Here is a 72,089-nt window from a genome sequence, read left to right as displayed (position 1 = left end):
GCAAGATAATGCATATACATATATACATCACAACAACAGTTATAACGGTTAGAAAACTTGCCTGAGCAACTTGGGGTGAAAAAGGCTCGGGACGAGTCTGGTAACCTATAAACAACAAGTAAGTTGGAATTAAACCAAAGTCACTTGTAAATCTATACTCTAACCAACTCAGACTCTAACGCTCGTTTTGTGCTTACTGATTCTCTTAAGTCACTCGAGTACCCTCGGCTCCACCATTTTTTAATAATTTAACCTTTACGAGTTTTAAGGCGATTCCTTCGCGAGTGTCTTACCAACTTCCTAACACACTTACCATAAATTTTCATACATTAATTAACCCTTTTTGGCCTTTAACCTATGTTTCAAAGTAAGGCGAGGGGAAATGTTTCGTTCGCGAAACGCCGTTACTTAAAACGGTCGTTTCTCCTAAACCGTGCATCGGAATCGAACGAACCACATATCAAAACGAAGCTCGTAACACGAGCTATCTAGAAATGGAAATGGTCAGAATCTAGCAGGGGGTTCTCGGGTCCTAATGTTATGCACAAAAACAGTCTAAAGAAAATCGGACGTTACGACGGCTATGTTTACGTGATTTCCCAAATTTAAACCATTCAAAACCAACCACAATTCAACCCCAAATCAATCATACAACCAACATCCATCCAAAACACACTCCAACAGCCCCATCAAATCAATGTTACCAATTCATACTTATTTCTCAATTATGAACTAAGAGTTTTACTTAAGTTCATTGACTAATTAACCAAGATTTCCAACTCCAAAAATATCACAAAATCAACCAATCTCTAAACACACAATAATCATGCCTCTCACCAACTAAAATACTCATAACAAGCTTTAACATGATTACACACCAATTACCCTAACCCTTCATCTAAACATTAGGAAATCTAAACAACAAAACTTAAAGCTAAGATCATGAAGAGTTATACCTTCCTTGAAGCTTTTAATCCATGAAAGATCCTTGAAATGCCCTTGGAAGCCTTAATCTAACCTCCTACAAGCTTTTTCTTTCAAAGAAATCAAGAACACAAAAATTAATTTCAAGAAAGTACTATTCACCATCTTCTTTCTTGATTTATAGAAAAAGATTGGCTTGGAATTAGAAGCTTAAACTTATAGGAAGTATGTAACTTAACTAGGAGAAGCTAGGATAATTACCTTGCTAAATAGTAAGTGGAGGAGCTTGGACTTTCATTTTTTAAGAAAAGAGGCCGAGAGCTTGAAGAAGAAAATGGGGGTTTTGTGTTTTTTGATGAAAATGAAATGTTTTGGCTTGGTTGGTTGCTTTTTGTCTTGTTTTTAATTAATTACTTTTCTAGCCTTGACTTTGTATGGTTTTAAATCAACCACATCTCCTTCCCCTTATGTCATGCTTATGTCACATTGCTATGTCATCATCCCTTCTAATCTCTTTGATTAGCTTCTAATTGTTTGCCTAATGACCGCTGATCTGTTATACGGTTCGCTTAACTTTCATTTTCGTTTATCGTTTAAGGGATCATACCCGGGATCTTATTACTTAGGTTCCCTTAACCTTTCTCAATACATTATATTCCTTTTTATGATCCTCTATTATAATCATTTAATTTAAATCCTTTTTATCCTGTTACCTTATACTCAATTCTCTCCGTATCTAGTGTATTTCCGGGAAAAATCAAAGTGTTCGGAATTGGATTCTGACGATCTTTGCATACACTTATATACCATATAGAGTACTAATAAAACCTCAGAATATCCATATCAGAACCCCTACATAGTGTGGCATGAAAAATTTTCTCAATCAGCAAAAATACTATTCATAAGGGTTTCAAAAAAAAATTCCCAAAAATTGGGGTTATTACAGTCTCCCCTCCTTAAAAGGATTCCGTCCCGGAATCAGATAGAAATGAATAGGGATACTTTCTTAGTATTGCACTTTCTAACTCTCAAGTCAATTTTCCCACATTGTGGTTCTACCATCAAACTCTTACTAGTTTGATAACCCTTCTCCTAAGCACTCGTTCCTTCTTAATCTATACCCTTCCTGGTTGCTCCATATAGGTTACGTCTGGTTGCATGTCTATGCGCTCCTATGCCCCTATTTATCTGGCATCCGAATTACACTTCCTTAACATTGATACGTGAAACACGTTATGACTTGCTACATGTTCTGGGGTAAGGCTTGCTCATATGCTAACTTCCCAATACTTCTTAATATATCCAAGGGTCCAACAATTGGTGGACTTAGCTTTCCTTTCTTTCCGAATCTCATTAATTCTTTTCAAGGGAATACTTTTAACAATACAAGGTTGCCTCCTTCCTATTCTTTGTCCTTTCGTGTCAAATCGACATACTTCTTATGTCCTTCCTGGCTACTACCAGTCGTCCTCTGATTAGATCTATTATATCCCTGGTCCTTTAGACTACTGCGGGTCCGAGCATCTTGCGCTCTACAACTTCATCCTAACATAAGGGAGATCGACATTGTCTTCCCTCAAGGATCTCATAAGGCGATACCTCAATACTGACATATGATCTATTGTCGTAAGAAAACTCAACCCGTGTTAAGTGATCATTCCAATTTCTTTCAAGTCTATTGCACAGACTCTCATTATAGCTTTTAGCATTAGAGCTTTTGCTTCTCACTACCCATCCTTTTCCAGTTCGTAGTCGCTACTACCTTCCGTTCCTAATATTATACTAGTTATACTTTTGCTCGTTAGCGTTCTATAACCTTTTAATAACCACGTCAACCTTAGTATCACGAATGTGTTTCCATTTCGAATACTACCACAACTTTATTACTCCTTTTTCAGCTGTTTCTATTTCCCAAAGTTTGATCAATCATATAGAAGTAAAGGAATTTGTTGAGAGATCACTATGATCATGAACACTTGTTATATCGCATAGTTAGTATAGAAGGTGGCCAGCCTTTAGTACTTGACAAGCAATTAAACAATAGATGGTATCCTACTAGGCTTCTATCACACAGATAGATAGTCATTCGGCAATACCTCCCCTTGTGGAAGGGTTGTTCTTCTCAGCTTACATGAAATGAAAAGAAGAGAAAAGAACGAATTGAAGAGAATTGTATATATGAAAAAAAAAATATACTGCCACAAAATATCTGGCTTGGAACCTACCTCTGAACTATAGAGGTTTGTCATAGGAGAACAAAACATATGTATTTATATCAATATCAAGTATATCGCATCGCATTTTGCATGCTTAAATATTTTTTGCTATTCCGTCCATCATTCTATGGACCCATGCTCTTCCTCGAGCTTATACACAATCACCTTTGAAACTCCCTCGACATCGAAAATCGAATCTGGGTTTTCATTCCAGACATCACCGTTACTAAAATTTTATGCTTGCACTGCAACCTTCCTCGTATAGTAATACGACTCTCTATTGATAAGTAGAATAAATATACAATAGGTAGATACTCTACTTAATTAGTCTATCAATGATAACTTATACACTACCACGACCCGATTAGTGGTACTCAATCTCAACACCCATTCCAATACAACTCTCATGGTTGTAATCAGCTCACTACTCGCAGAATCATTGCTGCCTTACTATGGTCCACCACTGACCTACTGTCGTCATTCACTTTTCCATAAAATCTTAATATCTAACCATACGGAGTCCATACATGTCGTATCAAATCATTCTAAGGAGGTAACATAATCACCATTCCTGATTCATGAAGAACACTCCTGATCCTGACATACATACATGACATGAAGCAGATAAAATTATAGAAGAGTTTCAATCAAAGCAACGATAGCAGGTTAATACCATTCTAAATCATATGCCTTAAATAGAAGACTTACTCAAAGGTTCGTCTAGTCCTTTTTGAAACATGGTCTTGGCTTATCTCAAGATAGGACCTTCTAAGATAGATAGCCCGTTCATGGAGATTACACGAATTATACCTTTACCAACTACTATTACGGTTGGGTATTGCACAGTCATTAGAAGGAATGTCAATCTTCCAAACCATAATACAACCTTCACAGTTTTAACCATCATCACTGTATTCTTTTGGCACACGCGCCTATAATTATCCACTTACCTTTAAAGTGTCGGCCACCTCTTTGGCCTTTCCTGATAGTAAAATTTCCTTACAGTCAATGTCATTTTAACCACCTCCAAATAAATTTTCTACCTTATTTCAATCACAGCTTATGTGAAAATGCTTTTCTTTAATATCTGATGAGTAAATAAAAAAAATATCACCATTTTTCTATAAGTTATTGCCTCAGTCTTTAGAGGCTAATCACTGTCAAGACTGACTCTCAATCATACTTAGAACATCTTTTATCTTAAGTCCTAATTGCCTTGAACAATTTCGACCATTACTGGTTCGATCCATACTTTCTCGTGGTTTAACACGTGCCCCCACTTGGCAACATTATAATTACGTCATATTTCCTTTATCAACATTTCTATTCTTGAGAATTTTGAATATTACCTTTCTCCTTGTAAAACCTCTAAGGTTATCCTTCAATCGTTCCTCTTGTATTCCCTAGATACAGGGCATATCAAGATACCATTTATTAATATCAGAATCATTGTTTATATACTTCTGAAAAATTTCTCCACTGATTCTTAAAGGTTGTTATTACCTTAATCATTTCCAATTCATACTGTCAAAACTCACACTATCCCTATTAAGGGTGAAATTCCAACTTTTTTGCATTCCCCGAGGATTCATTTTAAGTTACCGATGTTCTATCCTTAATTCCACCTTTAAAAGGTACCTGCCTTCTTCCATGGATAAATCAAGTCATATATCCCTGATAAGGGTGTCTTATTCAATCATTCCCACCTCGATAGTCTATACCTAACTTCATAATAGCATCCTTATTCAAATTGAGGTCAATCCATCTGGCCTCCAAAAGATAACAATGGTCATCCGCTTTTCTTTCCTGATTTGGTAATGATAACATGGATGTCTTGGAAGATATTGGTCATGTTCAACATGAACTTCTTCTTAATAATTCCTTATGTACTTTTGTTGTTTATCTCAACAGTCACCTCAATGTTGGGATATCTTTCATACCTGGCGTCTCCCTTTCTGGGTATCATGCCACCGGTCTTACACTTCCCATTCTTGAAGGTCACTTCTTTCATCCAATTTTCTTAATTTCTTACTTCCTTGTCTCCTTAGTCTATCCGCGTCTCATTATTTACCCTTCGAATTATCTCAAGGTTTCATTGAATTCTCCCAACTTACAGGGGATAATTATATATGTATCTCTTATGCCTTCAACCATCTATTTTAACTCATGGTGAATCACCCTCATCCTGACGATTACATACTTTTCTATGTCTATTGCTACGAGTCTTTAGGGTTTCCTCATACCCAACTCCCTTATCATACCTCAAACTCTATTGCCTTTATATTCCTTTTCACTTCAGTTTCTTTTTATTTTCCTTTCTCTTATCATTATTTCATGAACTAACACAACATAAGTATTGATTCCAAACATCCCGTCATTCTGGATTCGTGTCCTCAGAACGAATCTTGATAACTTTTACAACTTAGATTCATAATTCATCATACTCATCCACTTTTGTTCTAGCTCCAAAGCTTTTACACTATCTCCTTATCTTTGGGAATTACTTTCCCGAAAACAATTGACTGAACTTAAATCAGTTTATTCTAACCTCTGGCTCCGTGCCTTTCTTGGTCTTTCACCAGCGGGTGGTCTCTCTCTTAGGAGGGTAAGTGACAAAAACAGTCTTTTGTGGTTCGTCAATCATTTAGAATCTTAAATGATTCCTATATTTCCTTTAGCCAGGCTCTTGCCTCGACTGGGTCAGCTTGTTCCTTAGAACTCTAAGAGCTTAGCGACTTAAAGGTCATGAAAGAATTTCCTACCGCATTGTTTCCTCAAGGTGGTGGTTGGGGATAATAGTCTAAGTTCTTTTTAGACAGGTCCATGAATTGCCGTATAGGAGTACCGTCTCGGGTCTCCTTTCCTTACTCGACTTTCTGTTTCCTTAGTATGAAATGTTTCATCCTTCTCCCATACTTGGGGTTATCTTATACGTTAAAATCCTCATTTTCCACTTCATTATGTTATGGGTTCCTTCTATCTTGATGGCGTCCTCCCTGACTATCACATTCAGGGTTTGCCCTTAATCTTATTCCTTGAACTATGACTTTCATCTAAGATCTCATCTTTAAGCTCTTGAACATTTGGAACCCAAATTCTATAGGAATACCTCATTATTCCCTTATCATTTTTCTCGGTATTAATCTCATATCTATTTGTTGGCTCTCTGCCTTCATTCTTCACTTTTTCTCGCACAATATGTTCTTTTCTGATAATTCGGACTGTATTGCAATCTCAAACAGCTTTTCGGTACCGGCTCCGGTTACCTTCACTACTATTTCCAAAATCTCTTATAAACTCTCCCAAAGACATTATCATCTTGAGTCTCTCCTTTTTACTAAGGGCATCAGCCACCACATTGGCTTTCCCCGAATGATAAAGAATCTCCCAATCATTATTCTTGATTAGCTCTAACTGCCTCCTCTGGCATATGTTGAGCTCTTTCTACGTGAAAATGTACTAGAGCACTTATGGCTTAGGTAATTCTCGCACTTCTCTCCATACAAGTAGTGCCTCCAATCTTTAGGGTAAAACTATTGCCACGAGCCTAAGCTCATGGGCGGGGATATCGAATTTTATATTCCCTTAATTGTCTTGACGCGTACGCGATTACCTTACCGTGCTGCATAAGCATGCACCCTAAGCCCTTGTGCGAAGCGTCACTATACTTCACAAAATCTCCTTTTCCATCCGGCAACGCCAACATTGGGGCCGTCACCAACCTTTGCTTCAGTTCTTGAAAGCTGTTCTCGCATTTCTCTGTCCATTCAAACTTCTCAGTCTTACGAGTAAGCCGCGTTAAAGGGGGCTACTATCTTTACAAACTTGAACGAACCTCCGGTAGTGATCGACCAATCCTACCTCTGGTAGTCGACCTAACCATGGTCATCAATTCATCAGTGGTACTTTATTCATTCTTGTCAGGATCCTCCATGGGATCCTCCTCAGCAACTATCCCTTCTAGGACAACATCCTCAATATCAACATCATCCGGTCCTGCGTTAGGACGCTCTATCGGATCCACAATCCGATCTCCAATTAGTAATAAAACATCATCGCGCTGTTGCTCCTCAACCTCAGGGTTCGGATTCCCGCTACCATATAAGATAACGAACTACGCTTCTATCACGATATTTATAAGGGTTCCCATAAGGGTTTTATCTATCAGTACTACCTTAGGTAGCCCGACTATGAACTTGGCAAGAGTTCTTATCATCTTAGTGAACTTATTATCTTAACGTCACATCATCTCTGAGGTTTATAACGCTTAGCTCTGATACCACTTCTGTAACACCCCCAGATCCGGGGTAGGGGATCCAGGTTGTCACGAGTTCCATTTCCCTTAATAACACCCAATCTTAATACACAATCAACTACTCTGTACTGTGACCCCACAATAAACACACACACCACAAGTTATAGTCTCAGAGATGAATATCCAAAAATAATCACAAGTCGTTTTATTCCACAATTATATGTCAATACACCTTAAAAAGGTTTCTGAATAGATTTACATTTCTTTGCCATTATTACAATTGATAAAGATACATAAGTCTGGTACATTATTAGTTGAAAACTTAGCCTATTGGTAATTTCTACCTCAGCTACAGCGGCCTCAACGCTTCCAGAAAGCTGCGGAACGTTTCCTATCCGCTTGCGAATTGGGAGCTTGGTCCTGTTCATCTTATCTATCTGATGTTGTGTGATGAAAGAAGAAAGCAAGGGTGAGCAGCAAGCCCACCAAAATAATATGTATAATGATTAACAATATATGAGCCTACTCATAATACTCATGAAAGTCTTGGTCAAAAGAAATGAACCAAGTTGATATCTTAATGCGATGAAGTCGCAAAATATTCAGTATATATATATATACATATATACTTTTCAAAATATTGGAAGTCCTCTTCCATGCATAATATACACAAAGTCCCAGTGTATAACTGTATAAAAAAATATCGTTGCAAGGTGATCTCATATATCTAACCTTGTCTCAACGTTTTTCTGAAAATCTTTGTCATTCATAAGACAATTATTAATTAGATATAAGTTTAAAAGATGAAGTTACAAGATACCCCAATATACTTATATCTTTCCCAAATACTACTTGAACTACCACCGTTCAAGTTATAATTAGTTTCAAAAGTTCATCACATAGATGAGACTACAAGACAAGATTTGAATAGATTCAATCTTTGAATATCATTATAAATAATGAAGTTACGAGATACTTCATTAAGTCCCGACATATATATACACCTATATATATATATATACATTTCCTGAAAACCTCTGTCATGTAAAGTATGAACAGAATTGCAATATCCAATAAATTTGGAAAGGAAAGAATTTTGGCATAAACCTGATATCTTGCTGATCAGGCAAAGATACCAATAAGTAACCTTTTCTACTAGTAGATGGACGAATTCCCCACTGGTCATCACCCTAGTCTCAATAGGACCTTATGCTGGACTGCCACTCAGCCACTTATGCATTTGATGGACTCCCACTGAGCCACTTACACTATCATGGACGCCCACTGAGCCCATGTTGCTTATGCCGACTCAATAGAAGGACTTACTTCCCGAACGTTGGGTAAGTAATCAATTCATTTACCAAAACTGCAACCTTGTTGCGAATATAAAATACACCACAGAGCCGGATCCCTCAGGTTTTGAGCGAGTATTTAAATCCCCTTAAAAAGGAAGATCTTAAATATAAAAATGAGTTTTGGGATCCGCTCTAACTTTTAAAAATCATTTTAAAGACTCGAAAACACTTTAAAGAGTGTTTGGAGTAAAGCTGATTTAATGAAGTAAATCAGTCCCCAGTATATTTAGAAAATGTCTGAATATTATTATTTAAATAATATTCCCATAAAGAATAATCTTTATAAAAATAATTGAAGTAGAAGTATTAAAACTTATACTTGAAACGAGTATTAAATAACCAAAGATATACTTATATGAAAGTACTATCTTTATTTGAATAATCGAAAATAAGTTTGATTATTGACACCTTATTTTTTAATAAAATAAAGAATATATCTCAGCAAATAATCGGAGTCATAGATCCTCAAATGAATATTCAAATAATATTCATTAAATAATATAAACTGAGTCATAAGCCCTCGAATGAATATTCAAATAATATTCAATAAATAATATAAAAGAGTCATAAGCCCTCGAATGAATATTCAAAATAATATTCATTTAATATAATAAAGGAGTCATACATGCTCAAATGAATATTCAAATAATATTCAATAATAAAATAAAGGAGTCATAAGTCCTCGGATGAATATTTGAAATAATATTCAATAATAAAATAAAGGAGTCATAAGTCCTCGGATGAATATTTAAATAATATTCATTTAATAAAATAAAGAAGTCATAAACCCTCGAATGAATATTCATAATAATATTCATTAAATAAAATAAAGTTATCGAATAAACCTTATTCGATTAATAGTTTTGAAAACTATAACCATATATATATAAATATATATGTATATATATACATATATACAAAATCTACTCGGGATCCTCGACTCCCTGTTTAGAAAATATTTCCACCTTTTGGGTCCCTATACTAAGGGTATATGTAAGTTACCGCTATCCTCTAGCATAGGTATTATCAACTGAATCAACAGATATATATAGCAAGAATACGAAACAGGCATGCATATATATATATACCATAGCAGCATGCTTCAATATATTGCAACATTTGCTAATTAACCAATATGCATCTATTGCAAGATAATGCATATACATATATACATCACAACAACAGTTATAACGGTTAGAAAACTTGCCTGAGCAACTTGGGGTGAAAAAGGCTCGGGACGAGTCTGGTAACCTATAAACAACAAGTAAGTTGGAATTAAACCAAAGTCACTTGTAAATCTATACTCTAACCAACTCAGACTCTAACGCTCATTTTGTGCTTACTGATTCTCTTAAGTCACTCGAGTACCCTCGGCTCCACCATTTTTTAATAATTTAACCTTTACGAGTTTTAAGGAGATTCCTTCGCGAGTGTCTTACCAACTGCCTAACACACTTACCATAAATGTTTCATACATTAATTAACCCTTTTTGGCCTTTAACCTATGTTTCAAAGTAAGGCGAGGGGAAATGTTTCGTTCGCGAAACGCCGTTACTTAAAACGGTCGTTTCTCCTAAACCGTGCATCGGAATCGAACGAACCACATATCAAAACGAAGCTCGTAACACGAGCTATCTAGACATGGCAATGGTCATAATCTAGCAGGGGGTTCTCGGGTCCTAATGTTATGCACAAAAACAGTCTAAAGAAAATCGGACGTTACGACGGCTATGTTTACGTGATTTCCCAAATTTAAACCATTCAAAACCAACCACAATTCAACCCCAAATCAATCATACAACCAACATCCATCCAAAACACACTCCAACAGCCCCATCAAATCAATGTTACCAATTCATACTTATTTCTCAATTATGAACTAAGAGTTTTACTTAAGTTCATTGACTAATTAACCAAGATTTCCAACTCCAAAAATATCACAAAATCAACCAATCTCTAAACACACAATAATCATGCCTCTCACCAACTAAAATACTCATAACAAGCTTTAACATGATTACACACCCATTACCCTAACCCTTCATCTAAACATTAGGAAATCTAAACAACAAAACTTAAAGCTAAGATCATGAAGAGTTATACCTTCCTTGAAGCTTTTAATCCATGAAAGATCCTTGGAATGCCCATGGAAGCCTTAATCTAACCTCCTACAAGCTTGTTCTTTCAAAGAAATCAAGAACACAAAAATTAATTTCAAGAAAGTACTATTCACCATCTTCTTTCTTGATTTATAGAAAAAGATTGGCTTGGAATTAGAAGCTTAAACTTATAGGAAGTATGTAACTTAACTAGGAGAAGATAGGATAATTACCTTGCTAAATAGTAAGTGGAGGAGCTTGGACTTTCATTTTTTAAGAAAAGAGGCCGAGAGCTTGAAGAAGAAAATGGGGGTTTTGTGTTTTTTGATGAAAATGAAATGTTTTGGCTTGGTTGGTTGCTTTTTGTCTTGTTTTTGGTTAATTACTTTTCTAGCCTTGACTTTGTGTGGTTTTAAATCAACCACATCCCCTTCCCCTTATGTCATGCTTATGTCACATTGCTATGTCATCATCCCTTCTAATCTCTTTGATTAGCTTCTAATTGTTTGCCTAATGACCGCTGATCTGTTATACGGTTCGCTTAACTTTCGTTTTCGTTTATCGTTTAAGGGATCATACCCGGGATCTTATTACTTAGGTTCCCTTAACCTTTCTCAATACATTATATTCCTTTTTATGATCCTCTATTATAATCCTTTAATTTAAATCCTTTTTATCCTGTTACCTTATACTCAATTCTCTCCGTATCTAGTGTATTTCCGGGAAAAATCAAAGTGTTCGGAATTGGATTCTGACGATCTTTGCATACACTTATATACCATATAGAGTACTAATAAAACCTCAGAATATCCATATCAGAACCCCTACATAGTGTGGCATGAAAAATTTTCTCAATCAGCAAAAACACTATTCATAAGGGTTTCAAAAAAAATTTCCCAAAAATTGGGGTTATTACACTCATCATGCCTAGGCCTAGCCATAGTAGCACCTCGTGTTGGATGCCCTCCTGGAAGACGATAACCCAGCCCATGCTCCTCGGGCTCACCACCGGTCCACTCCTGCATCCCATTCAGAGTCCCAGAATCAATAGGAGCGGCCGGCATCTGCAACTGCTCATGAGACGGCCAGTTCACTCCCACTGCTTGGCAAAGCTTTGTGACTGTGGATGCATAAGGGATGTTCATGTGCTTAGCTCCCCTAAAAAACTTCAGAATTCCTTGGTAGATAAACTCACCAAGGTCCATATAGTACTCCTCATTAAGAATTCCCCACAACAACTGTGCTCTCTCAACTGTGACCTCATGTGCATGCGAAGAAGGCAGAATATTAGCACAAATAAACGCATTCCATGCACGGGCATACCTGTTCATAGCGATCACCGGGAAGTGACGATACTCATTAGTGCCGGTCTTGAAGGTCTAAACTGTGCCCGACCTACAGAGAGTAGCACAAATCAAATCCAAGTCGAAATCCTCAGCAGTCTTCTCATTCCAGTTCTCCTCCTCGGGCTTCCTCTCTCGCTGCCCAATCACACGGCGAATCGCTGGGTGATAATCAATCGTCAGCCCTCGGACTACAGAAAACCCATTCTTCTCGGCCTTCACGTTCGCATAGAACTCGCGAACCACGCTCATCGGCACCGCTTCGGGTGACTCACAAAAAGCTATCCACCCCTTCTCTACAATCATAGGTAGCAACTCACCATCCCTCCCTGATGGTAAAAACCCTCTCTCCTTCAGAATCGGCTTCCCCAAAAGCCTAGTGTACTCCTCCTCCGCAGCTCTGTCATTCAACCGAGGCCTCGCAGCAGTACCCCTCGATGAATCAGCAGTAGGGACTGTGCTGCTGCTATCAATAGTTCGTGCTCTCTTGGGTGCCATTGAATCTTGAATAAAAGTGTTTAAGAACTGAGTTTTTGTGTTTGGGAGAGAGTTTGAGTGTAGAAGGTTTGTGGGAGATATGTAGGATAGGTGTATGTATATATAGGGTGTGGATTAGGTCAAAATTAGATTAGGAGTGGGGTTGAGGGATAAAATCACGGGGTAATGGAAAAAGAAATCGTGGGTTTATGGGATGTGTTTTATTTTTTTGATTTTCTAATTTTTTTTGTATTTTTATGAACTGTAAAAAAATTCTGGCAGCCGACCCCTGAGCGGGCGCTCAGCAGAGCTGAGCGGGCGCTCAGGGGGTTACTGGAAAAAAAAAATTCAGTCCCGTTTTTCTGATTATTTTGTGGTTTTGGATAGGTTATTAAGTTCTAAGGGTTTCTGTAACAACAAATCATGGGTTGCCTCCCATGCAGCGCTTCTTTTTCGTCATTAGCTTGACGTTGCGTACCTTCTTTAAGTTGACAATAAAATGGCACTAACCACTTCTCGGTTTTCCATGTCTCCATAGTAGTGCTTCAAACGCTAACCATTAACCTTGAATGCATGGTTCGGATCATTCTCAAAAATTTCCACCGCTCCATGTGGAAACACAGTTTTGACAATAAAAGGTCCAGACCACCTTGATTTCAACTTCGCAGGGAAAAGTCGGAGACGAGAGTTGAATAAGAGAACTTGTTGCCCCGGCACGAATAACTTAGGATGTAGCTTCCTATCGTGCCACCTCTTCACCTTTTCCTTGTACATTTTGTTATTCTCGTACGGTTGAAGTCGGAATTCATCAAGTTCATTAAGCTGAAGCATTCTCTTCTTACCAGCTGCATCTAAATCCAGGTTCAACGTTTTCAACGCCCAGTAGGTCTTATGCTCAAGCTCCGCAGGTAAATAACATCCCTTACCATACATCAGTTGAAACGGGGACATACCAGGTGGAGTTTTGTATGCTGTTCTATAAGCCCAAACAGCTTCATCGAGCTTTAAAGACCAATCCTTCCTTGACGGACAAACAACCTTCTCTAGAATACGCTTGATCTCTCTGTTAGACACTTCCGCTTGACAATTTGTTTGCGGATGATAAGCAATAGCAACTCGATGATTCACATTATAACCCTGCATCATAGAAGTGAACTTACGGTTGCAGAAATGCGACCCTTCATCACTTATGATTACCTGAGGTGTTCCAAACCTTGTGAAAATCTGCTTATGAAGAAAGTTCAATACTGCCTTTACATCATTTGTCGATAGAGCTTTGACTTCTACCCATTTTGAGACATAATCGACTGCCAGCAAGATGTACTGATTATTGCAGGATGAGACAAAAGGCCCCATGAAATCGATTCCCCAAACATCAAAGACCTCGACTTCAAACATCACATTTAACGGCATCTCATCCTTTCTCGTCAAATTTCCCACTCTTTGGCAATGATCACACCTTAAAAAAAACTGATGAGCATCCTTAAACAAAGTAGGCCAGAAAAAACCTGCTTGCAGAATACGAGCTGCCGTCTTCTCACCACCATAGTGTCCACCATAAACTGTGGAGTGGAAGTCTCGTAATATCCCCTCCGTCTCACAGAACAGGATACATCTCCTGATGATCTGGTCAGCTCCCTGTCTAAACAAATATGGTTCATCCCGCATATACCACTTCACCTTATGCAGAAACTTCTTCTTTTGAGCTGAGGTCAAATTAGGAGGCATTATATTGCTGACAAGATAGTTTACAATATCTGCAAACCATGGCTCTTCCTCCTGAACTGCGAACAACTGCTCATCCGGAAAAGATTCATTGATCAATGTCTTATCTTGTGAAGTAGACTCGGGATTCTCCAACCTAGAGAGATGGTCAGCTACTTGATTCTCAGTACATTTTCGATCCTTGATCTCTAACTCAAATTCCTGAAGTAAGAGCACCCAACGAATGAGTCTCGGCTTCGAATCCTTCTTGGAAACCAAATAGCGAATGGCCGCATGATCAGTAAATACTGTCACTTTTGTCCCAAGGAGATAAGATCGAAATTTCTCAAAACCAAAGACTATAGCGAAGAGCTCCTTCTCAGTAGTGGTGTAGTTCATTTGGGACCTATTTAAGGTCTTACTAGCATAGTAGACCACATGAAAGAGATTATTCTTGCGCTGCCCAAGAACTGCACCTACCGCATAATCACTTGCATCACACATCATCTCAAACGGCTCTGTCCAATCCGGTGCTGTAATTACTGGTGCCGTGATTAAACTCTTTTTGAGAGTCTCGAATGCTGTCAAACATTAATCATCAAATTTGAAAGGCATATCTTTCTCAAGCAAGTTGCACAATGGATTAGATATCTTTGAAAAATTCTTGATGAATCGCCGATAAAAACCCCCATGACCAAGAAAACTACGGATTCCTTTCACAGAAATAGGTGGTGGAAGATTTTCAATGACTCCCACCTTGGCCTTATCCACCTCAAAACCCTTGCTAGAGACCTTATGCCCGAGAATAATGCCTTCACGCACCATAAAGTGACATTTCTCCCAATTGAGCACCAAATTCATTTCCACACACCTTTTGAGCACGGCACGAAGATTATTCAAACATTCATCATACGAATGTCCAAAGACGGAGAAGTCGTCCATGAACACCTCGACATTATTCCCAATCATGTCAGAGAATATAGCCATCATACATCTCTGAAAAATGGCCGGTGCGCCACATAACCCAAATGAAACTCTGCGAAAAGCAAACGTGCCAAATGGACAAGTGAAGGTAGTCTTTTCCTGATCCTCTGGCGCAATACAAATCTAATTATACCCAGAATAGCCATCCAGAAGACAATAATACTCATGACCAGCCAACCTGTCAAGCATATGATCAATGAATGGAAGAGGGAAGTGATCCTTCCTCATGGCTTTGTTCAACTTTCGGTAATCCATGCATACTCTCCATCCTGTAACTGTACGAGTGGGGATGAGCTCATTCTTCTCATTTGCTACCACAGTAATACCTCCTTTCTTAGGCACACATTGTACGGGGCTCACCCAAGAACTGTCAGAAATAGGATAAATGATGCCTGCATCTAGCCATTTCAGAATTTCTTTCTTCACCACCTCTTTCATGATAGGATTAAGTCTGCGCTGCTGCTCAACAGTTGGCTTACTACCCTCTTCTAGCAGAATCTTATGCATACAATATGAAGGGCTGATCCCTTTGATGTCTGTTATGGTCCATCCAATAACTGATTTGAATTCTCTTAAAATCCTTAAGAGCTTGTCTTCCTCACTACCTGAAAGGTCAGTTGCAATAATAACAGGTAAAGTAGATGCATCACCTAAAAAAGCATACCTCAAGTGTTCAGGTAATGGCTTGAGCTCCAAGGTAGGTGTTTCCTCAATTGATGGTTTGAGTTTTCCTTCAGCATTCTTGAGGTCAGAAGTACCAAGAGATTCAAACGGCATGTCCAGCTTTCGCTTCCAGGGAGAAGCATTAAGATATTGTAATTGCTCGTTACCATCTTCATCATCACTGTCAAAATCCTCCACTAAGGCCTTTTCCAATGCATCAAACATTAGCATATGATCGAGTTCTGAAATAACCGCAGAATCAATCACATCCACTTTTAAGCTCTCCTCATCTTCTGTAGGGAATTTCATTGCCTTGAACACATTGAAGGTCACATCCTGATCTTGTACCCGCATAGTAAGTTCACCTTTCTGCACATCGATCAAGGTACGGCCAGTAGCCAAGAAAGGTCTTCCCAAGATTATGGGAATCTTCTTATCTTCCTCGAAATCCAGAATAATAAAATCTGCAGGAAAGAAGAGCTTATCCACCTTGACTAGCACATCCTCCACTATGCCCCTTGGGTAAGTAATAGAACGATCAGCCAATTGCAGAGACATGTATGTGGGTTTTGGATCAGGCAAATCCAACCTTTTTAAAGATCGACAACGACATCAGATTGATGCTTGCTCCCAAATCACAAAGGCACTTGTCAAAAGTCAACTTGCCAATGGTGCAAGGAATGGTGAAACTACCTGGATCTTTAAGCTTTGGAGGTAACTTTTATTGCAGAACAGCACTGCATTCTTCCGTTAGAGCAACGGTCTCAAGGTCATCCAGTTTCACCTTCCTTGAAAGAATACTTTTCATAAACTTCGCATAACTAGGCATTTTTTCCAGAGCCTCAGCGAAAGGTATATTGATGTGAAGTTTCTTGAACACCTCCAGAAACTTACCGAACTGTTTATCCAGCTTTTGTTGCTGCAATCTCTTTGGGAAATGTGGTGGAGGATAGAGTTATTTCTCCCCTGTATTACCCTCAGGCAGAGTGTGTTCAACAGTAGTCTTCCTTGGTTCTGCCGCTTTCTCCTTTTGCTTAGCTTCTTCATCTCTAACTTCAGCTTCTCCTTCTTTTACCTTTTCAGCATCAGCAACTTTCCCAGACCTTAAGGTAATAGCCTTGACTTTCTCTTTAGCTTCCTTCCTGCCTGGTACTTCCGTGTCACTGGAAAGTGTGCCAGGTTGATGATTGAGCACTGTATTGGCTATTTGACCGATTTGATTTTCCAAGGTCTTGATAGAAACCGCCTGACTCTTGCATAACAGCTTAAGTTCCTCAAAATCCGCACTAGTAGGTGTAGCTGCACTTCCCTATTGAGGATATGATGCCTTTGAGCATACTGCTGTGGTTGCTAGAATCCAGGTGGATTAAACTGTTTACTCACACCTTGCTGATATAGTGGCTGAATAGCATTCTGATTATTACCTCAGCTGAAATTTGGATGATTTCTGTTGTTAGGATGATAAGTAGCTGGCACAGGCTGCTGTTGTCGCTGATAATTATTCACATACTGAACAGATTCGTTGACAAGAGAACACTGATCCGTAGCATGAGAACCTGCACAAAGCTCACAGACCATAGCTATTTGATTAACTCCATATATAGCTAGAGAATCAACCTTCATCGACAGCATTTGGAGCTGTGCTGTAATAGCGGTGGCTGCATCGACTTCCAGAATACCTGCTACCTTCCCAGGCATCATCCTCTGAGTTGGGTTTTGATGCTCATTTGTAGCCATAGTCTCGATAAGATTATAAGCCTCAGTATAGCTTTTGGCCCATAAGGCGCCTCTAGCTGCTGCATCGAGCATGGGCCGAGATTGGGCCTCCAAACCATTATAGAAACCAGTGATCACCATCCAATCGGGCATTCCATGATGTGGACACTTTTTCAATATTTCCTTGTAGCGTTCCCAAGCTTCGCACATAGATTCTGTAGGTTGCTGCGCAAACTGAGTAAGAGCACTCCTCATAGCAGCAGTCTTTGCCATCAGATAAAACTTTACCAAAAACTTTTGCGTAAAATCTTGCCAAGTAGTGATGGACCCAGCTGGTTCAGAATGTAACCAGTCCTTAGCTTTGTCCCTCAGTGAGAATGGGAAAAGCCTCATCTTGATAGCCTCATCAGTCACGCCATTATACTTGAAAGTGCTGCAGATCTCGACAAAATTCCTTATGTGCATGTTGGGATCTTCAGTCGCAGCTCCTCCAAAAGAAACAGAATTCTGCACCATCTGAATAGTGCCCGGCTTGATTTCAAAGGTGTTAGCTTGAATAGCCGGATGAAGAATGCTTGACTGAATGTCATCAATTTTAGGCCGAGAAAAGTCCATAAGAGCTGGATCAGCCTGAACAATACGATCACCCATGATTACTGGTTATTTCTGCTCAGTTCCTGAATCCGAATCTTCAAAATCTATCTTCTCCGGAATATCAAGAACTTCGTCTGTCTCCTCAGCTGTATCTAAAGTCCTCTTGCGAGTACGAGAACGAGTTTGCATAAACGCTCGCTAAAGTACCTGAAACACAACCAGAAACAATAAGTAACAAATACGCCCTAATCACTGAGTCATAACAACCAATGATGGTAAGTACATAAACTAAACAAATACGCCGAGTCCCCGGCAGCGGCGCCAAAAACTTGTTAGGGCGAAAACACGCGCTAATAATACACGCAAGTATACGCGTTCGCAAGTAATATAGAATACTTTCTAGTTCGTTCTCACAGAGACTCAGACTAATTATTGTTTAATTAAACTCACTCACCAATGTATGATTACTTCTCAATGTTAAGACACTAACACTTAGAATTGTTGACTAAATATTAACTACAATTAACTACTTAATTAATCACTTAATTAACACTTCGAATTAACAATATTAAAACACTCATGAGATCATAACTTCATTACTACTTCCTTCAATAGTTATTGTTATTATCCTTAGCATGCAACAGTGATGATATTAATCGAATAACACGAAACTGATAAAAGCCAACTTTCATTGTACTAATACCATTCTACCAAGCATCCACAATTAAGACAGAAGTTGAATAGTCATCAATTATGTTGAGTTCCTATATGTCCACAGAAATTGACAACATAACGATTTAAGCACAAGTTATTCCTTTTGATTACACAGGGCGAATAAAACTGTTAGAGTTACCCACTAATCATGCACATCATACATGAACCTATGCTAGTATGGCAAATTCTAAATCTCAAGATCCACCGTCGCTTCACAAGAGATTAACACCCTATCTTATATGTTCGCGACGCACATAAGACGAATACACATAACCAATACTAGATATCATACAATCATCACACACTAAGGCATTAAACAATTAACTAAAAAATTCTATAGTAAATCTGTTACGACCCCATGATCACGATTAGCCCATAATAGCACTTATCGTCATCATGGGTTCATATGAAAACATGATAAACAAACACAAAAGAATAATAACTAAACTAATTATATTAAACCAGAGTACGCCACAAGAGTAATTAGATTCAAAGTAAGAAAACTAGCATCCAACGTTACAACGAAATAAAGAATCACAAGAAAATATGCTTCCTCTTCGTTGCTGTGTGCTAAAACAGTCCTCTTCCTTATCTCCTTCGCTCCTTGCTTAATACCACGATCCAACCTTATGAAAACGTCTCCAAATCTACTTATATAATAGTCCCATAAAACTCAGATTACATAGAAGTTGGAAGCCAAACAAAAGTAGAAGTCTTAAAATAATTATTTAATTTCCCAACCCTGCGCGGCCGCTCAGCATAGCTGAGCGGGTCTGCGCGGCCGCTCAGCATAGCTGAGCGGGCGCTCAGGACCCTACTGGATTTTCCTGAGTTTGCTCCGTTTCTTCGCCGTAATCTGCCCCTTTCTTTCCTCTCGTAATGGTGAACACATGCCAAGGCTTATTCTTGATGATTACTCCTCCGAAATGCAACTAATACCCTGAAATACATAAACACTAGAAAAACGCATCAAATACACAAAATACTTGATTTTAAGGCACCAATTTAAGCTATTTTAAGACGTCCTAAGTGGTATAAAATGCCACTTATCATTTCCATCTCCATAAGAAACTCCTGGGCCAGCTTTCTCCACAAAGTCTGATAGCAGGACTTTATTTCCAGTCATATGTCCTGAACATCCACTATCACGAACTAGGATGTTTTTTCTGTTGCCCTGCAATCACAAAAGCCATTAATGATTAGTTTTAAGGACCCAGACTTGCTTGGATCCTTTGGCCTTATTAAGTTTGTTAGTATTTGCAGCGGATTTAATTTCAGAGTTTATGCTAACATGTAGTTTATCAGACTTTACAATATCAGACTTTGCATCAGAACTTACACTAGAAGAAATTAAAACAACTTTCTTCAAAAAAGGTTTTATTTGATAATAATCATAGTACAAACTATGATATTCCTTACAAGTATAAATGGAATGCCATAAACTACCACAATGAAAATAAGGATTTTGTGGCTTAAATCTAACAGACTGACTCTTAACTCCTGACTTTGAAGGTAAGGAGTTTATATTTTTATTCTTCCTGCAAAAAGAAGCTAGATGGTTAGAATTTCCACAGTTATAGCATTTCTTTCTAGGAGCATTGGGAACAGGCATATAATTATTGCTTTTATTCACACCTTCCTTTCTATTCCTATTTTTCCTAGGTGGCTTTACCTTGTTTACATTCTTAACCTCTTTCAAGTTATACTTAAGCTGCTTCTTTGTCATTAAGCCTATGTTGACTTCAGTTGGCTTATCCTGTTTTGGTTTTTCAGAAGTTGACTCTGCCTTAACTTCTGATTTATCAATATCAGACTTTACAACTACAAACTTAACAGGATTTACCTTTGGCTTATTAGTCTGTTTAACAATAATTGACTTAACTTGTTCAGTTCCTGTTTCACTTTTATCATCTTCATAACCTAAGCCCTCTTTCCAGTTTCCACTACTTAGTAAATTTTGAGTTGTTCTGCCAGAGTTAGTCCAAGTCCTGATAATCTCTCTTTCCTTTTCTAACTCAGTTTTTAGAGATTGATTAAATTTTAACACTTCATCTCTAACATAAAAAGTATCATCTCTTTCTTTCTGAGTTTGATGGAACATAACTAACTCCTTTTCTAAATAGTCATTCCTTTTCTTAAAATCCAGATTTTCAGAAGTTAACCTATAACATGTTAAAGTCTGATCTCTATAGCTAATGAACATGGTTTTAAGATAAGATCTCAACTCAGTAATATCATCAGTATGAAAAGCATAAGTTGTTTGAGGTACCTTTAACTCAACAGCGTCAGAACTGCTATCAGCATTTGCCATTAAGGCATAGTTCACCTCATTTTCAGAATCTAAAGTGTATGTCCAACTTTTCTTCTTTGTGACAAGTACCTTGCCTTTGTCACCTTTTTCTTTCTTGTAATCAGGAGATATGTGGTCTTTCTCACCACAACTGTAGCATTTAACATTTGAGTAATCTCCTCTGTCAGACTTTCCTGTTTTGCCTTCAGATTTTCTGAATCCCTTCTTATCAGAACTTCCACTTTTCTTGGAAAACTTCTTTCCCCTTCTGAATTTCCTGTAGGCTATCTTTGTGATACCCTTCACTATAAGGGCACACAATCTCATCATCTCTTCATCAACATCCATCTCAGATAGACTTTCAGTTTTTGAATCCTCATCATTATCAGAACTTGATGACTCAGTATCAGACTTTGTGATGAGAGCCTTTCCTTTTCCTTTCTTTGAGACAGCCACTTTGGGGGATTCCTCCTCAGCCTTGAGAGCAACTGTTCTTGACTTTCTCCCATGCCTCTTGCTTCTTTGATCCATCTTAAGTTCATGAGTTTTGAGCATACCATAAATTTCATCAAGAGTAGTTTCATCAAGAGCATAGTTATCTCTTATAGTGGTTGCCTTCAAATCCCAACTTTCAGGAAGAGTTAAAAGGAATTTAAGATTAGTATCTTCAAGATCATATTCCTTATCCACCAGTAACAGATCATTCAAGAGTTTGATAAATCTGTCATATAAGCCAGTTAATGACTCATCAGGTTTTGACTCAAAGTGCTCATACTCTTGAGTGAGTATAGTCCTCATGTTCTTCTTAATTGCATCAGTTCCCTGGCATCTTGTTTCCAAGGCATCCCATATCTCCTTTGCAGTCTTGCAGTTTATTACCCTGTTTGACATCACAATATCAATGGCACTATGTAACAAATGCCTTACCTTTGCATCATTGGCAATAGATGAGATATCTTCAGCTGTATATTCACTTTTCTCCTTTGGTACGATCTTTGCTGGCTGATCTGCAACTACAACAGAGAGCTTGGTTGGCTTATGTGGTCCTTCTTTAATTCTATCAATGTATTCTGGATCTGTAGCTTCCAGAAACATAGTCATCCTCACTTTCCATATGGGATACTCAGAAGGTTTCAGTATGGGAACCCTAATAGTCTCATTCGATTATGGATTTGAGTTTTTGGAGTTTCTTTAGTTTTCTTGGGCTTGGTTGGAGTTTGTTCTTCTTCAGACATGATTGTTTTGGATCTTTACTGTATATGTGTTAATAGAAGGCTCTGATACCACTTGTTAGGTCACACACTATAGAAGGGGGTTGAATACAGTGTATAGTACAATCAAATCAAATTAAGAACACAAGTATGAAACACAAAATAATCTTATTAATGAAACAGTATTACAATGAAACCGTTTTCTCTCAGTGATGAACAAATATCACGAGAGCTGCTAGGGTTACAATGAATAATATTCTCGATTTAGATAACACATCTAGTGTAAACCATATGTTGTGTTTATATAGACACACAGTTACAAGATAATCTTCTAATTGATATCGAATATGATTCTGTGTCCTAAAATATATCAACTAGTTATCTTTTCCTCCAAATCTTCTATTCTTCATAGAATTCTTTTCCATGCATATATCTTCTTGTTTTAGTCTTGATCTTCTTTCCTTTCAATCAGCCGTCTTCCTTATCTGAAAGTCTTCTTAAGTCCTGGTATTATCTCCTGATAAATATCTTCTGATATTTTAAGTTCTGATAACTTAAGTTCTGATATCTTAAGTTCTGACTTCAGTATAAGTACTGATTTCCAGTTAAGTCCCGATTTGTCCTGTTAGTCAAGATCTGAAAACTAAACACAAATCATTATTAGACATGACATCACAAATATATCTAATAAGTTCCTTCTTCAACTTGTTAAAAGCAACAAGACAACTCTCATCAAAATCAAATAGACTATATTTTTCCATTAAGTTACAAAGAGGTCGAGAAATTTTAGAGAAATCCTTAATAAAATGATGGTAAAAATCGGCGTGTACAAGAAAACTTCTGATTCCCTTCACATATGAAGGTGGCGACCATTTCATAATCACTTTAATTTTTGCCCTGTAAACCTCAAAGCCTTTATTCAAAATTTTGTTCCCAAACACAATACTGTCATTTACTATAAAATGGCACTTCTCCCAATTAAGAACAAGATTAGTCTCTTCACATCTCTGCAGTACTTGAAATAAATTGGTTAAACAAGTATCAAAGGAAGAACCATATACAGTGAAGTAATCCATTAATACTTCCATTATTTTTCCTATAAAATCGGAGAATATAGTCACCATAAGTCGCTGAAAAGTAGACGGCTCATTATACAAGTCAAAAGGTAGCCTATGACATGCAAAAGTACCATAAGGACAAGTAAATGTTGTGAAACGCCCCCAAATTCGGGGTCAGAGGATTTGGTCATCACTATGAAACTTCAATCCAAATCAACCTATTAAATCAATAATTAAATGCCAGTGGAAGATATTTATCATTTATGACCCCAAACTAATCCAAGATATTTTAAGGTTACAGTTCTAGAAACAAGAATTCCAAATTCCATAAATAAATTTTTCACTTTCTTTTAAAACTCTTTTCAATAATTTACAAACTCAAAACTAAAACCGCTAGTAAAACTTCGAAAAGAAGTATACTAGGCCCAACTATAAAATACACAACTCTAATATAATATAATATAAACAACTTTATACAATAAAACTTACACTAGTCCGCAAACCCTGGACCAACCACCTTTCAAAAACTTCTTCTTTGCGTCCTCGAATTACGCAGCTAAACAACGCAAGTTAATCCTCACTAGAGGTTAAATTTGAAAACAGGCAAGTATGAGGGAAAGAAATGCTCAACAAGATCATTGTAATATATATATGGTTTTTTTGAATAAAAACCGACATCTGCATCAGAGCAGAACATTTAAAAATCATAATTGCTGAATCAGAAAATTTATTAAAGAATTGGATAATTTTTTCTCACTGTATTCGAAACTCTTTTTGATATTTTCGAGTGAAAGGATTCAACAATACTTTGAATCTTGACGATAATAAAACTCGTAAAACAGTGTTTACGGAAATATCGTAAACAGCATCAACATGAAACAATGATTATGGAATGAATCATAAACTTTATTCAAAACCGAACTCTTGATATTAATACTCATTTTGTTGTCATATCAAATTAGATATCAATATGAACTTTGATTCTCACAACATCACATACTGAAGTCAACATCAATCATCTATACTAATACCACCTTTGATATTTAACAACCTAAATATCCACATCATGCGGAAACTGAATCAAAATCGCATTTCACCTTTTATTCAAAACAGAAACAGTTGATAAATCATTCCTTATAAGATTATCAAAAGCAATATAATTATTTAGATTGGAACCAATTATGCACTATGTTGTTCCCGATGATCAGTCACAAAATAACACCGGTATCCCGCAGCCATACCGTGAATATAGGTCCACCCGTATCCCGCAGCCATACGGTACCTATAGGGCACTAGAAAAGGCATATTTCGCCTTGTAAGATATTACACTTCCGTATAATAGCTCACGCTGGACCGGTGCCTCGGCCTCTTACGCAACCAGTAACCATCCAATCTTAAAACATTTATTGAAAAAGGGGTCATAATACTCGACACCCGAAATAATTTTATTCCCCCATTCACTTAGGCAGGAATACTCGCAACCAAATCATTTTTCTCAAAATCCAAAATATTTATATATCCAGTAATTTGATAAGTAAATATATTTAACTATTCTGAACATAGAATAGCATAGAGTACTTGCATAATAAGCATTTAATTCAGCGATATGTAAAACATTTATCTATTCTGAACTGAGAATAGGGAAAGCAATATTTGCATAAGAAGATTTAAAATAAATATCACTTGAACAATAAGTGATGATAGGGATACTTGCCTTTGGATTTTAGAAGTTAGTCACACTCGCAACGATACATCTATTTTGATATTCTGTCTCAAAACATCACCGTCTTTTACTTTGCTAAATCTCTGATATGATGCTCATGCAGTGCTGCAACCCAATATTCCATACTATTCAACTCTAGTCTTCATCCATTCCATCTGGTCCTGATCGTCTTGAAAGACTCGTATCTATAATTAAAAGATACAACTTTAATCGCCTAAACGATAATCACTCAACGAACTGCGCGTCAACACCCTATCGTTTACCCATACGATAGCCCACACATAATTATAACAGTCCAACACAAGACTCTTGACCCACGTACGTACATAATTCATATAGCATGTAAACACATAACTCACGTATCACATAATCCACATCACATATGACTCGGTCCGTCAAAAGGTTCGACTCTGTAGGTTTAAAACAGAAATCGGGTCAAAATACGACTTTTGATAAATACGCGACTCAAAATCAATTTTAAAATCAAGCGACATTTCGAAACAAAAAGTATTTGGGTCTCGAAAGTATTTTTAATGAAATCAGAATATTTTTCTGAGTCTATACGCGTTCGTTTCGTATTAAATGGACGAACGGTTTATTTATTACGAATAAAATAAGAATAAATCAAAACAAATTATAAATAATTGAATCAAATTATGATTTTTGAAAATAATAAAAGATAATAATTTGAAATTGAAATAAATATCTTAAAAAAAAATTCGAAATAAAGTCTTTGTAAAACAGATTTTTCCGGGGTCATACCCCTCAAAATCAATCTCAAACAACACAATTCAACTGTACTCTAATAAAATCAATAAATTTAAAACACAAAATGATTTATATTTGCACGTATAAACACGCCAGAAATGAAAAACACGGCAAAAAGCGACTTCTACAAAAACTTCTAAAAATTATGAAATAAATATATAAATACTAACATGCTATAATATACACAAGTACGAAGGCGGAATTTCGGAATCGTTACCCAAAATAAATTATGATCACCCCGAAGAGAATATATGATGTCCGGAAAATATCTCCGAAAAAATCCAAAATTAATAGCCATAGACATATACACGCTGAGATGCTGTGTGGGGTAATCACCGCCTCCAAACTCTTTTTCTACGCCCCGAAAATAAATTAAAACGGAGAATATGCCGTGCAAATTATCTCCTCAAAACCTTGCAATATATGTACCTATGCGTAGGTATCGAAGCGCTGATCGTTTATATATATAACAATTGAAATTTGGACGGACGGTTGAGAAGATATGAAAAATTGAATATTAAAAGAAAATAAATAAACAGGGAGAAGGGAGAGTAGAAAGAAACAGAAAGGAGGGATAAAGAAAAGGGGGAACTGATGGGGGAAATAAGGGGGAGGGGCGGTTAGGTGACAGGTGGGGGGTGGGTGGCTGGGTAGATTAGGTACACGGTTTTGTTTTTTTTTTCTCTTGCATTGCCACGCATCAATAAATTTTTGAGAATTAAACACGTGTTCAATGACTTGACACATAAACCTGAGTGCCTCGATTCTGTCCCGCATCCATAATTTAACGATATACTTTACGGATAAAAACAAATCAAAATAATTCAAAATTAATTATATAATTCCCAAAATATTCAAAAACTAATAAAATAAAATTTTTATAATTTTTAAAGCATTTTTGAATTGTGTAACATACCCGCATTTTACAAGTAACGAACCGAGCTGCACTTGAAACAAATTCAGAAAATCACGAAAATAGTCTTAAAATGTTACAAATATCCCGAAGTTTATAAAAACATAAATTTTGTAATTTTAAAATACTTTTTGAAATGTAATTTATATCCGCTTTTAACAATTAAATGATTTAACGCGCGAGTAAAATTAATCCCAAAAATTCTCAAAATAATTTTAAAATTCTCAGAATATTCCAAACTTAAGTAAATATGAGTTTCGTAATATTTGAAGAATTTTAGAATTAAATACGGATTTTACAAATAAATGTAAATACTTAAATGACTGGAAATAAAATAAAGAAAACGTGTAAAAGACAATCTCATATATATATATGGGTAGGACACCAGCTGCAGATGTCAGTGCTTGATACAAAAGCCTATGATATATCAGTCGTACTGCTACTACTATCAGTCAAAGTTAGTAGCTACACTCATACAAACTAGTCATACAATACTATATTTCCTCTATCAACAAAAATGTACATGATACAACACTCCTCTATCTGCTAGTCTCAGAATCCTGGTGGCACGTGACTCAACTCCTCCTGCAATGCCTCTAGCACTGCCTCGGTAAGTCCCAACGCTCTACGATATGTTGTCTCTGCACTAATATCCTGTTGTCTCAGATCCGTAAGTTGCTGAGAACTAACTCGGTAAATCTAACGTAACCTCTCCCTCAATATGTAATATGATCGTAATGCTCGGACGGAACCATCCGCCTGCGTCTCAAACAATCCAAGGATCTCTCTGCACTGGTTCTGCCATCGAATCCTCTCATCTCTCTCCGCCTGAAAATGTTGATAAGTCACTGTATGATGCTCACGAAGATCCGTGCTAGAACCTCGAGAAGGTAACGGCCCATCTACTACTATCTCATCCATGAACTTCGGCTGTGGAAACTGATATACTCCGGGAACAGGGGCATAAATAGCTAATGGGGCAGGAAATAAGACAGGTTGTTCATAGGTGCATACACTGGTGGCTCTGCCTCTGGCTCCATCTGTGGAATATCTGGAATCTCAGGCTGCGGTACTGGAATCTGCGGCTCTAGGTCATCCCACTGTGGAAGATCAATCATATCAGGAACATCAAACATCGGTAACTCCAAAGGTGGAAAGTCAGGCATCTCCGGCTCAAAATAAGGAAAATAATCAACAAAGTCTGGTACCTCTGGTGGAGGTGGTATCTCTGGTGCTGGTCCAGGTGGCAATGGTGGAGGTGGTGGCAATGGAGGAAACATCTGCACTGATACTGGGGCTAGTACTGGTGCTGCTACTGGGTCTGACTCAGTCCGCTCTGACGAAGAAGCCATCTAATACCAATAACAATAATAACACAAAAACAAATCAAACCACATTCCTAAAATCATAACTTCTAATCACATAAACAAACAATCCTAACATTCTTACTTCCATCCTATCTAATTTTCCTATCTTATCTTAATCCTAACGTTCTTGTTTTCAAGGGTCAATCCTAAGCTCTGATGCCAACTATAACACCTTCCAAATCCAGGGTATAGATTTGGGGCATTATTAACAACAACTACAAACTAAACCTGCACAAGGGGAATATAAATATAATAATTACCCCGAACTATTACTACTCAGGATCTTTTAAGGGTTGAGTGGAAAACAAGAACCACATACTACACTTTATTACAAACCCAAATAAAATAATTTATCTTAAGAACTCTCTTTGTTACAAAAGTTTATTCTATCTACATTCTCACCTCACAAATTTTATTCAAACTACATAAAACTTTTATTCAACCCAACATTACTACTTATCCTGCTACACCTGATCTGGTAATTCAAAGCTCTCTTCGGGAATAGGAAGGAACACTCTTGGTATAAGAGGGTCCCGCTGTTTGACTCGCTTCCTGACTACGCGGGTCCTGATGGGCTACCTTAACTGTAAAATAATAGGAATAACAATAAAAAGGGATGAGCCAAAATTGTTCAACAAGCCTGCAATAATATATATAGTATAAAGAGAGAGAAATAAGTGAACCAATAAGCTGCTGGTTTGAACAACCATCTGAATCTGTATAGGATAATAATTTGCCAACACTGGCGAGTGCCAAATGAACAAGACTGGAAACAAGAACCAATATATGCACTATAACCCGCTGATCAGTCAGGATACAGTGCGGATCTATACCCAACTGCATAGACCCAACCAACATAAAGAGTACTCAGGCAACTATGGCCTATTAAATAATGGTCTAGGTAAAACCCAGCCCGTATAGTAACCATCCAGTCCAAGGTATAGTATCCGGAACAATCGGAATGCTTTTGATATATCCCAATACCAGGATATACCAGAGTATATGTAACAAGGGTAAAAGTATTGGAATATGAATAGAGGATTCAATAAATTGGGAGAAATCAAGAATCAAAATGAAATAGAAACAAGCATTAATAATTGGGTAACAGTGTATATGAACAATAATTATCAAAGGTAACTGATATGAGAAAAGAATTATAATTCACTATTCTGAATTTAGAATAGGGGAAAAACTTGTCTTGCGCGTACTTAACCTGGTTCAACTCACCGCCTTCTGTCCCTAGCTTGCTCTGCCTTGCTAATACTGAACCAATCATAGAAAGATAGTCGTTTAGATAACTTACTATATACGTGTATCTCGAATTGATACCACACAACCTTATCAATCTACCCATGCGTTTCTATCTGACTCGCATATATACACATTTTATTATATAGCACGTAAGGTTCACATAATCACGTAAAACACATAGCACATAAAGCACATAATTAATTTTTAGACTTATAATTATTTTTAGAATCGATTCTAGACTCTTCTTTATAATAATTAACCCTATCTGATTTTATTACAATTTTTCGAGATTTATTCGACTCGATTCTACCCCTAATACGGCCTATGAACAATTAATTATCACAAAACCACTCTCTTCCGGAAGAAATTATAACTTACAACTATTTTTATTGGATTCGTTTCATTTTTCTGAGTCTAGGGGTCTTCGTTTCGCTCAAATCGGACTAACGGTTTAATTATTATGAATCAAACAAGATTTAATTAATTAATAATTAATTATAAATAATTAATTATAATTAAATAATCCTTAATTACATTTTTTTAAATAATTATCTAATAATTATTGTATTTTAAAATAATTAATCCCTAATTATTAGGATTAATTACTATTTATTACAATTATTCACAAATTAATAACACTTACTCGATCAGATCGATTATTTACAAATAATCAATCGATACAATTAACTGATACGCTATTTATCGAATAACTACTAATTACTCAAATTATAATCTACTCAACGATTAACTACTCGTATAAATACGAGCTACTCGCAATCCTCACATAATTATCGAACCATTATATTATTATTATTGTAACTTATACGATTTTTTTAATTAATTATCGATATTTAATTATACGATACAAATAATTATTACGAAATTCTTCCAATAACTATCGCTCGAATAATAATTCTAATTATCGAATCACTACTCGTATGAATACGAGTTACTCATAATATTAACTAATTATTGGATTATTAATTGTATTATTTAATTATTTTTAATCCTTATTTATTAATTAATTACCTAATTATTAATTAATTACCTAATTATTAATTAATTAGATAACTAATAAATAATTAAATAATTAATTTCATAATTAAATTTGAATTTATAATTTAATAAAATAATCCAGAAATTAAAAATACTATTTTTTAGAATTTAAAACTAATTTTTAATTAATTATTAGAATTATTAAAACTAATTTCTGATTTTTAGAAAATAGAATAAATATATAAAAAAAAACAGAAACATAACATCAGGATTCAGGGTCAGGGTTTTTGGATCAAACCCGGGTCGAAACCGGGTTGCAAACCGGGTCGAACCCGGGTCGGGAAGAACAGCAAGAACACGTGCCCAGAAACCGGCACGGCGGGGAAAATCCGGCGAACGGAAAAATCGGCCCAAAACGACTGGTTCGATCTCGTTCTTCACTGCTTTTGGTTCCTCAGCAACACAGACAACATCCCCTTCTGTTCACAGGCCTCCCTTCGTCCTCCTTCCTCGTCGAATACCACCGGAGACGAAGAACAACGGCGGCGTCGCCGCTTTTCCGACGAACACGAAACATAAGCCAAAAACTACGAAACCGGTGCCGTTCGACGGGAAAATCGACGATCTATACGTTCGTAATCATCAAAACATCAAACAACAACTAAAACTTCAAACCCGAATTCGCAATTAAAACCCGAAAATACAAATCAAAAATTAACTCAATAATCAGCGAAAATAAGTACATGAACCGAAACTACAGATCATAAGCTTCAAAACGAGTACTCACACGTTCGATTTGGATGCCGGAATCACGATCAAAATCGACTTTGATTCTCCTGCCCTGTTCTTCACTCAAACCCTAATCCCTTTTCTTTTTATTTTTTTCTGATTTTTAATAGTAATTAACTGATTAATTAATTATAAATCTGGTATTCATATTTATGAAAATAATATCCTAAATAAAATTAAGGGGCTGATTACACTCCTAATAAAAATATTTGACCCCAATTTTTATAATTTTTGGGTATTAATAATGAATTTTTAAATATCGAATAAATACAAAATTAATGCTAAAAATTCCCAAAAATTGTGAATATTACAAAAATGCAAAGAAAACTGATGTATGATAATTTCATGATCATATAAAAATAAAAATGTAATTTTATGGGGTTTTTGGTACCCGAAGGGGTCCGGAAAAGTCGTTTTTCGCGAAAAAGATAAATTTGTAAAACGTCTAGGGGTTCAGAATTGCGATATGATATAGGGCATTTTTGACAAAATAGGGCTAATGATTTTGTTTGAAATACGAGCTTTTAAAACATGGTTTTGAGCTGTACGGGTTTTGATATAAAATATATAACCTACGATAGAACACTCAATAAATATCCAAAACACGTTTGGATCAAAACAGACAACACGTAACACATAACAGTTAGGGTTTAATGACTCAACACATTTAATCACCTAATAATACACATAATCTATCATTATTATGATATAATACAAGAGTAATTTCTCGGTCGTTACAGTAGATCCAGTATTTACTTGTTACATTCTTATTTTTGTTGAGTTAAATCCTCGAATAAACAAATAGGCTATGACATATGCCTTTCATAAACCCAGAAAATAACTCAATTCTCCCATCATACTCATTTGATATCTTGACTGCATTAGCTTTGCAAACCTCTTGCAGAGTTTTTCATTAGTAGATCTAAAAATGATATTATCAACATATATCACTACACCATAGATGGTCTGATGTAATGTCTTTCTACTGTTACAATAGGCTAGAAAAGCATTACAATAGACCTATTGTAACAGTAAAGGACGTTGCACTTGCGAGCATTACATCAGGCCCCATATTGTAATACTTTGGCTACCTATTGTAACAGAACTAAAAGTATTACAATAGGCCCCTAATGTAACAGTGCATTGCCAATTGTTACATTTTATAGATGTTACATTAGGTTGAAATTATTTTGCAAAAGTGGGTCCCACATATGGGTCCGGGACTCAATATGGGTCCCACATGTGGGTCCGGGACTCCATATGGGTCCCACATGTGGGTCTGGGACTCAATGTCAAATATAAAATGCATATGTAAATTTAACTTTTAATTTTAAACATTTTAAAAAATATGATCTGTTTAAATATACCAATCCCATTACAATTTCCAAACCATACTACTAGGTAACAATATGAAGTCCAAAATATACTACTATATAACATCCAAACTACCCCAAACATTAACTACTACAACCCAGTATATATTACAACTACGACAAAAGTTCTAGAATACAACCAAAGTACATCGACAACCATAAATTTTGATAATGTATAATATGATATCTAAGAAGTTCGCCACGTTGAGTGACACAAGTGTCATTGTCTCCTTGATCACGTGATTTGGATAAAGAACTGTGTGTTTTTAACGTACCTACAAGATGATGACTGTTGATTAAGATAAATATATTCAGAAGCTAGCATTACAGATATGCAACTACCCATTCTAGTAACTAAGCATGTATATGTGATGTCATAAATCAAATAAATTGAATATGATTCAGATTCAAGCTTTCCATTTAAGACCTTACTTTCTGGCTCATCCTCTACGACTTAGCTACATTCATGTACATCACATTTTTTTAAAAAAATAAAACATTGCTTAAGCGTTACTAGCATAACTACAATCTTACTGTGATTTATAAGCTACGCCTTGAACAAAAGATTCCAATAAAAAATTAGTCAATTCATATCAAACAGTATTATTCTTCGATGCATCAGTAAAGCTACCTCATCAGTCATTAATTCATTATAATTATGAGCTGATTGTTCTCTGTGAGATTGACTTGGGTACTCTCCAAGCGGGGATTTTTAATGCCCATTACCCAGCAGACCCTCGAATCTTGGATAAGGGGAACAGTATAAATAGACAAACTTTAACAACCCACCTGAGTAAAATATCTAATGAATTTAACTCAAAAAAGATCATACATTAAAAATCCATATAACATAAGTTAGTCTAATCTATTCTTCAGATTCGAAAAGACGCACATGAGGGGATAGGCTATGGTGTTATTGTGGTATAGCATTGACACACTACCATAACTTGCTCCACTCAGTATCCCCACAACATCACCAGCACTGCATGAGCACATTGGACATGAGATGAATCCAAATAATTTATAAACACATTACTATAAGTAATCAATAAACACATTACTATAATGCAAATCCTTGAATAAACAAATTTATTAAATGTCAATAAAACTGATACTAATTTATGAAATAAATGCTGGGTTCCGAAGGCATAAAACGCAGCGGATAAACGTAAATAAAACAAAAAATTTCGAAACCCAAAAATAGGATCCATGTATAATTATGGGTAGATTATGGAGATAACGAATCATGCCTTTCAAGAGCTTAACTTTTACGAACTCAACGGAGATCCTAGCTATCACGCTTTGTGTCTACCTCTCGGAGAAACACCTCTATGGTATCCACACGAGCACCTTCAAGAACGTCTCACGAACTTGACTACGGAATGGATGTACTAGCCTCCTTCTTGACGATCTGAATTGCCTCTGCCTCTCTTTGTTGCTAGGGTTTTCTCAAAAACGTACAAGCCTCTTTAACCTATTGATAAGTGGATTTTATATCCACTTGGAATGCTTTATTACAAGCTTAAATTGGTGTTTTGGACTCAAGTTGTTGGTATTTTGATGTGTTTTTGTGTTAATGCATTTCAGGTATCAGTTAAATGAAGAAAAGAGCTTTTAAAGGAAATATGATTAAAAGTGATCAGAATTGGAAGCCAAGGCCACTGTCAAGTTGTAGAGAATCTCAATAGCTTCGCGTGGGCAGTTGAATCGCCTAATTCTGACGAGTAGAACTCAAGTTATGGTCAAAACAAGATTCATCAGAATATTTTTTCCAGTCAGTAGCTGAGCGCCCGCTCAGGGCGCGGCTGGTCGCTGATTTCGCTGAAAAAGCCTTTTTTGAGTAGAATTTGACGATTTTAAGGGTCCAGGTCCACTAGGGGCGTATATATACTTAAAAAAAGGGTTTTCATCATCCGGGAAGATTGGGATACCAAGGATAAGACCTAGAAGCACAGAACAACTCCGAAAAAGATCTTGGTTTCAACTTGTGATTCTTTGAATTAGTTATAACTTTGGATGCTCATTTTCGTTCTTGTTGAACCTACATCTCGTTTATTCGTACTTTGATTATTATTTAGTTTATTAAGACCTTGTTTTATACCATGCTTTCATTGGAACCCATGGTGACGATGAGTTCGATTATGGGCTAATCGTTGTCATGGGATTCTAGCGGATTTACTTATGAATTTCAATAATTAATTATTTTGATATCTTGGTGTATGGTGATTGTATGATATCCTAGTATTGGTTGTGCTTATTCGTCTTATGTGCGTAGCTAACATATAAGATAGCGTGTTAATCTCTATTGAAGCGATAGTGAATATAGAGGTTTAGAACTTGCCATGCTAGCATAGGTTCATGTATTTGTTATGCATGATTCGTAGGTAACTCTAACCGTTTTACTTTCCCTATGTAATCAAGATAGATAACTTGTTCTTAAACCGTTATATTGTCAAATTCTATAGACATATAAGGTCTCAATATAATTGGTGCCTATTCAGCTTCTATCTCTTTTGTGGATGTCTGGTAGAATGGTACTCGTGCAACGAAAGTTGGCGTTTATCAGTTTCGTGTTATCTGATTAGTGTCCTCACCATCACATGCTAAGGTTAAAAACAATAAGGCTATTGAATGAAGTATTTAATGAAGTTAGGATCTCATGTTTGTCATATATAGTAATTCAACTTCAATTCTCTTAGTTAATGTTATTTAATATAATCTCTTAGTTTAATAAAAACCCAATTTGTTATTTGTCTTAGCATTGAGCGATAACCATACATTGTTGCATAGGTGCATAAATTGAACTTAACCTAAACCAGTCTCTGTGGGAACGAATCTGATTTATATCTTATACTATTTGCGAACGCGTATACTTGTGTTAATATTAGCGCGTGTTTTTGCCCTAACAAGTTTTTGGTGCCGCTGCCGGGGACTCAGTGTTAATTTTTAGTTTATGTGCTTGTCATCAGTGGTCGTTAAAGTTCACTGACTCGGATTCTTTTACTTTCACGGTTTATTTGTTTATGTTTCAGGTACTCATTACAATGGGAGATCCAGCAGCACGAACGAAAGCCTTGATGGATTTTTCTCAACCCAAGATCAATGACATTCAATCTAGTATTGTCCGGCCAACTATCACATCTAATACCTTTGAGATCAAGCCCGGAATAATTCAATGGGTACAGACTTCAGTCCAGTTTTGGGGTTCTCCAACGGAAGATCCCAATACACACATTAGGGATTTCATTGAAATATGCGACACCTTCAAGTTCAACGGTGTTTCTGAAGATGCTGTGAAGCTGAGACTGTTCCCATTCTCTCTGAAGGACAAGGCTAAGAGCTGGTTACACTCTCTACCAGCTGGTTCGATTACTACTTGGGAAGATCTTGCTCAGAAGTTTCTTACTAAATTCTTCCCTATGGCGAAGACAGCTGCACTCAGGAATGCTATTACTCAATTTGCACAGCAAATGGGAGAATCGCTAAGTGAAGCTTGGGAGCGCTACAAGGAGATGCTTAGAAAGTGTCCTCATCATGGAATTCCTGATTGGATGATCATCACTTGTTTTTACAATGGGTTGGGAGCACAGTCCAGACCCATGCTCGATGCAGCATCAGGCGGAGCATTATGGGCAAAGAGCTATAAGGAAGCTTATGATCTAATTGAACTGATGGCTGCTAATGAATATCAGTATCCAACCCAGAGATATCCACATGGCAAGGTAGCAGAAGTTCTTGAAGTGGATACAGCTACGGCTATCACTGCTCAACTAAAGGCGTTGTCTATGAAGATCGATTCTCTGGCTAACTATGGTGTTAAACAGATAAATAGTGTTTGTGAGATGTGTGCCAGTCCGTATGTGACGGAACAATGCGCTATATCTAGCGACTCAGCTCAGTTTGTGAGCAACTTTCAGAGATCGCAGTAACCAGTTCCAGACACTTATCATCCTGACAACTGGAATCATCCTAACTTCAGCTGGAGCAACAATCAGAATGTGATGCAACAGCCATTCCAGCAGTTTGGAAATAAGCTATTTAACCCTCCTGGTTTTCAGCAACAATTTACACCAAGACAACAACTCCAACTTCAACAACAAACTCATGATGCAGGTCTATCTTCGAATGAAAAATCTGAATTGGAGGAGTTGAGACTTATGTGCAAAAACCAGGCTCTTATATGCCAAAGCCAGGCTGTTTCTATCCAGAATCTGGAGAACCAAATTGGGCAAATTGATAATGCCTTATTGAATCGACCACTAGGAACGCTTCTTAGTGATACAGAAACAAATCCAGGTAAGAAGGAAGTTGAAGAACAGGTGAACGCCATCACCTTAAGGTCTGGAAAGGTCGCAAGCCCCCAAGTTCAGCAAGACGAAGAGCCAGAAAAATCTCAAGATTCAGAAAATGCAGTTGTGGCTAAAGAAGATGTGAAGAAGGAAGTAGAGGTGGAACCAAGGAAGACTACTGTGGAACACACTCCTCCTGAGGGTAATACAGGGGAGAAACAGATTTATCCTCCACCTCATTTTCCTAAAAGGCTGCAGAAGAAAAAGTTGGATAAGCAGTTTGAGAAGTTTCTGGAGGTGTTCAAGAAACTTCATATCAACATACCTTTCGCTGAAGCTCTTGAACAGATGCCTAGCTATGCGAGGTTTATGAAAGGTATTCTCTCTCAGAAAGTGAAGCTCGATGACTTAGAGACCGTTGCTCTAACGGAGGAATGCAGTGCTGTGCTGCAACAGAAGTTGCCTCCGAAGCTTAAAGATCCTGGAAGCTTCACTATTCCTTGCACCATCGGAAACTTATCGTTCGACAAGTGTTTATGTGATTTAGGAGCTAGCATCAATCTGATGCCCTTATCTATCTTCAAGAAGCTTGGTCTGCCTGAGCCAAAACCAACATACATGTCATTGCAACTAGCTGACCGTTCCATCGCTTATCCACGAGGTATAGTGGAGGATGTCTTGGTCAAGGTGGATAAACTCTTCTTCCCTGCTGACTTTGTAATTCTTGATTTCGAGGAAGATAAGAAGATTCCCATTATCTTGGGAAGACCATTCTTGGCTACAGGCCGAACTATGATCGATGTGAAAAAAGGAGAGCTTACGATGAAGGTTCACGATCAAAAGGTCACTTTTAATGTGTTTAAGGAAATAAAGTTACCCACAGCTAAAGAGGAGTGTTTTAAAGTAGAGCAACTGCAGGTTTTGAATGCACCTCCGTAGAAGAGGAAGTTGGATGTGCTATTCGATTCTCTTGGGTTAGCAGAGCTGAAAATTTCTCAGGAGCGTCTCGAGCCGTCTATTGAAGATGCTCCCATACTTGAGCTCAACCCACTACCAGATCACTTGAGTTATTCATTCTTAGGTGCACCCCCTGACAAGGGGTTGGGATATATCTTTGATGATGTAGAGGGTAGCCGAACGGATCCTGTAGTGCCTACAGAGGGTTCTTCTCATGTGCAGCAGGTAGTTGATAGGACTGGTGTTGGTGATGAGCAGTACAAGCGAGTAATTAGGCGTATGGAGGCCATGCACGACATTCACCGTCATTTTGCGGAAGATTTGACACACGCTTTCGGTACTATTATCTGAGACACTAGTGGCGAGATTGATTGGCCACCTGATCCTCCACCCGATGAGGGTGAATCTCCCGCTAATTAGGTATGCCTGAAATCCTTATTATTGCCTTCAATGAGGACATTGAAAATTTTAAGTTTGGGGGTGATAATGTAAGGATTAGTAGTGTGTGTCCATATAGATTTATGTTGCATGTTTAGTTGTAGTTCATTCATATTTTTGTATGATTGTTCATTTAGGACATATTTGTTTGTTTTTATGTAATTTCATATAGTTGCATTTGCATGCATATTTAGCATGATCCCTTAAGATGAACTATGCTATTTGATAAGTTGATGTTGATTTCAGTGTGGTGATGACGAATAGAGGGATGTTTAAGTCCTAATGAATTGATTTGCATGCCAGAAACAAATATTTTCACAAAGTCTTATAGGGTTGCTTTTAATCTAGATCATGATCATACTTGTTTGTTGTTGAGATTTAATCACTTGGTTATATTTAGAATTTGTGATATTCTCGTAGTGACGTAAAAACACTGATTCTTTTTATCTGGAGAAAAACTTAGATTTCATTGCTAGTTGTTGTAAGGCTAGGTGTCAAATGGCTAGTAGCCGGCTCATATTTTTATGAGTAGTCTAGGGTTGAATGAGATGGAGCGAAACGCACTCATTCAGAAATTGTTGAAAAAAAAGAAAAATAAAGAAAAAAGAGAAAAAAAAGAAAGAAAAAAATTATGTGTTTATGCATAATTGATCAAGAGTGAGCTCTTTAATACTCGAGTTATTAAGTTCTAGGGGACTTTGTGCCTAGTGACCTAAGGCTTTTTTTTAGTCTGGGATCCGCTAACCTAACGCTCGCTACATGGGTATTATTGCATAAGTCTTTTGGGACCTCATTCATTGCACGATCAAATAAGCATCTTTGCTATGTGTTCAATAATAGTGTGAATCCTTGTATAACTCTAGTAGAAAGGAGGTGTTGTGAGTCATAATGTGTTTATCGTCTATTCTGTTTATAAACTTTTGATTGTTTCGATGATAGATAAGTTATGGTTATTGATCTAGTATCGAGAGTATATCTGTTAAGCATCCACACACGCACGTTTCTGGTTTATGAGTTGGTTTGTGGGATTTATTCGAGCTCTGTTTAAAGTCATTGCATTTTTAGAGGCATTGGCTTATTCATTTGGTTATGGTTATTCTGAGGGGATCGATTACATTATCATTTAGTTGCATTCACGTAGTTGCATTCATGCATTAGGTTTATTTTGTAGTTTTGAGTCTGTTTATGCTTGAGGACAAGCATCGATTCAAGTTTGGGGGTGTGATAAGTGGATTTTATATCCACTTGGAATGCTTTATTACAAGCTTAAATTGGTATTTTGGACTCAAGTTGTTGGTATTTTGATGTGTTTTTGTGTTAATGCATTTCAGGTATCAGTTAAATGAAGAAAAGAGCTTTTAAAGGAAATATGATTAAAAGTGATCAGAATTGGAAGCCAAGGCCATTGTCAAGTTGTAGAGAATCTCAATAGCTTCGCGTGGGCAGTTGAATCGCCTAATTCTGACGAGTAGAACTCAAGTTATGGTCAAAACAAGATTCATCAGAATATTTTTTCCAGTCAGTAGCTGAGCGCCCGCTCAGAGAGCTGAGCGCCCGCTCAGGAGAGCTGAGCGGCCGCTCAGGGCGCGGCTGGTCGCTGATTTCGCTGAAAAAGTCTTTTTTGAGTAGAATTTGACGATTTTAAGGGTCCAGGTCCACTAGGGGCGTATATATACTTACAAAAAAGGGTTTTCATCATCCGGGAAGATTGGGATACCAAGGAGAAGACCTAGAAGCACAGAACAACTCCGAAAAAGAAGATCTTGTTTTCAACTTGTGATTCTTTGAATTAGTTATAACTTTGGATGCTCGTTTTCGTTCTTGTTGAACCTAGATCTCGTTTATTCGTACTTTGATTATTATTTAGTTTATTAAGACCATGTTTTATACCATGCTTTCATTGGAACCCATGGTGACGATGAGTTCGATTATGGGCTAATCGTTGTCATGGGATTCTAGCGGATTTACTTATGGATTTCAATAATTAATTATTTTGATATCTTGGTGTGTGGTGATTGTATGATATCCTAGTATTGGTTGTGCTTATTCGTCTTATGTGCGTAGCTAACATATAAGATAGCGTGTTAATCTCTATTGAAGCGACAGTGAATATAGAGGTTTAGAACTTGCCATGCTAGCATAGGTTCATGTATTTGTTATGCATGATTCGTAGGTAACTCTAACCGTTTTACTTTCCCTATGTAATCAAGATAGATAACTTGTTCTTAAACCGTTATGTTGTCAAATTCTATAGACATATAGGGTCTCAATATAATTGGTGCCTATTCAGCTTCTATCTCTTTTGTGGATGTCTGGTAGAATGGTACTCGTGCAACGAAAGTTGGCATTTATCAGTTTCGTGTTATCTGATTAGTGTCCTCACCATCACATGCTAAGGTTAAAAACAATAAGGCTATTGAATGAAGTATTTAATGAAGTTAGGATCTCATGTTTGTCATATATAGTAATTCAACTTCAATTCTCTTAGTTAATGTTATTTAATATAATCTCTTAGTTTAATAAAAACCCAATTTGTTATTTGTCTTAGCATTGAGCGATAACCATACATTGTTGCATAGGTGCATAAATTGAACTTAACCTAAACCAGTCTCTGTGGGAACGAATCTGATTTATATCTTATACTATTTGCGAACGCGTATACTTGCGTGAATATTAGCGCGTGTTTTCGCCCTAACACCTATCATTATGTATTTATAATGGCTGATTAAAAAAGGCCCATAACAGCAAAGCCCAACCTTAGTAGGTATTGGATTAAATAATAAAAAATGAATTTCTATTATTTAATTAATAACTAAGTCATACTTAATTATTATGGGCAAAAACATTCCTTTTAATTCGAATTTATATTATCTCAATTAAGTCTTACTTAATTATAATAAAATTTAAATAATAATCAATTAATTTAAATCCATAATTTAAATTAACTATTCCATTAAGTGCTCTATTTGGGCGACCCTATAGGCTATTATTTAATTGGCAATAATTTTATTCTCTAATAAAATTATAAAGAATGAGCGGTATCTAGTAATACATCATTGTTACCCAATTAAATAATAATTAAATCGTGATTAGATAAAACCTTTCGTGATTAATGTTTTTCGTGTAATATAATTCCTTTAACCATACATATTATAGATTAAACTCGAGGCATGTATTTAGTCATCCTCTTCAACATTTAATCCGGGTTTACTTGATCCATGAGTAGATTATCAAGACAAATTATTATTTAAGCATGACCATGCTTTTATAATCTCACTAAATTAAGAGGCCAATAATATCTCTCCTAATTATAAGAGGGTTAAATCCTTTATCTATCATTCATATTTCTCATACGACTCATGATATACCCGATGTCCACTTTTATCATCACCCGATCAAAAGTAACTTTTAATGTAGTCAAAGTATATTAATCCTCGTATAGAAATATAATGATATTAAGTTAGTCTTTAAGATGATAAACATGTGAGTCTTTCTTATGACTTTATTAAATATGAAGAATCTCATTGTGGGTCTGTCCAGTACCATTTACTCTCACATGTACCTATGTATTGACTTTAGTATCCCCATACTTATAACCAATGAGATATGGTTATCTTGTCAAATAACATACTAGTCTATCTATGTATTATTATTGTCCTATATAATAATACTCGACTAGGGACCTTTAAGAATATGATATATTATATAATCTCAAGTTCAAGTCATGTACTTAAACTATACAATTTGTATCATGATTCTAAGGACATTTATTATGCTAACAAAATATCGCAGTAATTAAGGTCATAATAAATACATTTATTGAATGATCAACTGACATAAAGATTTAAAAGAATAATATATTGCCTCTAGGGCACCTACACTAACAATTTCCCACTTGCACTAGAGTCAATCACCCATATATTTAATACCCATGGAACTAGTGTGACCATCGTGCTTCTGCTGCGATAAGCCTTTGGTCAGTGGGTCTGCAATGTTATCATTTGTATGCACTTTACATATGTGTATATCACCCCTTTCATTAATCTCTCGAATAAGGTGAAATCTCCTGAGTATATATTTAGCCCGGGAGTGTGATCTAGGTTCTTTAGCCTATGCAATGGCTCCATTATTATCGCAGTATAGATCAATGGGATCTGCGATCGATGGAACCACTCTCAAATCAGAAATGAACTTTGGAATCCAAACGGCCTCCTTAGCTGCTTCACAAGCTGCAATGTACTCAGCCTCCATTGTAGAATCAGCTACTGTTTCTTGCTTTGAACTCTTCCAGCTTACAGCACCTCCGTTTAGACAAAACATAAAACCAGACTGTGATGCAGTATCATCTCTGTCTGTTTGGAAACTTGCATCGGTGTAACCTTTTACAACGAGTTTCTCTTCTCCTCCATACACCAAGAATGAATCTTTAGTTCTTTTCAAGTACTTAAGAATATTCTTAACTGTCGTCCAGTGACCTTCACCCGGATTAGACTGGTATCTGCTCGTCATGCTCAAAGCATACGAGACATCTGGGCGAGTACATACCATTGCATACATGATAGATCCAATTGCTGAAGCATATAGAACTTTATTCATGTGGTCCTTCTCATCCAATGATTTCGGACACTGGTCCTTAGAGATCGTTATCCCTTGAGACACGGGGACATATCCCCTTTTTACATTTTGCACTCCAAAATGATGCAAAACCTTATCAATGTATGTGCTCTGACTTAGACCGATCATCCTTCTAGATCTTTCTCTGTAGATCCTCATTCCTAGAATGTAGGATGCCTCTCCTAAGTCTTTAATGGAGAAATTGCTCCCTAACTAAGTCTTAGCAGCCTTTAGAGAAGGTATGTCATTTCCCATTAGTAGTATATCATCAACATAAAGTACTATGAATGCCACATAGCTCCCACTAACCTTCTTGTAAACACACGGTTCATCTTCATTTTGAACAAAGCCATACTCTGTGACTATTTCATCAAAATGGATATTCCATCTCCTAGAGGATTGCTTCAATCCATAAATGGATCGACGCAATGTACATACATTGCCAGCATTCCTTGGATCGACAAAACCCTCAGGTTGTGTCATGTACACATCCTCTTCAAGGCTTCCATTAAGGAAGGCTGTTTTGACATCCATTTGCCAGATTTCATAATCATGGAATGCTGCAATGGCAAGTAAAATCCTTATAGACTTGACCATAGCCACTGGTGAGAAAGTTTCATCATAGTCAATACCATGAATTGGTTTGAAACCTTTTGCAACCAACCTAGCTTTATAGGTCTGAACATTTCCATCCATGCCCTTTTTCTTCTTAAAAACCCATTTGCACCCTATGGGTTTTACCCCTTCAGGTGGATCAACCAAAGTCCATACTTGGTTTTCATAAATGGAATCTATCTCGGATTTCATGGCTTCAAGCCATCTCTTAGAGTCTAGACTGTTCATAGCATCTTGGTATGTGAGAGGCTCATCTTCATCTATGAGCATCAAATCACCACACTGAGTCATGAGAAATCCATATCTCTCTGGCTCATGGCGAAATCTACCAGATCTATGAACAACCTGTGTTTGTTGAGCATTATCATTATTCTGCTCTTGTTCCACTTCAGGTTCAATACTATTTTTCGGTTCTCGATCTTCATCGAGATCTATAGTTCTCCCACTATTTCTTTTGGAAACAAAATCTCTTTCCATGAAGACAGCATCTCAAGCAATAAACACATTCTGCTCAGAAGGACTATAAAAATAATACGTCTTTATTTCATTAGGGTATCCTACAAAAATACACTCTTCAGATTTAGGTCCAAGCTTGTCAGATTCTTGACGTTTCACAAACGCCTTACATCCCCAAACTTTCATAAAGTTCATGCCTGACCGTTTCTCCTTCCATATCTCATATGGAGTCTTTTGAACCTTTTTAGTAGGAACACGGTTAAGTGTGAAAGCCGCTGTTTCTAGAGCGTAACCCCAGAAACTAATTGGAAGATCTGCATGACTCATCATCGATCGCACCATGTCCAACAAGGTGCGATTTCTCCTCTCTGAAACTCCATTCCATTGAGGTGTTCTTGGCGGAGTGAGTTGTGATACAATACCACACTCTTTCAAATACTCTCTAAATTCGATGCTTAAGTATTCACCCCCACGATCGGATCTTAAGATCTTAATACTTGCATCTCCGCCAATTTGCTTCTCTACTTCAACCTTGTATTCTTTAAATTTTTCAAAAGAATCGGATTTGTTCTTCATAAGATATACATATCCATATCTACTGAAATCATCAGTAAATGTTATAAAGTAGTAGTAGCCTCCTCTAGCCATTACACGCATTGGGCCACATACATCACTATGTATTAGGTCCAGACGTTTAGTGGCCCTTTGACCCTTACCAGTGAAAGGGGCTTTAGTCATCTTACCAAGCAAACAAGATTCACATTCTTGGTATGATTCAAAATCAAACTTATCCAAGTATCCATCCTTATGTAATTTGGATATGCGTTTCTCATTTATGTGGCCTAGACGACAATGCCAGAGGTATGTTTGATTTCAGTCATTCATTTTAAGTTGTTTGTTTTCTATATTACAGATAGGGTTATCTAAATCAAGAACATATAAACCATTAAATAAACGCGCAACACCATAGGTTAAATCATTCAAAGTAAAAGAGCAACTGTTGTTCTTTATTGTAAACGAAAAACCTTTCTTGTCCAAACAAGAAATAGAAATAATGTTTCTGCGAATCGCAGGCACGTAAAAACAGTCTTCTAGTTCTAAAACAAGCCCAAAGGGCATAGATAAATAATAAGTCCCTACAGCTAAAGAAGCAACTTTTGCTCCATTGCCTACTCTTAGGTCCACTTCTCCCTTAGCCAAAGTTCTACTTCTCTGCAGGCCCTGCACATTTATACAAATGTGAGAAGCACATCCAGTATCAAATACCCAAGATGTAGAAATAGACAAATTGACTTCTATAACATAAATACTTGATCCATAAATCTGAACTGCTTTCTTTTTCTTCAGATCCTCCAAGTAAATTGGATAGTTTCTCTTCCAGTGACCATCTTTCTTACAGTAGTGACATTCACCCTTGGCCACACCACCTTTAGGCTTTAAAGCCTGTTTGGGACTTGACTTTGGCTTGGGTGTAGATACAGATCCAATCTTCTTCTTACCCTTCCATTTGCCCTTCCCTTTGGCCTTACCTTTATTTCCCACCATCAGTATGGGAGTAGGTTAAGCTGTCTTCATGTTGGTCTCATATGTTCTCAACATATGAAACAATTCAGTAGGTGTTTTGTCAAATTTATTCATATTGTAGTTCACAACAAACTGAGTGAATTTGTTGTTCAAAGAATTCATGATTAGGTCAATACCAGTTTCCGGACCAATTGGGGAACCCAAAGTTTCAAGGTACTCAATGTAACCAATCATCTTCAGAACATGTGGGCCAACTGGTTCACTCGCCCCTTGTTTGCAATTAAAAAGTGACTTACTCGTGTTGAACCTTTCTTGATGAGTTTGGCTTGCAAACATGCTTTGTAAGTGCTCATTGATAGTATATGCATCCATATGCACATGTTGTCTTTGAATCTCAGCACTCATAGTTGCCAACATAAGACATGCAACATCATTTGCATTATTCTCATCCCTTGTGCGTGCTGCTCGTTCATCAGCAGTAGCACCCTCAGGAAGGGGGCCTGGAGGAGGAATATCAATGACATGAAGCTTGCGCTCCTGCCTGAGGATAATCCTCAAATTCCTCTGCCAGTCTAGGAAGTTGTTTCCTCCTGTCAGGTTGTCCTTCTCAAGGACTGAACGTACGGATAGTGTGTTTGTGTTGTTTGCCATTACTCAGTATCTACAATAATAAAAGCGCAAAATAAACATTAGATTGTCCGAGTTAAAAATTTTATGTTCATATGATTTTGATATATTCATAATATATCTCCCACTATTTTTTTATCAAATTAATAGCCCTAACTATTAATTCGGAAAGTATATCCCATAAATCTTTCTAGTGAGCCAAGATCCATATTTCGTCATGTTCTAAGTCAACCACTGGTATCCTTAAAACATGATTATTTAGGTAGACAACAGTTGTCAATTATATAATATATAATTCTTGGATAATTTGGTGAACGACAATTGATCTTATCTATCTAATAGATTTTTAACCAAACTCTATGCTTCTAAGTTTATAATAGTTGAATATAACCGTTTATATTCACCTTATTATAATGACTCAGTTAAGTTAGACCCAATTATACAACGTCCGAATATAACCGTTTATATTCATCGCATTTCACCACAATAGATAGGAGTCCCCTGCCACTGACAGCCCTTCCCCTTATCAATCTAGGATTTAATGAGTGTTCATTCATTGGAAAGCATCTGATTAAAACTTAATATTTTTACTTAGGGATTTTTAATTTAGAACGATCATGATCCCATCATAAAGAGATTCCCAATTTTTCCTTGAATAAAATACTTCAAATCAATACTCGTCAATGGTTTGATTTCCAGGTAGTGGAGGAGTCACATCGATCTCGCTTAAAACCCACAGCCTTACAAGTTCTATGAACCCGATGTTGACAAAATCGCCCCATGTCAGAAATAAAGAAAATTCGTATTTTATTCCGTGTTTCATAAACACGAGAATCTCATGATCGTTTGTTAATTTTAAATCTTGAGTCGTTACAGATTTTATCTTGTTTAAAGGCATGGCATGGGTGATGTATCTAATACATACATGCATCATTAATCTAATTAAAACATGCATTTTCTACTCTACACATACTATTTATACGTCATATGAAAAGTGCGTAAAGTAAACGTGCAATAGTTATGGCCCTATCCTATGTGATCTTTTCAGGCTAATGAAAAGATCAAGGTCAATCTATGGTGTAAAAATAACTATTACATATGTCTTCTCTATTACTTCCATTGTCTCCTTGGCCTCCATAGGATGCCTCATCTTTCCCTTGTCCTTGGATGTTACATTAAGAATTATACTAATGAACTTAAAAAAGAACTCGAGTTACATTCGAGATAAAACAACTACAAATAGAAAACGACATGCAAGTCGTATTTATTACAAACCAAAAGAATAAACCATTACAACTAAGGTCTTAAGGCCATAACTATGCACCATGCTCAAGTAACCATTAAAGAACATGATAGATCATATAAAGATGACATACTATTTATCACTTATCATGATCCAATCAAGAATAATAAATAAGTAAAGCATATGTCATAAGCACAGATTAAAAATGAAACCCTAAGCATATGTCATAAGCATATGTCTTGCAGAGTTTTTCATTAGTAGATCTAAAAATGATATCATCAACATATATCACTACTCCATAGATGGTCTGATGTAATGTCTTTCTACTGTTACAATAGGCTAGAAAAGCATTACAATAGACCTATTGTAACAGTAAAGGGCATTGCACTTACTCAATATGGGTCCCACATGTGGGTCCGGGACTCAATATGGGTCCCACATATGGGTTCGGGACTCAATATGGGTCCCACATGTGGATCTAGGACTCAATGTCAAATATAAAATGCATATATAAATATAACTTTTAATTTTAAACATTATAAAAAATATGATCTGTTTAAAAATACCAATCCCATTACAATTTCCAAACCATACTACTAGGTAACAATATGAAGTCCAAAACATACTACTATATAACATCCAAACTACCCCAAACATCAACTCCTACAACCCAGTATATATTACAACTACGACAAAAGTTCTAGAATACAACCAAAGCACATCGACAACCATAAATTTTGATAATGTACAATATGATATCTAAGAAGTTCGCCACGTTGAGTGACACAAGTGTCATTGTCTCCTTGATCACTTGATTTGGATAAAGAACTGTGTGTTTTTAACGTACCTACAAGATGATGACTGTTGATTAAGATAAACATATTCAGAAGCTAGCATTACAGATATGCAACTACCCATTCTAGTAACTAAGCATGTATATGTGATGTCATAAATCAAATAAATTGAATATGATTCAGATTCAAGCTTTCCATTCAAGACCTTGCTTTCTGGCTCATCCTCTACGACTTAGCTACATTCATGTACATCACAATTTTTTTAAAAAAATAAATCGTTGCTCATGCGTTACTAGCATAACTACAATCTTACAGTGATTTATAAGTTACGCCTTGAACAAAAGATTCCAATAAAAAATTAGTCAATTCATATCAAACAATATTATTCTTCGATACATCAGTAAAGCTACCTCATCAGTCATTAATTCATTATAATTATGAGCTGATTGTTCTCTGTGAGATTGACTTGGGTACTCTCCAAGCGGGGATTTTTAATGCCCATTACCCAGCAGACCCTCGAATCTTGGATAAGGGGAACAGTATAAATAGACAAACTTTAACAACCCACCTGAGTAAAATATCTAACGCATTCAACTCAAAAAAGATCATACATTAAAAATCCATATAACATAAGTTAGTCTAATCTATTCTTCAGATTCGAAAAGACGCACCTGGGGGGATAGGCTATGGTGTTATTGTGGTATAGCATTGACACACTACCATAACTTGCTCCACTCAGTATCCCCACAACATCACCAGCACTGCATGAGCACATTGGACATGAAATGAATCCAAATAATTTATAAACACATTACTAAAAGTAATCAATAAACACATTACTATAATACAAATCCTTGAATAAACAAATTTATTAAATGTCAATAAAACTGATACTAATTTATGAAATAAATGTTGGGTTCCGAAGGCATAAAACGCAGCGGATAAACGTAAATAAAACAAAAAATTTCAAAATCCAAAAACAGGATCTATGTATAATTATGGGCAGATTATGTTGATAACGAATCATACCTTTCAAGAGCTTAACTTTCACGAACTCAACGGAGATCCTAGCTATCACGCTTTGTGTCTACCTCTCGGAGAAACACCTCTATGGTATCCACACGAGCACTTTCAAGAACGTCTCACGAACTTGACTATGGAATGGATGTACTAGCCTCCTTCTAGACGATCTGAATTGCCTCTGCCTCTCTTTGCTGCTAGGGTTTTCTCAAAAACGTACAAGCCTCTTTAACCTATCATATCATTATGTATTTATAATGGCTGATTAAAAAAGGCCCATAACAGCAAAGCCCAACCCTAGTAGGTATTGGATTAAATAATAAAAAATGAATTTCTATTATTTAATTAATAACTAAGTCATACTTAATTATTATGGGAAAAAATATTCCTTTTAACTCGAATTTATATTATCTCAATTAAGTCTTACTTAATTATAATAAAATTCAAATAATCATCAATTAATTTAAATCCATAATTTAAATTAACTATTCCATTAAGTGCTCTATTTGTGCGACCCTATAGGCTATTATTTAATTGGCAATACTTTTATTCTCTAATAAAATTATAAACAATGAGCGGTATCTAATAATACATCATTGTTACCCAATTAAACAATAATTAAATCGTGATTACATAAAACCTTTCGTGATTAATGTTTTTCGTGTAATATAATCCCTTTAACCATACATATTATAGATTAAAGAGGCAGGTATTTAGTCATCCTCTTCAACATTTAATCCGGGTTTACTTGATCTATGAGTAGATTATCAAGACAAATCATTATTTGAGCATGGCCATGCTTTTATAATCTCACTCAATCAAGAGGCCAATAATATCTCTCCTAATTATAGGAGGGTTAAATCCTTTATCTATCATTCATATTTCTCGTACGACTCATGATATACCCGATTTCCACTTTTATCATCACCCGATCAAAAGTAACTTTTAATGTAGTCAAAGTATATTAATCCTCGTATAAAAATATAATGATTTCAAGTCAAAGGATCGTTACACCATTATCACTGTGAGTCTTTCTTATGACTTTATTAAACATGAAGAATCTCACTGTGGGTATGTCCAGTACCATGTACTCTCACATGTACCTATGTACCTATGTATTGACTTTAGTATCCACATACTTATAACCTACGAGATGTGGTTATCTTGTCAAACAACATACTAGTCTATCTATGTATTATTATTGTCCTATATAATAATACTCGTCGACTAGGGACCTTTAAGAATATGATATATTATATAATCTCAAGTTCAAGTCATGTACTTAAACTATACAATTTGTATCATGATTCTAAGGACATTTATTATGCTAACAAAATATCACAATAATTAAGGTCATAATAAATACATTTACTGAATGATCAACTGACATAAAGATTTAAAAGAATAATGTATTGCCTCTAGGGCACCTACACTAACAATAAAGTACCTACAGGATTGGAGGTCAGCTTGTTTTTCTTTATTTAAACTCTATTTAGCTTTCTCTGTTTCACTATTTGCTGCATGAATTATGTATTTAGAGGATATGGTATTTGACACTATTCTTTTTCCTCTGTTATTTTTCTTGGAAATAATGTTTGCTGTAAATATTCTTTCATGAAGTTATTTAGCTAAAAAAGGAAAAAAGTTCATAAGTTCAATGTAATGCACAAAGGTTTCTGTTTAAATACTTGTAAGTACATCAGATACCTTTGAGAAAACATATCAAAGCTCTTGAGACATTGAGAAATAATAAATAAAGAGACCTTGAGAAACATCTGAATGGTTTGAATAAGTTAAAGACAAGATAGCAAAAAAAATCAAACTCTACCTGTCTATCTTTCATATGGTACAAAAAAGATCCCCTATACGTATTATGATCTAAAGGCCAACCCATTATATGAAGCACAGAACCAGGTTTATGCTTGCTCTCATCAATTTCCCATATGTGGGCAGGTAAAGAGTTGAAGAATAAGATAAAATTTGTATAAAATAAGAACATAAACTAGAGAAATCTACAACAAAGGTTCTTCCTTTACAAGCAGTGAAATGATGCTTCCTGCAACTTGCTCAAAACAAACAATATTAATGTAAGTCAAAACACATAAACAAATGTATGAGACAAACCTATTAATGTTTTAAATGTGAATTCAGGCTTAAGTTGGCAACTTAATATATATAGTATAGGAGAGGTTTTCTAGTTATACTAGGCTTAATGATGCTGCCTTTATAATTCATAAAATATAACATAGGGCAGTATGATTTCTGTAACAAAAAAGAATGTGTCTACCGGGTAAATGTAGACGGTTTTAATTTTAAAAAGGAAATTATCTATGAGGTAAATGTAGACAGTTTTAACTTAAAAAATATAAGAATATAACAAATCATCAAGAAATGATGTATTTTTACCTCTTTAATTCCCAGGGCATAAGTTTGATGGTGTGCCTATCCTTTTTCTCTCATGTTGTACTTGCTAATTATTTTCTTCACATAAGAAAAAGAACAAGTAAATCACAAAATTAGCCTAGTAGAAAAGTGTTTCGTGTAAGTTCTGAAATTAACATATTTGACATAGGTGTACATCCAAGAACATATATAAAGTTCTTAAAATAGGCAAGTGAAGATGCGGATTAATTTTTTATCTTTTAAGTGATGGATATAATTGAGTAAATATGATAAAACTTACAGCTGCTAGCCGGCATTCAACAACTCAATTATTGTAATTCGTAGCAACTGCGACTGCCTTCTGTGAAAAAAAATTTAACAGTTAGCATTATCTTAGACACTCAGGACTCTGCTATTGAAACTGGTAGATAAAATGGCCAGTAATGTGAACAGGAATACACCTAATGTCAACAGATTCAAAAAGATAGTGCACGTTGGAGAATACTTTGGGTTGACAATAAAGATATAGCATCCCACCCGTAAGGGCAACATTGATAAATGCATACAAATTTGATTGTAAAATAACAAAATTTTAAGACTGCAAATAAAAATTCAATTTAAGACGGGAAAATGAAAACTTTAAAAAAAACAATTTTGGCTTGTGGCATTAATTTTGCATAAAACTTGCTTTTGTTAAAAGAATTTTGTGTTAGCATGGTGCCAGATCTTACATGTACTGCTGTACACATCCATAAACAACTTGTTTTTAATATTATCCTGGTCTTTCTATGGCCCTGATAAACTAGTCACAACCAATGTACAAATTGAGTAGTCAAATTATGGTCAATTGCTATCCTTGTAATAATTATAATTAAGATCACTTGTGAAATGCTTGTTTTCACTTTCTCCATTATATCCAATACTTCTGAGTAAGTTTACTGCATCTATTGACACACCTGAGTAGTAGTAGAGATTTTCGTAGCATACATTCAATTAAACAGAGAGAAAGCATCAATTGAGAACCCTAAATTAAAAACTCAGCCCCCTCATTTCATTAGTAAAAAGAACTTTAAATCTAACCCGCTAGTATAGAAGCCAAATAATCGAAAATACATCCAAATAATTAAATAACACATAACAAGTATACATGCATATACATCACCACACCCATAAAATCAAACAAATATAGAAAGTAAAAGAGAAAATACCTTAATTACAAAAAAACCTCAATTGCTTTAAACCGCAATAGCTTAGACCCAATCGCCTGAAATAGAAATAAAAAGAGCTTAGATCCAAAAGTTTATTGAATCTAAAAGAGTTAAAAGCCCCATTTAATATGTGTAATTACCTTAATCACAAAAGCCCCAATTTATGAAACCTTATTTTCCTGCAAATTGAGAAAATTAGTAACCCTAATTGGAGAAAATGTGTGTGTTTGTGTATACAAATACCTTTCGTTCTTCAATTCGGAGCTTTGTTTTTCTTCCGGAGATTAATTAGAAACCCTAATCGGAGAGAGTGTGTTTGAAGAGAGAGGGTTTGAGAGAAAGTGCATTAAAAAGAAAGGGTTTGAGAGAGAGTTTGCATAGAGGGTCAATCTATTCTTCAATTAAGAGAGTATTGAGAGAGATAACTGAGTAGTGAGAGAGAGACGACTGAGTGGTGAGAGAGAGGACTGAGTTGGGGTGTTGGAGTCCGGTGTTTGAGGTACACCTGTGTATATCTGCCTTTTCATTTTCTTTTTTACTTTTTAATCTTGATTTATAAATTTTTATATATATTAAAAATTCAATATTTTATTTAAATATAATATGATTTGTTTTTTTTAAAATATTATACATTTTAAAATTTTCATAATATTACATATGACATTCTGTAGTCATAAATAATATAGATTATAATTCTAATTTTAAGAAAATATAACCATTTTATTAATTTTAAAAATAATAAAGTAGCTATTATAACAGCAGGTGCTGGTGTTACAGGTTATGCAACACTGTCACTCCAATGCAACACTAACTTTACAGATATTATAACACCAAATCAGTAATGTTACAATAGCACAAAAATTTCTTAGCTACTGCAACGTAATGCTTGTAACACTTTTCAAAAAGCATTGCATCAGGCCACTTATGGCGTAGTGTATCTGTACTAATAACAAGTCATTACCATGGTATTTATATAACAAGGTTTTGTCAATTGTACCTCTTATGAAACCACTTTCTAACAGAAATAGAGCAAGTGTTTCATACCATGCCCTTGGTGTGACGCCCTCCAAACCCAGGGTCTAGATTTGGGGGTCACTAACCAATAAATCATAATAAAATAATCACAATGGAATAATATAATAAATATAACCCCTTGCATGCAACTGGATCGATCACAGGTTATAGTATGAAACAGACACTAAAACAAACCAACTGTTATTACAAACCATAAGTCTAATTAGTTTTACAACTTATTCAGATTTTATTACAAACCTCTATACTATTCAAGCGTCCCAAAACAGTCTACCTGGAAAACACAACAAACTATCTACAAGCACTCGACTTCTGATCAAACCTGGAACTCAAGCCTGTTCTGGCTTAGCTGAAAGATTAGAATAATAAACAAGTATGAGCGAAGAAATGCTCAACAAGTGGTATGAAATTTATAAATGAACAACAATAACAATATCAGAGTAAAATCAAATGCTGATATAAACTTTAAAGTTAAAGCGACAGTTTAATAAAACACAATTATGCACTATGCTGTTCCTGATGATCAGTCATGAAACAGCACCGGTATTCTGCAACCATACCGTAAATACAGGTAACGATATCCTGCAGCCATACCGTACCTATTCGATATCCATGAAAAAGGCATATACTCGCCTAACAAGATATTACACTTTCGTATAATAGCTCACGCTGGACCGGTGCCTCGGCCTCTTACGCTAACCAATAACCATTTCACAAAACAATTTTTGATTAAAGGAGTCATATCAATAACATCCTTATCCATTCAATTCCCCATTTCACATAGTCTGGAGTTATCTCAATAATTGATGGCGAAATAACTAGAACAATTAGTTATTCGCTAATCTCAACTCGAAGTTTCACTGTATAGAGTATATCTGGATAGTATAGTTATTCACTATCTATCAGATCAAAAGATTGGTTCTAGCAGAATGATTGCTAGAATAAAAGAATATCAATAAGCATAGGAGTATTAGTATTCGATGCGCTATTAGAGTATTTATAAACAATTCTCATATTTTGAATATGTAATAGAATAAGCTATTCTAAATATATAATAGGGGAGAATAATTGCATAGTAAGATTCAAAATAAATATCACTTGAACAATAAGTGATGATAGGGATACTTTCCTGGTATGCTTGATAACTTCTTACTATTACTCTGGCTTATAGCTGCTGGTTACTATCTCCGTCTAACACTTGACCGCACTCCTTGCTACCCGATTCTATAAACAAAAGGACTATCTTAATTGACAGAATCAAACTCAATCGACGTAACTATACGTTTTGACATCTACCCGATCGTTTATAACTAATTATGGCATTTTAAAACTGTAAATAGATAGCATGCATATCACAAAGCACGTAATCATGGTATTTGTATAGCACATAATCACATATTATATCTAACACATAGATCAGATAGTCAACAGATAGGTTTTAGAACGCTCAGAACTGAAATTGGGTTAATAACGGTGTTTATCGATTAAATACCGACTCAGACAGATACTCAAATCAAATGACATTGCAATACAAAATAAATTAGGTCTCAAAAGTTTTTTATTGAAAGCGTAATATTTTTCTGAGTCTGTACGCGTTCGTTTTGTATTAAACGGACGGACGGTTAAATTATTATGAATAAAATAAGAATTAAGTAGAATTAAATCAATTAATAATAATATTAATTGAATTTTAAATACCAAAATATAATTTTTAAAAGTCAAAAAAATAATTTTTAGGAATTATTTAAATTAATTATAAATAATTTATATTTATTTAACTATTTATAAATAAAATTAATTGATTAAATGAATTAATCAATTAATAAAACTCATAAATAATTAACTAAAAATAAATTATAAATAATTAAATCAAATTGAGTTTTGAAAATAATAAAATAAAATAATTTAAGGAATTTAAAATAATTAAGAAAATGATTTTTAGAATTTAGAAATATAAATAAATGATTTTTAAAAATAAAATAAATGATTTTTGAAAATAGGAAAAGGATTTTTGAAATATTTTTAAAATTAAAAACTGGGAAACAAAATTGGGGATTGGGGTTAGGGTTTTTGTGGATCAACAACGGGTCAGGGAATGGGTTGGAACCGGGTCGTCCCGTGTTAATGAAGAACACGAAGAACAACCGAAAAATTCTGCAGAATCCGGCGACCTGCAAATTTTCCGGCTGGCTTTCGGCGAAACAACAACACTCCCGGCAGACCCCCCATTTTTCTTCATTAACACCCCAATCAATTCCTTACATCTCCAGTAACATGACTACTGCTATAACAACAACAATCAACTACTACTTCGACTTTTCCGACAAAATTCAAGCCAAAAACCGGCGAGCAAGAACACCAAATCCGGCAACCCAATCGAAAAACTCCGATTTCGACCAAATCGTACCCAAAAACAATGCCACAAGCATCAAAACAAAGCTATGATTATTTGCAAACTAACCATATCATGAAACACTATCTCAGATTCAAGAACAATTAGAAAAATCGATTTAAAATTCATATCAAAACCCAAACTCGGTTATAACTATATCTTAATCAAAATTAATGAAATTATATACCAAATCGATCCTTAGGATCCCAGAAATATTAATCAGTTAACAAAAACATCAAACAATCACTTAAAATTCAAAAGCGAATTCTCAAGAACAAGAATACCCAAAATTCGATTTTGCAATATACTTCACCTCGATTCGTGATTTTGATACCACTGGAACGGGCTCGTTACGGGGATCAAATTGATATGCAGAGCATTTGATATGGTTTCCAGAATCAATCAAAAACCGTGATTGAAGTTGCGGAAGAAGATTTCACCCCCAAGAACTTGTTCTTGGTTTTTATAAATTTTCTGAATTTTAATAAAATAAAAATGAATAAATAAAATCAGTTTCAGCTATTTATATTTACAGAAATTATATTCCCAAAATAAAATAAGGGTGTTTTTATCTCCATAATTAAAATAATAAGGCCCCAAAATAATAATTACGGGGAATAATTTTAAAAGTGATAAATATTAAATTTATATCAAAATTTCCCAAAAATGGTGAATAATTCAAAAATGCAAAAATACTGGGTATTTCAAATACGAAAATTTTTATAAAAATAAAAACACATATTTTGTGGGGTTTGACGTCCCGGTGGGTCCCGGTCCGCTGATTTTTGAAAAACAAAACGATACTGAAATTAACAGAAAAACCCAAATACGCATAAAATACATTCAAATACACATAAACGAGATAAAACAGGTACCTTGATAAAGACATAATTAAATATTAGTCCAAATTACAGATCGATTCATATAATTGCAGTTTTAACACATATTAATCAGTCAAAAAATTTTCTGGCCCGCCCGGAAACACATGTAACAGCTATAACATCTAATATCATGGCAATAATCACCTTAAATTTATAAAACACATAATGTTTATTCATTTGACATATAATATTCACATAATTTTCCCGGATATTACATCCTTTCCCCTTAACAGGATTCTGTCCTCAGAATCAGCCTAAGAAAACAAGTGAGGATACTTGAATCGCATTTCGCTTTCCAACTCCTAGGTCGACTCCTCAACCTTAGGATTCATCCACAAGACTCGCACTAAAGACACAGACTTATTCCTAAGCACGCTTTTTTTCTTATCTAAAATCTGCACTGGTTGCTCTACAAAAGACAAATCTGGCTGAATCTCGATTGGCTCGTATTCTATCACATGATTCGAATCAGGCAGATAACGCTTCAACATTGACACATTGAACACATTGTGGATATGCTGAATGTGAGGTGGTAACGCTAACTCGTAAGCTACCTTTCCCACACGCCTCAAAATCTCAAAAGGGACAACATAACGCGGACTTAACTTTCCTTTCTTTCCAAATCTGGATAAACCTTTCCAAGGTGAAACCTTCAATAGCACTGCTTCACCAACTTTAAATTCCATATCTTTCCTGGCAGTATCAGCATATTTGCGTTGACGATCTTGAGCTGCCACTAATCTTTTTCGAATGAGTTCTACTTTCTCCTTTGTCTGCTAGATCAATTCTGGCCCCAAAATCTTCCTCTCACCAACCTTATCCTAACATATTGGAGATCTGCATCTTCTCTCGTATAAGGCTTCATAAGGCGACATTCCAAAACTGGCATGATAACTGTTGTTGTAAGAGAATTCAATCAATGGCAAATGTTCATCCCAACTTCCTTCAAAATCTAGCGCACATACCCTTAGCATGTCTTCAATAGTTTGAATCGTTCTTTCACTTTGACCATCTGTCTGCAGATGATACGCGGTACTCATATTCAGCTTCGTTCCGAGACAATCTTGAAAACTTCTCCAAAATCTTAAATTAAATCGAGGATCTCTATCTGAAACTATGGATACTGGAACTCCATGTCGAACCACAATTTCTTTCAGATATAACCGAACCAATTTATCCAATGAGAATCTCTCGTTGATAGGAAGAAAATGCGCTGACTTTGTCAATCTGTCAATTATAACCCAAATAACGTCATGATTTTCCTTGGTCCTTTATAATCCAACTACAAAATCCATTGCAATATGCTCCCACTTCCATTCTGGAATGTCCAATGGTTGTATCAGTCCATTGGGCCTTTGATGTTCTGCTTTGACTCGCTGGAAAGTGTAACACTTACTCACCCATTCCGCAATCTCCTTCTTCATGCTTGGCCACCAAAAATTTTCTCTTAAGTCTCTGTACATCTTTGTACTTCCGGGATGAATTGAATATCTGGAGTTGTGAGTGTCTCGAAGAATTTTATCTTTTAGCTCGACTACGTTGGGTATCCATATTCTGGAAGAAAATCTCAAGATTCCTTTATCATCCTTTTGATCCCTAACTCTTCTCCTGTCAAACTATCTCGTTCATGGCTCATGACTTCATCCTGACATCTTTTTATCTTCTCTAACAGTTCTGGTTGAAAAGACATTGCACACAACACATCTGTAGACGTACTTGGGGTACTGACCTCTATTTCAAGCTTCTCAAATTCCTTGATCAATTCCTCAGATGAAGTGATCATGCTTAACATTTCTTTCCTGCTCAGCGCGTCGGCCACCACATTTGCTTTACCTGGATGATAGTTGATGGTACAGTCGTAGTCCTTGATCAATTCGAGCCATCTTCTCTGTCTCATGTTTAATTCCTTCTGGGTAAAGATATATCTCAAACTTTTGTGGTCCGTGTAGATCTCGCACTTTTCCCCATACAGATAATGCCTTCATATCTTCAATGCAAACACTATAGCTGCCAATTCCAAATCATGAGTTGGATACTTCTCTTCATATGGTTTCAACTGTCTTGAAGCGTAGGTTATCACCTTGTCATGCTGCATTAAAACATATCCCAATCCTTTGTATGACGAGTCACTATAGATTACAAAATTTCCTTGATCATCTGGTAAGACTAGTACTGGTGAAGATACTAATTTATTCTTTAATTCTTGGAAACTCTCATCGCACTTCTCATCCCATTTGAACTTCTGGTTCTTTCTGGTGAGCTTTGTCAGAGGCATAGCTATCTTTGCAAAACCTTGCACGAATCTTCGGTAGTAACCTGCCAATCCCATTAAACTTCTTACTTTTGTTGGTGTTTTTAGTCTTTCCCAGTTGATTATGGCTTCAATCTTTGCCGGATCAACTTCCATTCCTTTATTGCTAATCACGTGCCCAAGAAATCATACTTCTTTTAACCAAAATTCACACTTGGAAAATTTTGCGTACAATTTCTCCTATCGTAGTGTCTCTAACACTATCCTCAAATGCTCTGCATGCTCTTCTTCCATCTTGGAATAGATCAAAATGTCGTCTATGAACACGATCATGAATTTATCTAAATACTTCTTGAATACTCGATTCATTAGATCCATGAAAGCTTCTGGTGCGTTGGTTAATCCAAATACCATTATTAAAAACTCATAATGTCCATATCTGGTTCTGAATGCTGTATTCGGAATGTCTTCTGGCTTGATCTTCAGTTGATGATATCCGGATCTTAAATCAATCTTAGAAAACCATACAACGCCTTTCAGTTGGTCAAATAAATCATCGATCCTCGGTAACAGGTACTTGTTCTTGATGGTCAGCTTATTCAGTTCTCGATAATCAATACATAGCCGCATACTCCCGTCTCTCTTATTGACGAACAAAACTGGTGCGCCCACGGGGATACACTGAGTCTTATCACTCCTTTCCCCAAAAGATCTTGCAACTGAGTTGCCAATTTTTTCATCTCTACTGGTGCCATCCGATACGGAGCTTTAGAAACTGGTTCCGTTCCGGGTGCTAGATCAATCGCAAACTCAATTTCTCTATCGGGAGGTAATCCTGGAAGATCGTCTGGAAAGACATCTGGAAATTCATTGACAACTGGAATTGCTTCTGGTGCTGGCACTTCTTTGCTGGTGTCTATCATATAGGCCAAATACGCCTCGCAATTCTAACGCAATAATTCTTCACTTGAGCTATCGTTTAGAACTTATTTTCCTGCTTATTCCCTCGAAATATCACCTTCATCTTGCTATTCCATGTCTGAAGTTTCACTTTTCTATTATTACAATCAATCTGAGCGTTATTTTCTGACAACCAATCCATCCCTAAGATTGTAGGATTTTATACATCACAGAAGCATGGTAAAACATTTTCTTGATATAAAATCCATATAAAAGCATACAAATCGTGAATAAATCGAGAGATCGATTACTAACCTTTAATAGCGATCCAAGAACGATGAACGGAGATCCCTAGCAGATGCTCCTCAATTGTGAAGCACTCCACCGGTATCCACCAAGGGATCAAAATAATGGAGGGAGGAAGAGGTTGAGAGAATTAGTTGCCTCCCTTTCTTTTCTACTTTAGAATTAGGTTTTTTTTTGGGTTGAGGAAAATAGGGTTTATAATAGTATATTTATAGGCAAAAATTTCAGCTGAAAATTTTCCCATAAAATATTATTATTATTAACCCTTTAATTGATTATTCTTATTAACCAATTAACTAATAATTAAAACACCTTTTAATCATTAATCCTTTTTCTAAACACTTTAGAAAAAATAATTCTCTCACTTGATTTAATTTCTAAAATTAAATTCTTAATTAATAATATTAAGAACTTTTCTTAATTGATTTATAATTAATTAAATCTCATTTAATCAATTATTAAATTTGCTAATAAATTATTTCTTTCACAAATAAATAATTACCAACCATTATTAATTAATTCCTCCACCATTAAATCATTCTCTTTTATGGTGTGACCCTGTAGGTTCAATATTAAGCCGGTAGTAGAAATAAATAATAATAAAACTAGTTTATCATTATTTATATAAATTCTCTAATTCATTAAATATGATTAATTAATAAATTAATCATATTTATTCTACATCGTAAGGGATACTTCTCAGCATATCGCGACTATCCGGATAATACGAATTCACTGCTTAGAATACCAAGAACTCGTGTCAAGCCTATCTTATTTAATCATATGCTTTCCCATTCACTATGCTTATTTCTAATTAATGTGTATTAGAAACTCCTTTTGAATTTCATTCACTCTGGCCAGAGATTCCTGAACTAGCATAAGTGGATCAGCATTGAACATTCTCTTCCTTTCACTGGAAGGGGTAGATCCTTTATTGATCATACACTATCTTCATGTACAAATTCCTACACCCAGTAGAGCCCTTATTATTGTCCCTAAAGACTAAGAACTAAACCAAAGTATAGTTCAGTGTACACAAGATGATTATGATGACCTCAAGTCTAAGGATACTTGTACAACTATCACTATGTGAACATCTGCTGACACGTCATGTTCAGTGAACTTATTCTATAATAAGCACCTACATACTAGCTATAGTGTCACCACACAAATGTCTATGAGAACAGACATCCTTCATAATGAAGCAAGCATAGTATGTACCGATCTTTGCGGATTACTAATTACCAGTTAGTAATCCTACGACCAGGAACTATTTAAGTTCAGAGTTATCATCTTTTAGGTCTCATTATTATGATCTCATCATAATCCATAAAAAGCTTTACTCTAAACTATGGTATATCTTATTTAAACACTTAAATAGATAAAGCCCGCAATAAAACCAAAACAAGTCTTTTATTAATATCAATGAAATCAAAACAGATTACATAAAAGTTATTCCTAAATCATCATACGTGATTGGACTTAGGACACATCTCTTTCAATCTCCCACTTGTACTAAAGCCAATCACTCTGGTATCTAATACCCATCTTATCTTTATGAGGATCAAAGTGACTTTGAGAAAGTGGCTTTGTTAAAGGGTCTGCTATGTTGTTATGTGTGTCAACTCTCTTGATGTTGACATCTCCTCTTTCAACAATCTCCCTTATCAGATGAAAGCGCCGCAGGACATGCTTGGAATTCTTATGAGATCTTGGTTCCTTAGCTTGTGCTATTGCTGCGTTGTTATCACAATACAACACAATAGGCTCCTCAATGCTAGGAACAACTCCCAACTCAGAAATAAATTTCCTCATCCAAACGGCTTCTTTTGCAGCCTCACTTGCAACTATATATTCTGCTTCCGCTATGGAGTCAGCCGTTGTAGACTGTTTGGAACTCTTCCAACTAATCGCACCACCATTCAGAGTAAACACGTACCCTGACATGGATTTGCTATCATCACTTTCTGATTGAAAACTAGAGTCAGTATAACCCTCTATTTTCAACTCAGATTCACCACCAAAAATAAGAAAAATATCCTTAGTCCTTCGCAAGTACTTAAGGATGTTCTTCACTGCTTTCCAGTGGTCTTCACCTGGATCGGACTGATATTTACTCATCACACTAATTGAATAAGCAACATCAGGCCTAGTACATAACATCGCGTACATGATAGATCCTATTGCTGAAGCATAAGGAATCTTACTCATATGATCTCTTTCCTCAGGTGTCTTAGGAGACATTTTTTCGGAAAGGGACACTCCATGGCTCATCGGTATGAGACCTCTTTTGGAGTTTTCCATACTAAACCTTTTAAGCACTTTCTGGATGTATGTACCATGGGTAAGACCTATCATTCTTCTAGATCTATCTCTATAGATCTTCATACCGAGAATGTAGGATGCTTCTCCCAAGTCCTTCATAGTGAAGTTCTTCGATAGCCACACTTTGACTGATTGAAGCATCGGTATATCATTTCCTATAAGAAGTATGTCATCCACATATAATACAAGAAATGTCACCGCACTCCCACTAACCTTCTTGTAGACACATGGTTCATCTATGTTTTTGATAAAACCAAAATCTTTGATTGTCTCATCAAAACAGATGTTCCATCTACGAGAAGCTTGCTTTAAACCATATATGGTTCGCAGCAGCTTACACACTAGGTGTTCATTTCCCTTGGAAAGAAAACCCTCTAGTTGTGTCATATACAGTTCCTATTCAAGTTTCCCATTGAGGAAGGCCATTTTCACGTCCATTTGCCAGATCTCATAGTCGTAGTAAGCAGCAATCGCAAGCAAAATCCGAATTGATTTTAACAGGGCTACAGGTGAAAAAGTTCCATCAAAGACAATCCCTTGCCTTTGTTTGAATCCTTTTGCCACGAGCCTGGCCTTATAGGTCTCCACCTGGCCATCTGCTCCAATCTTTCTTTTGTATACCCATTTGCACTCAATAGGCTTCACACCCTCAGGTGCTTCAACCAAAGTCCATACTTGGTTGGTATACATAGATTCCATTTCGGATTTCATGGCATTTTGCCATTTCTCTGAATTAACACTACTCATAGCCTCATTATAGGTCATAGGGTCGTCATCATCAATGATTGACAACTCATTGTCATTCATAATGACAAGGCCATAATACCTCTCAGGTTGGTGAGACACTCTCCCTGTCCTACGAATGGGCTGTTCCACAGAAGTTTGTTCAGTCTGAATAGGTGTTTCCACTTGAACCGTAGTAGTTTATGCTTCTTGAACTTCATCAAGTTCAGTTTTGCTCCCACTGTTTCCTTCAAGGATAAACTGCTTTTCCAAGAAGGCAGCATGTCTGGAGATAAACTCCCTATGATCGGTGTAAAAGTAATACCCTAAAGTCTCTTTAGGATATCAAACAAAATTACATTTTACGGATCGAGATTCCAGCTTATCTGGGTCAACTTTCTTGACATAAGCTGGACATCCCCAAATCTTAACGTGTTTAAGACTCGGTTTCCTTTCTTTCCATATCTCATATGGAGTTTGAGGAACAGATTTGGAAGGCACCTTATTCAGTAAACATGATGAAGTTTCCAATGCATAACCCCATAGGAATACTGGAAGATTCGCATATCTCATCATGGACCGAACCATGTCTAACAAAGTTCGATTTCTCCTTTTTGATACCCCATTCAACTGTGGAGTATATGGAGGAGTCCACTGGGAGACTATACCATGTTCTTTGAGATAAGCTAGAAACTCTCCATTCAAGTATTCACAACCTCGATCTGATCGAAGAGTTATAATACTATGTTTGCTTTGTTTCTCCACTTCATACTTATATTCTTTGAACTTTTCAAAGGCTTCAGACTTGTGTTTCATCAAATACACATATCCGAATCTAGATCGATCATCTATGAAAGTAATGAAGTATGAAAACCCACCCATGGCTTGCATAGACATTGGTCCACATACATCTGTGTGTACCAATCCTAGCAAATCTGCAGCCCTCTCTCCATGTCCACTAAATAGAGATTTGGTCATTTTACCCAATATACAAGACTAGCATGTAGGATATGATTCAAAATCATAGGGGTCAAGTAACCCTTCCTTATGCAATGTCCTCAGTCTATTTTCACTAATATGACCAAGTCTGCAGTGCCACAAGAAAGTGAGATTTTTATCATCCCTTTTTCTTTTATTAGTATGTTCAATTTGTAGTAAATTATGCTCTACATCACATACATACAGACCATTATTTAGAATACCACTTCCATAAAGAACATTATCTCTAAGAATTGAACATTTATTATTCTGAATAACAAACGAAAATCCAGCCAAGTCTAACATGGGAATAGAAATTATATTCCTCACAATCGAGGGAACAAAATAACAATTATTTAAAACAATAGTCTTGCCCGTAGGCATATGTAAATGAAATAATCCTACAGCTTCAGCAGCAACTCTTGCTTCATTTCCCATCCGTAGAATCACCTCCTCTTCTTCAAGAGTCCTACTTCTCATTAGTCCCTGCAACGAATTGCAAATATGAGAACCACGGGCGGTATCTAATACCCAAGTAGAAATTTTATTTAATGACATATTCAATTCAATCATGAACATACCTGAAACAGAAGCGGTAGTCTCACTACCCTTCTTCTTCTTCAATTCTGCAAGGTAAACCTTGCAGTTCCTCTTCCAGTGCCCCACCTTGTTACAGTGAAAGCAAACAACTTTGCTCTTGGGGTCTTCAGCTTTTGGTGGAACCGGCTTTTTCTCACCTACTTTCTTCTTCTTGGAAGGGTTCTTCTTCCTTTTCTTAGGATTGGAACCTTCACCAATTAGAAGAACAGAACTCTTCTTAGGGGGAAAATTCGATTCCACGATCTTCAACATGTTGTGGAGTTCAGGCAGGCAGACATCCAGCTTATTCATGTGAAAGTTCACAACAAACTGCGAGAATGAACCCGGAAGTGATTGCAAGACCAAGTCTTGGTTCAGCTCCCCATCCATGGCAAAACCAAGTTGTCCAAGATGTTCAATCAAATTGATCATCTTAAGTACATGGTCATTCACAGATGATCTCTCTGACATCCTATAACCTAATAGCTCCTTCGATATCTCATATCGAGTTGTCCTCCCTGCCACATCATACAACTCTTGTAGACGCATAAGGATAGTGTGAGCATTTATATGCTCATGCTGCTTCTGTACCTCAATGTTCATGGAAGCTAGCACGATGCATTGAGCAACATTTGCGTCATCTATCCACTTACGATACACAACATATTCATCATTATGTGCATCGTTAGCAGGTTCAGTAGGCTTAGGTGAGTCAAACACATATTCCAGCTTCTCAACCCTGAGAACTACTCTCAAGTTTCGAAGCCAGTCAACAAAATTAGGACCAGTCAACTTGTGAGCATCTAGTATACTCCAGAGTGATAGTGCAGAAGACATAACGTATATAGTAAATCTGTAAATGATGAACACATAACAATACTTAGCAAATATTCAATTTCATTTCAAAACACTATATGAATCGGGTCTTTATTCATAAGTGGTTCCCACTAGTTTTTCTAATTTATATAACCCCCTTATATGAAAAATTAAGCATTCATAATGCTAGTGGGAATAGGGATCCTACATTTCATCACACAACCTCGGCTGTAGCACGAAATGTCATGTGATGTTCAATAGGCAGACAACTCTTGGCAATTACATCTTATGTTATAACCTAATAAAACTTTAGCCTCTTGAATAATTGAGTCACGGATGTAACACGACAGACTCAATATTCTAAGTTAAGTCTAACCCAACATTTCGTACAATTGAATCAGTCTCCAACGGCCCACGACTGCAGCACGTAACGACCTTTAGATTCTAATTCAATGTACACATCTCTATATAATAGACAAGTATTTCTTATTTCGAAATCAAAGCCCTTGGCTATAGCACGAAACGACAATGATTTAAAAATAAGAACTACTTTCTACCATGTTGGAAGGCTTTGACTGACACAAGCCCGTTGTGTCATTGGCCAATTACTACTTGATATTATTTAATTTTAGAGGGATTATATTATGTAACAATCATAATCATATTATAAAGAGATTCTTTCTTTTAAATTAAATATTTCAAATCAATAATCGATAATCAGATGATTCCCAGATCGGGGGGAGCATTGTCAAGAGGCGTCACTTAATACCCATTTCTTACAGATAAAAATCTGCTTTTGACAGAATCATCCTTTCTCTCAATATTGAAAATTCATATTTAATTACGTGTTTCATAAACACAAGAATCTCATGATTGTATTCATAATATTTATATTAAGGTCATGAAACAATTTAACTATACTAGATTGTCTAACATACGCCTTATGTTAATTAAGTTCACCTAAATCTATCATCGCATGATAAGTTAAGCATATATCACATATATAAGCATGAATAAACGTAAAGGTACGCATGTTAAATCATGTAGCATATTACACTCAACATTATACATCTCTATGTATCACATGAAGCATTTAAAAAGTAATTAAAACAATTAAAAAATAGCTTTAATACACTACTGTTAGCTATAAACAGTCCGAAATAATTTCAGAAAATATAATATAATATACCATTAGATGCGTCTCGAAAAGACGAATCCAACGGCACCAAGCACGCCCCAAACGGGCTCCCCATGCGCCCTCACACGCTGCAAGAAGAAATCTGACACGCCTATACGCGCACACACACTGTCAGGCACGTGACTGACATTCAGCCACTCGCCCCCACGCGCACACGCGCCTCACGTGCCCAGACAGCTGAGATGACGTCAGCATGACGTCATCTGATGATGTCAGCATCAGCGCTGACCAGTTGACCGCGCGTGTCTGACACGCGCTGCGCGTGACACATGAGCGCGTAAGCCTCACGCGCGCTAGCCAGCCGCGCGGCCCTTCGCCTGTTCCTGACTCCTGCCGGTTTTTTTTATTAACAGCCGCCGCTTTATAGAACGCCGTGCCACCCACCTTTTCTTGATTACAGCAGGATACAACATATATATACATAACAGATTACATATATATATATACGTATTTAATTACGAATTTTAATTAAAACAACTTAAAAAATTCATAATAATTAATCCACACATCAGAAAATCTACAGTCAAAACAATTTTGAGAAACAATTTATAATCAATCATAATTAATCCATGATATAACTTGCAAAAATCATAATAAATTCATACAAGGTCATAGAATTCAAAAAATTTTATCACAGATCTATATGTATATAACCTATGCTCTGATACCATTGTAGGATTTTATACATCACAGAAGCATGGTAAAACATTTTCTTGATATAAAATCCATATAAACGCATACAAATCGTGAACAAATTGAGGGTTCGATTACTAATCTTTAATAGCGATCCAAGAACGATGAACGGAGGTCCCTAACAGCTGCTCCTCAATTGTGAAGCACTCCACCGGTATCCACCAAGGGATCAAAATAATGGAGGGAGGAAGAGGTTGAGAGAATTAGTTGCCTCCCTTTCTTTTCTACTTTAGAATTAGGGTTTTTTCTTTTTTGGGTTGAGGCAAATAGGGTTTATAATAGTATATTTATAGGCAAAAATTTCAGCTGAAAATTTTCCTATAAAATATTATTATTATTAACCCTTTAATTGATTATTCTTATTAACCAATTAACTAATAATTAAAACACCTTTTAATCATTAATCCTTTTTCTAAACACTTTAGAAAAAATAATTCTCTCACTTGATTTAATTTCCAAAATTAAATTCTTAATTAATAATATTAAGAACTTTTCTTAATTGATTTATAATTAATTAAATCTCATTTAATCAATTATTAAATTTGCTAATTAATTATTTATTTCACAAATAAATAATTACCAGCCATTATTAATTAATTCCTCCACCATTAAATCATTCTCTTTTATGGTGTGATCCCGTAGGTTCAATATTAAGCCGGTAGTAGAAATAAATAATAATAAAATTATTTTATCATTATTTTAATAAATTCTCTAATTCATTAAATATGATTAATTAATAAATTAATCATATTTATTCTACATCGTGAGGGATATTTCTCAGCATATTGCGACTATCCGGATAATACGAATTCACTGCTTAGAATACCAAGAACCTATTCAGTGAATAGTTACCGTACAATTAATTCCTTCTATCCTGCAATGTCATGATTAAATACAAGGCATGGAACTCGTGTCAAACCTATCTTATTTAATCATATGCTTTTCCATTCACTATGCTTAGTTCTAATTAATGTGTATTAGAAACTCTTTTCTAATTTCATTCACTCTGGCCAGAGATTCCTGAACTAGCATAAGTGGATCAGCATTGAACATTCTCTTCCTTTCACTGGAAGGGGTAGATCCTTTATTGATCATACACTATCTTCGTGTACAAATTCCTACACCCAGTAGAGCCTTTATTATTGTCCCTGAAGACTAAGAACTAAACCAAAGTATAGTTCAGTGTACACAAGATGACTATGATGACCTCAAGTCTAAGGATACTTGTACAACTATCACCATGTGAACATCTGCTAACACGTGAGTGAACTCCATCAGTTGTTCAGCTGTGTGAGTCATGTTCAGTGAACTTATTCTATAATAAGCACCTACATACTAGCTATAGTGTCACCACACAAATGTCTATGAGAACAAACATCCTTCATAATGAAGCAAGCATAGTATGTACTGATCTTTGCGAATTACTAATTACCAGTTATTAATCCTACGACCAGGAACTATTTAAGTTCAGAGTTATCATCTTTTAGGTCTCATTATTATGATCTCATCATAATCCATAAAAAGCTTTACTCTAAATTATGGTATATCTTATTTAAATACTTAAATAGATAAAGCCCATAATAAAATCAAAACAAGTCTTTTATTAATATCAATGAAATTAAAACAGATTACATAAAAGTTGTTTCTAAATCATCATACATGATTGGAATTAGGACACATCTCTTTCAAAGATAACATCAAATTCTCCCACCTTAAAAGGTATTAAATTGGCATAAAAATGATGTCCTTCTATCTCAATGTCACACCTCGGGCACACTCGATCGACAGGAACTTGATTCTTATTAGCTAATTCTATCATTATCACATGTTCTAACTTAACTTCGCAATGCAGCTTATCGATAAAACTTTGAGAAATAAATGACCTTGTAGCTCCAGAATCAAATAAAACTTTAGCTTCTACGGAGTTGACTAGAAGCGTACCTGCAACCACGTCGGAACAATGAACAGCATCTTTCATAGTCATGTTGAATGTTCTGGCTTTTGGCTGGTTCTTTGCGGGTGGTCCTTTAATCCTTGGAACACCCTAAGATGATGGTCCTGCAATCCTTGGAACATTTACACCTTGAGCCGGCTCTTTATAGTTATTGGCATAATGTCCTATCTTTCCGCATCGGAAACATGTAACTTCTTACATCTGATTACGACACTTATGTGCATGATTTCCCTTCATATTACACTTGTAGAATACAAAATTAGCTTTGCAAATCCCAAAGTGTTTTCTGCCACAAAACTTGCAATCTGGCATTGGTGGACGATTGGGCCTCTGCTGATTTAAATTCTGAAAATGGTTGCCTTGTCCTCCATTCCCTGATTGTGGTCTTCTGAATCCCACATTCCTATTACCTTGAAACTCTGGCCTTCTGTTAAAATGGCCCTGGAAATTACCCTGCTATTGACCTCCTCCCGAGGTTTCTATTTTCCTTTTCTTTCCATACTTTTCTCTCTGAGACATGTCACTTCTACTTTCTATCACCATCACTTTCTGAACCACTGCCACATATAAAGTCAACTCAAACATGGCCACTCTATTCTGAATCCAAAACTTTAATCCTTGTTCAAATCTTCTTGCTTTCTTTTCATCTGTATCAACCTGATCTGGCATAAACCTCGCTAACTCAGTAAACTTAGCTTCATACTCAGCAACAGTAAGATCTCTCTGGGTTAGGTTCAAGAACTTGATCTCCATTTGATTCTTCATGTACCTCAGGAAATATTTTTCTAGAAACAGCTCAGTAAACCTTTCCGAAGTCACAAACTCATCTCCATCCAATGCTCGTGTGGATTCTCACCAATAATTTGCCTCACCCTTCATAAAGAAGCTTGCAAACTTGGTCTTTTGTTCAGCTCCTGCTCCAACTAGGTCAAAAGCTTTCTCAATCTCTTTAAGCCATGCATTGGCTTCCACAGGATCAGCACTTCCTTTGAACTCAAGTGGTTTCACAGCTTGAAACTACTTAAAACTTACTACGGATGGTGTTACTACTTGCTGCTGCTGCTGCTGCGTAAGATGCAACACTTGCTGCTGCATCAATCCCAACATCTGGACAATCGCTGGATATGTACGACTCTCGGTACGATCCTCTCCCGAATTATTCCTCCTCTTTGGTGCCATTATTCTGGTAAGAAACAAGCAACATATATAATAATCTGTCAAGCATTGTGTCAAATATGTAGCAATTCTTTAACATACTAAAATTCTCAAGCATTATCTCTTTCCCAAAATATCACAAACTTGCTACCATATTACACATGCGACATGATTATCACATAATCCTGCTTATTATCTCAAGAATAATAACACAAAGAAAATTAACGAAGAATTATCCAAACCTTTTAAACTCTTGCTCAAAATCTCAAATAAACCAATAAATGGTGGATAGGTTTGCAACACAACCTTCTAACCTCTTTCAATCCTTCTTACTATTCTCAGAAACCAACCAAAATAGCACCGCAATGGCACAAAAGCTAAGAGCTAAACACAAAAAAGGAAACCGGAACAACTTAGCTATAAATCAGCCCAATAACCTAAACTTAACCCTATAAGAGCTAAACTACACGCACCTATCTTATGTGATCTTCCTATGACTTACTTAAGACAAATCTAAGTCTGTTTCAGTGACCATAACCTGTAGCTCTGATACCGACCTGTGACGCCCTCCAAACCCGGGGTCTAGATTTGGGGGTCACTAACCAATAAACCATAATAAAATAATCACAGCAGAATAATATAATAAATATGACCCCTTGCATGCAACTGGATCGATCACATGTTATAGTATGAAACAGACACTAAAACAAACCAACTGTTATTACAAACCATAAGTCTAATTAGTTTTACAACTTATTCAGATTTTATTACAAACCTCTAGACTATTCAAGCGTCCCAAAACAGTCTACCTGGAAAACACAACAAACTATCTACAAGCACTCGACTTCTGATCAAACCTGGAACTCAAGCCTGGTCTGGCTTAGCTGAAAGATTAGAATAATAAACAAGTATGAGCGAAGAAATGCTCAACAAGTGGTATGAAGTTTATAGATGAA

General features: G+C 36.0%; 1 long non-coding RNA gene and 2 other non-coding genes across 4 annotated transcripts; 1 reads left to right on the top strand and 2 right to left on the bottom strand.

Annotated features, from left to right (window-relative positions):
- The first annotated feature begins 17,887 nt into the window (after nt 1-17,887).
- On the top strand, nt 17,888-17,994 carry LOC141722121 (small nucleolar RNA R71). The gene has a single exon (XR_012575151.1). It is a non-coding gene; the product is annotated as a small nucleolar RNA R71 (small nucleolar RNA).
- Nucleotides 17,995-36,217: 18,223 nt separating this feature from the next.
- Nucleotides 36,218-36,324, bottom strand: LOC141722924 (small nucleolar RNA R71). The gene has a single exon (XR_012575920.1). It is a non-coding gene; the product is annotated as a small nucleolar RNA R71 (small nucleolar RNA).
- Nucleotides 36,325-48,053: 11,729 nt separating this feature from the next.
- Nucleotides 48,054-53,463, bottom strand: LOC141721275 (uncharacterized). 2 transcript variants are annotated; one of them, XR_012574683.1, is made up of 9 exons: nt 53,194-53,463; nt 53,091-53,129; nt 52,951-53,006; nt 52,044-52,103; nt 51,767-51,841; nt 51,189-51,416; nt 49,370-49,593; nt 49,012-49,101; nt 48,054-48,393 (listed from the first exon to the last, which is right to left on the bottom strand). It is a non-coding gene; the product is annotated as an uncharacterized LOC141721275 (long non-coding RNA). The 2 variants fall into 2 exon arrangements; XR_012574682.1 differs by lacking the exon at nt 51,189-51,416.
- Nucleotides 53,464-72,089: the final 18,626 nt, after the last annotated feature.

This window comes from Apium graveolens, chromosome 4 (assembly GCF_009905375.1).
Source record: "Apium graveolens cultivar Ventura chromosome 4, ASM990537v1, whole genome shotgun sequence".
NCBI lineage: Eukaryota > Viridiplantae > Streptophyta > Magnoliopsida > Apiales > Apiaceae > Apium > Apium graveolens.
The sequence above is the reverse complement of the archived record's forward strand: the minus strand, read 5'-3'. Positions and strand labels throughout refer to the sequence as shown.